Consider the following 72089-nt stretch of genomic DNA (forward strand, 5'->3'; position numbering starts at 1 on the left):
CTTTGAGAGCTGTCAGTGGCAGACATGAGTGAAATGGTGCATGTGTGTGTGTATGAAACAGAAGAGAAAGAAAGAACAAGAAAGAGAAAAAAATTTGGAGAGAGAGATAAGAAAGAAGGAAGAGAAAGAAAGAAAATAAGTGGGGGAGAGAGACACAAGAAGGAAGGAAGGAAGGAAGGAAGGAAGGAAGGAAGGAAGGAAGGAAGGAAGGAAGGAAGGAAGGAAGGAAGGAAGGAAGGAAGGAAGAACTTATGATCACAATTGAGCCCAAATTTTTGGTTGCTAAGCAAGAGAGTTGTTAAGTGAGTTTCATCACATTTTCCAACTTGGCCATGCCCACCTGGTCACACGACCACCAAACCACTCCCACACGACCACTGATTCACTCCCACAAAACAGGCCACATCTACAGAATAGGTTCTAAAAAAATTTGAAACCCACCACTGGATTGAGTCCTCACTGATCCATTAATAGAACGTTAGAATCAAGATCATGTTAAGAGTTAGTACACTTTGCAATGCATTAGTAAGATCACACTTGGAATCCTGCATCCAATTTTGGTCACCACACTATAAAAAAGATGTTGATACTTTAGAAAGAGTGCAGATAAGAGCAACCAGAATGATTAGTGTACTGGAGGTTAAAACATACGGTGAATGGTTGCAGGAACTGGCTATATCTAGTCTAAAGAAAAGAAGAACTAGGGGAGGCATGATAACAGTCTTCCAGTATTTGAGGGCCTCCTACATACAAAATAGAGTCAAACTAGTTTCCAAAGCACCTAAAGGCAAGATGAGAGACAATGGATGAAAACTAACCAAGGAGAGAAGCAACCTAGAACTAAAGAAAAATCCAAATGGTTAAAGCAATCAACCAATGGGAGAACTTTCACCCAGAAGGTGCAGGTGCTACAACAATGAGGTTTTCAAGAAGAGAGTGGACAACCATTTATTTGAAATTATATAGTGTTTCCTGCCTGAGCAGGAAGACCTGAAAGATCCCTTCCAACTCTGTTATTCTGTTGTTGTTGTTGTTGTTGTTGTTGTTGTTGTTGATAATATTATTATTATATTATATTATGAAGAGCCACCACTGGCATAGTTTGCCTGGCAATGAATGTGAGAGCTAAGAGAACAACCATCAACCTGATTCACACAATAAACCACACTGAAGCGTGGTTACAATTAGGTAAGAATTCATCCAGGAAACCATTTCCCAAATATGTTATCACTTTCTGATGGCAGCATAAAGTAACATAACTTGAGACACAAAATATAAAAATAAATGCAACTGTCACATGAGTTCTGGGTGTGCTTCTGTCCTCTTCTTACTTGTGGGACCTTGAAGGTGCTGAAGATGGAGGCCATCTGCCTTGAGGGTTGGGAGCTGAGTTCTCCGATGACAGAGAGCAGAAGGTCCTGATTGTCACATTTGTAATTTGGAAGCATCTGGCCTTGAGTAGACAGAAGAGAGAGGCTGTTCCAGGAAACCCTCCTAACAGTCTCCTTATTGTCATAAATATGGAAGCCAAGGGTGATGTTGGGCAGCAGAACCAAATCTTTGTTGATGTTTGTCACTGCAAGTCCCAAGGCCCAGAACAGCTGATAATTCTTGAATGTAATGCTATAAAGAGAAAATATTTGGGAATATTACAGGGAACCCTTTGTATGCTGGTGGAGTTTGCTTTTCCTGAGTGTGTGCTTGTCTGTTTGTTTGTGTGTGTGTGTTCTCCTGGACTTGGAAGTGGTGAATCCATTTGTTGTGAGCCTTTGGATAAGGAAATGTGATTAAGGAGATTGTGTGGATGGCACTGCCATGAAACTCTGGTCAGTGTGGAGAGGGATTCAAAAGTCTGCAGCTCTGAACAGCCATGGCTAATCCATGGGAGAAATATCTGAGGAAGTTATCCTTCTGAAAAGCTGTCTCAGCTTTAAGAACCACTGCTATTCACAGGACTCCACTAGAGGACAAGATAGAGTTGCAAAAGAGGATCACAAAAGACCATTAATTATTCCAAAACACAGTTTGCTCTTTTTTGTACACCAAACACTGTAAATGAATCAGCCTTTTGAGTTTTCCACCAGGGCTTTCTGTCCAGATTAATGTTATAAGTCAACTTCTACACTCACACCACATATATTCCTTTCCTGACTTTATCATCTTCCTGATGAAACTGCAACATGGTAGCCTATTTTATTAAATTGGTTCTTTGTCTTGCAAAGCACCAAAGCTGCTGAACTGCAACAGAATCTGCAAACATCACCAGAAGAAGAATTTCTGAAAGGAGTCCCTGAATCCCAAATAAAGCAGATGATCCTCTAACACCATCCCCTCCCAGGTGAAACGTACCTGCTTGAAGTTCGGGTCTTTGATGGCTCGCAGTCAAATTTCAACTCTACATAGTCATACATCTTTTTCAGGAGCAAATTCCCCCCAATAATGAGATCGCCAGGCCTGTAGTGGTCCTTCATACTTCGCAAAGGGTTCCTTGGTACACATACGGTCTGCATTTCATTGTGAGTTGTTGAAGGCAGGAGCCAAAAGAGAAGCAGGAGGAGAGGAAGCCCGTTCATTATTTTCACCTTCCTCCATTGACCAAAAATCAATGCTTGTTGAGAAGCCAAACTTCAGTTGCCTCCCATGCAATATCACCAGGGCTTTAGCACAGAAGAAGCAGACGGTGGCACTTGGGTGGCCTTGGGGCAAATTATTATCAAGTGTGCTTTCTCTTATCTGGCTTGTTGCAGGAGAAAACATTGAGGCAGTTAAGATTTGTTGATGGCAAGAAATTACTTCTTTGCCAAACAACCTAAGGTGGCATGTCCAGCTCCCTTTGGGAGGGCTCAGACCTTACGTCATTTAAGCAGGTTTTGTCTTGAAAGACTTTTGTGGGTAAAAATCTATGGAGAATACAAGAAGAATTACTGTTCTTCTGATAATTGCAAGGCTGACTGCCATCCCACCCATTTAGGAATAGCTTCTCTGCGTACACCAGAAGGGAAAAACCTGTTTGTGTCTTTTGTTGTTGATCCAAGGAGCAGGTGGACCTGGGGGTCAAAGTGCAGGTGGCACTTGGTCTACCTGAAACTGAGCACCTGCATCCAAGATGGAGTTCAGCCTGAGCCAGAGTTTGTTCAGATAGGGGGGGGGATAAGCATGGTGATCAGCTGTAGCCTTGTAAGAGTGGTCAATAATGCAAGTGTGTGAGTGTTGAAGAAATAGAATATAAATTCCTGCTTGGTTAAGGTTGATATAGAATCTCATTTCTCCTGTGCCACTTAAAAACAGAGAAGTGAAGGCTAATTTAAACTGTGTGAGAGTGTTGCTTAACAACTGATTAGAGCCCAGGAAATTTGTCTGTTGTCACTTCGTAGAGGAAGAAAACCATCAAGGACAATATTCTTCTAGTCTTGTTGCATAGAGTGAGATGGAGGACATGAAGAAATAGATTATTTCTGCTCAGTTAGGGTTGATATAGAATCTCATTTCCACTGAAAAACAGAGAGGTGAAGGCTAACTTAAACTGTGTGGGAGTGGTGCCTAACTGTGTGGGAGTGTTGCCTGAGATGGGGGACATGATGCAATACAGCTCTCCTTTTTCTCTACCTCTGATTCCAGTCAGTGAATATTGAACCTGAAACATGATTTGGGGGATTCCCAATAGCAGAGCTTGAAGAAGCTTCTTGGATGAGAAGTGAAACTTCTTCAAGGAAAAACCAGAACATTCAGTTGCCTCTTGAAAAAAAAAGCACCTTTGGTGACCACCGTGACATGGATGACTGAGAATCTCCATAGACATGTCAGGGTTTGAGTTTGAGTTTGAGTTTGAAGTTTATTTATATGCCGCCCTTTTCCCTAGGGGGGACTCAGGGCGGCTCACAACCCAAGGGGGAGGGGGAGACAAACACTTAACATTTAAGACCATACATAATTAAAAACACAACATTCATACCATTCGGGCGGGTTACAGTCTTAGCCCCAGGCCTGACGGGATAGCCAGATTCTGAGGGCTGTGCGGAAGGTCTGGAGGGTGGTGAGGGTACGAATCTCCACGGGGAGATCATTCCATAGGGTCGGAGCTGCCACCGAGAAGGCTCTCCTCCGCGTAGTTGCCAGTCAGCATTGATCGGCAGATGGAACTCAGAGGAGGCCTAATCGATGAGATCTAATAGGTCGCGTGGAGGTAATTGGCAGTAGGCGGTCTCTCCAGTACCCAGATCCACTACCATGTAGGGCTTTATGGGTGACAAGTAGCACCTTGAAGCGCACCCGGAGATCGACAGGTAGCCAGTGCAGCTCGCGGAGGATAGGTGTTATGTGGGTGAAGCGAGGTGCACCCACAATCGCTTGCGCGGCCGCATTCTGGACTAGCTGAAGTCGCCGAATACTCTTCAAGGGCAGCCCCATGTAGAGCACATTGCAGTACTCCAGCCTAGAGGTCACAAGGGCATGAGTGACTGTTGTGAGAGCCTCCCGGTTCAGGTAGGGGCGCAACTGGTGCACCAGGCGAACCTGGGCAAATGCCCCCTGGTCACAGCTGACAAATGGTGTTCAAAGTCAGCTGTGGGTCCAGGAGGACTCCCAAGTTGCGGACCCTGTCTGAGGGGTATAATGTTTGACCCCCCCAGCCTGAGAGGTGGAATACTTGCGAGGAGGTTTAAAGCAATAGTTAGATGGTAATTAAAGCAATAGTTAGATGGTAATTAAAGCAATAGTTTGATGGTAATTAAAGTCAGAAGCCGTGATGGAGGAGGGGGGGGACGCACCAGGATCATCCATGAAACAGCCAGTCGCATGGATCCATAGTGCAGAGTAGTAATTCCCAATCCTGCCCACAGCCGTCAGAGTACTACCCCCAAGCATGGTGTCCCTCCGCGGCCAATCTCAGTCCAACACAGTCCAAGCAAAGTCCAAGCACAAGGGGTTTCAAACCACCCTTGTGCTGCCCCCATTCGCATAGGGGGGGGAAGGCCGTTCCCGATAGCCACCAGACGATACTCGCGCTGTTCGTGCCACCCGTGTTGTCGAAGGGGAGGGGGAGGGGAGCTGCTCGTATATTTTTTCCTCACCGACTCCCAGGTCTCAAAGCAACTCGCAGCAGTTCTTCGGCTTAAAAGCTTACTCGAGCCGTCCTTATCATCTCTGTGGGGGGGCTTTCTTTGATGACCACCGTTCCCGGATCCTCTCCAGTTCTTCTCGCCCAGGCTTAGCTCCTTGGGTGCTAGATACCACTGCCGCCACTACCAAGCTCAGAGGAGAAAAAGCCACCCCACAGCTGATTCAAAAAACCACTCTACAGCTGATCTTCAGAGCCGTTGCACCGCCGTCGCACCGCAAACTAGCATAAGGAGGGAAGATTCGGCGTGTTCCAGGTGCCTGGGGAGCGTTTATGCAACCCCCTCCAGCCGAAAATACACCCCTGGGCCGCCTGCTCGATCACCTCCACGGAGGACTTCTCCCTTTGGGTATCCAGGGGCTCCGTCCCTCTCAATTCCGTTCCTCTCTTTTTCGCAAAACTCGAGCGTTACGCTCCAGCAGCCATCTTCCGCCTCACACAGGCTCCATTCCAATTAACACCCCCAACCAAAGGAAACGCTGAACAATTCCCCAGACTTCCATTTTATTAGAGATGCCACCTTGGCACATCTGGGAAAACCCGAATCTGAAAGCCCTCAGGTTTTCCCCACCCAAAGGAAAGTCAAAGCTCCATCCACTGCACCCCCATGTCCATGACATGGCCCAATCAATAACCTTACCACCCAGAGATGATCCCCTATCACATCTCTCCAGACGCAGGCCGAATGTCCTTGACTCCCAGGGAAAGGAATGTTGTTATGGCTATAAATCTCCACTAACTCTGTGCAAACTCCCTCCTGTTTCACCACAACATTGACTGTGGCAGCCCTGATGATGGAAGCTTCCAGGGCTGACAGGACATTCCCCAAGTCTAGATTCCTCTCTTTCCTTTTAATTTAATCTTTACATTTAGCCATTATGTACAATAACCAGATGGCTACAGACCAGGGGTGACATTCAAATTTTTCCCTGCTGGTTTTGTGGGTGTGGCTTAGTGGGAGGGTCATGTGGCTGAATGGGCATGGCCAACTCAATGTCACTCATGGCCATACCCACTCAGTCACAGGACCCCCCACCATCAAGCCACACCCACACAACCCAGTAAAAAAAAATCTGCATATGAGCACGAGAAGGGCTTCCAATTCATAGCGGAGCTGCTGCTCTCTTTATGCCCCCCCCCAGCCCCTACTCCTGGGGACTACCTTAAAGGGACAGGTTGCAGCAGCTCCACTGTGAATGGAGGAAGAAATGTTCGGATTTTCTCAGCTGCATTTAAGGTTGAATTTTGTGGCAGAGAGGAATCCCAACTTTTCTCCCTCCATTCACAGCAGAGCTGCTGCTCCCTTTTGGCACCCCCCATGCCCCCTCCCTCCCAGGGACTACCTTAAAGGGACAGGTTGCAGCAGATGGAGGGAGAAATGCTCAGATTGGGTGGGCGGGGTCAAACAGCCAGAATGGCTGAACAAGTGGCTAGAAGAGGTGAACAGCGACTGGATGACTGAGTGGGTGACTGGGCAGGTGACTGGGCAGGCATGGGCGAGGCCAACCAGGGGTGATTCTACGGGTTCAGGGGAACCAATTCAAATCATCTCTACTCATTTGCCAAATCTGGTCTGATCGGGTTGAATTTCACACCTACTACAGACCAGAGGCAACAAGTAAGACCATAACAAGAAATGAGTTAAGTGTTTCCGTATTGCGCTGCATGTATAAGAAGTGTGCTCCGATCATGAAGGATTGTTCAGAACTTGCAATACTAGCCTTGGCTCGTTTTTGAGCCTGGCTGCCAATAAACTTCTCGTAAGCCCTGTCATTTTCTGCAACAGAATGAAGCAGGGTGGACAATGTCATCTTCCCCTAGAATGGACCCATGTAATAGTCCTGTTTTACAAGCTGCCTTGGTTTCTACGTTGCATCCATGTCCAACTGAAGGTTTGAGTGATCACATTGAAAGCCCTCCATGGCCTTGGACCAGGAGAGCTAAGTTACTAGCCTGTGTTCAGCTCTTGCGAATGGTGTCATCCCTGTTTCTTGGCCAAAGAAACCAGTGTTGCCTGAAAACAATTTCCATGGTGATGTGGCCATTATGGCTAGACCACAAAGGTGCATAGATTTTAGGTCTTCTGATATTGGAGGGATTGTCAAAGAGAAGAAGGGATCAGCCTATTCTTCAGAGCTCTTGAAGGAATATCAAGAAGTAATGGCTGGAAACTTATGAATGAGAGACCCCACTTAGAATGGGGGATTAATTTGCTGTGTGAGAGAATAATTACTAATTTAAAATAGCATATTTTCTCCTTTTAATGTAAGATAGTAAGATAAATAAAAATAATATATATATATAGAAGGAATGGAATGGAACAGAAGAGAACAGAACAGAATACAATAACAGAGTTGGGAGAGACCTTGGAGGTCTTCTAGTCCAACCCCCTGCTTAGGCAGGAAATCCTATATCACTTCAGATAAATGGTTATCCAACATCTTCTTAAAGACTTCCAGTATTGGAACATTCACAACTTCTGGAAGAAAGTTGTTCTACTGATTAATTGTTGTAACCATCAGGAAATTATCCTTAGTTCTAAGTTGCTTCTCTCCTTGATTAGCTTCCACCCATTGCTTCTTGCCCTGCCCTCGGGTGCTTTGGAGAATAGCTTGACTCCTCTTTCTTTGGGGCAGCCCCTCAAATATTGGAAAACTGCTAAAATATCATACCGAGTCCATCTTTTCATCAAATTAGACATGCCAGTTCCTGCAAACCGTTCTTCATTCTTCATATATTTTAGCCTCTAGTCCCCTAATAATCTTTGTTAAAGGAAATCACTGTTGTTGACCCCCACCTGAAACTTCATCTTCTCTGAAGCTCCAGAGTTTTCTGCAATGCTCCACAAACAGCAAGAGGGAAGCAGAATGAATTATTTTGTCACACGGCCACATGGTGCAATTACAGAAGTGGCAAACAGATTCCACATGACCACAATTGAATGAGGCCATTTGTCGAGCCCAAATTTGACATATGTGTAACCATTTTATTTAGTTCTCTATTATACTCATTATTCCTTTTCTTTCTCTTTACTATATAAGGGTTTTTTAGGCTCGCCACTTGATTAAGGTTGGGTGGGGGGAAGGAGTGAATAGATAGGGAGGATTGTGTCTGGCTAGGTGACCTTCGTTTCCTGTGGGAACAGAGGCTGCTCCTGGTGAGAATGGAAGGTGGAGTTTGAAGACACCGGATCAATGTGGATGGAGTGTTATTGTCTCCTTATCTGTGACTTTTGAGGGATGTTTCTAACTTACATATTATGTGGTGTCATTCCGGCTTACGTCTGTCCCCAAATTACAACAGGTTTTGCCAATTTGATGTTTACCTAAATAAAAAAAACTTGTTTTCAAAGATGAACTTTGCACATTTCTTCTTGCAATGGGTTTCATCACTTGGAAACTGACACCATTGGTGGCTGCTACCATAATCATGCCAGAAGTGCTTGCTAAGCAAATCTGTCCCAACACTTATGGAACATCAGTTTTTATGCTTTATAGACCTGCGAATATTGTCAATGTGTAGTTTAGGACAATTGGCTACATCCCAACCCCCTCACCCCAGCTGACCCATTCCATTCAGCCCTCCATAGCTGCCATGGTTACATTTTCCTCTTTGCAAAATGGATAACCCAGGCCGTGGCAAGAGTGATCAGTTTGCCTTTTGACTCCCTGTGAGCTGCCCTACTTTGACTGAAGTGTGGTAGGGTGAGCATGTAGGCCAGACAGCTTCTGTTTCCCACCATGCAGCAACCAACCCAGAGCTTCAGTTTGATGATCAATTCTGTGGCCCTGGGTTGTCCAGTTTGCAAAGAGGGGCCCGCAAACTGTAATCTCTTGTCAATGCAGGGCAGGACTGTGCTCTCTGTATAACTTTCTGAGTGGAGAAAATTCTCAATCTCTCCCTGGAGTGACAGAGCTCTAATTTAGGAGGCATCATCTACGGGGTCTCCAGTTGGGACCAAAGGGTGACAATACCTTTGCTGGCCTTGCTGGTGGACAGAATGTCAGGCTTGTCCCAGCTTAGACATTTAGGAAAGAAAGACTCTGACTCTATTTGTAGAGTTGGGAATACATTTACTAAAAGTCAAGTGGTTACAGCATAAGCAAAGCCCAGATCTGAAGATTCCCGCATAAACCATGTAATTTTCCTGGGGTGAGGAAGTGGGGAGTGGTGGCTGGGGAGGAATCAGCAGGGGGAATGATAGGGAGGAGCTATTGGGGAGGGACTGATGGGGAGGGGTGGCCATGGTGGGTTAACTGGGATGGGGAGGCTGGGATGAAATGGCCGGGGGCGAAGCGACTGCTGCCAATTGTCCTATTCCTGTCAATGATGGGTTGCAAAGTTACTATTTAATCATTGTGCTAAAGAAGGGACTATCTGTAATGTATAGTAGCTATTATATCTGCTTCAGCCTTCTGGCTTCAAATGCAGGATGAAAAACCAATAATCTAGTCTCACAGCAGTATTGTTTCTTAAGATTATGCCAGGGATATAAATGTTCTCCAGAGAATAGTGGGAGGGATGCTTGATAACCAAAGGATGCAGTCATATTCATACATTTGAGAAAGGAAGAGACAATGATAAATGCATAAGGAATAGATGATGTAAGCATACCTATTCATAATTTGAATATCAGTTATTTTCCCATCGTTCTACTGCTCCTTTTAACAAAGAAGTATACTTTTAATTAAAAAAAACACAAATCAGTTGTGTTGTCATGGAAATGTGATAAGCTGATTGAACACCAGAGCAATGCTTACAGTTACAATTGCTTAATCATTCAGGCTCCCTCCCTTCCAAAACCACTGTGGATTCCAACACTGGGACAAAAAACCAATAATCAAGTCTCACAGCAGAATTATTTGTTAAGATTATGCCAGGGACAAATTTTCTCCAGAGAATAGTGGGAGGAACTCTTGAAGACCAAAGGATGCACTCATATTTGTACAGTTGAGAAAGGAGGAGAAAATGATTTATGCATAAGAAATAGAGGATGTAATCATACATATTCATAATTTTGAATATCAGTAATCTTCCCATCCTTCCATTGTTATTTTCCCACCCATCTCCTGCTCCTTTCAACAAGAAGTATTCTTTTAATAAAAAAAACCCCACACAAATCACTTGTGTTGCCATAGAAATGTTGATAAAACTGATTCAACATGAGAGCATTCAAGTTTGTTATTATATGGGGCAATTAGCACAATTTCCTTTGTTTCTTCTTCCCACATGAGACACCATTTGATGGAAAGGAAATGTTATCAAACAATAACTGAATACTGATAGAGAAAATCATGAGGTTTGCAAAACATGAAAAAATGTTTTGACGATCTATGCAAGCTGTATAAGCCTATAAGAAGTTTGACAAAAAGGTTTTTTTTCCCCACAATGAGGCATGAGCCTGTTTTTTTCTCTCTCTCTGCCTGCTTTGTTAAGGTGGGAAACTAAAATGGCATCCGACTCTTTTTGCTTTCTGCAGAACAAAAATCTGATTATCAGTAGCCTCGTGTTCAGAGTTTCATTGGCATTATCAGCTTCTGAACTGAATTCAAAAACCTTATAAGAAAAAACCCAACTCCTTGAAATAATAAATATTTCTTTAAAAACTAGCTCTCCATCCAAATAGGGCGTTGGAGCTCACCAAGATACATACACGACAAAATAAATAATAAAATTTGATAAACAAAATGCTGGGTGTTTGTTGTTAAAAACAGGTATATTGTAACCAGTTGCAGCACTTGATAAGGAATTCTTTTATGGACAAATTTCCTCTTAATGCTATCATTTCTTAGAACATTTATCACATTCCAATATAAATGAAGCCAATCTTTGCATTACTTAGAAATTCTTGTTTCTTACTATATTTTCTCTACAATTCAGATTGGGCCTCAATACAATAATGTAGCATTTGGGGAAAAAGATACAAGCCAAGAGAGCAGCTGCAGAGGCCAAAATGGAGAAGATCTCCAGCCACCATGGACTTCCCTTTGGTGCTCAGATAGGTGGGAGGAATGAGATCCAAACACTGCAGAAGACCAGCATGCTGAAAGTAATAAACTTGGCTTCGTTAAAGCTGTCGGGCAATTTCCTAGCTAGAAAGGCCACAGTGAAACTGACAAGGGCCAAAAGACCTAGGTAGGCAAGGACAATGTAGAACATTAAAGCTGAGCCTTGCTTACATTCTAAAATGGTCTCTACAAACAAGGAGTGGAAATCGAAGTTAGGAAATGGGGGAGAGGTTACCAGCCAGGTGGCACAAAGAAGGGCTTGGACCAGGGGACAAGCTAAGACAATGGAGTTGGTCAGTGGTTTTCCTAAGAGTTTCCTTGTCTTGTTCCCTGGCTTGGTGGCCATGAAGGCCAGAACCACCATGACAGTTTTCCCCAACACAGAGGAAACTGCAAGGGAAAAGAGAATGGCAAAAGCAGATTGTTGTAAGAGACAGGTGATCTTCCCTGGTTGACCAATGAAGAGGAAAGAGCAGAGGAAGCAGAGCAGGAGGGAAACCAGGAGGATGTAGGTGAGATCTCGGTTGTTGGCCTTCACGATGGGTGTGTCATGATGTTTATAGAAAATCACCAGGATTGCCAAAGTGATCACAGAGAAAAAGAGAGTGAGAAAAACTAAAATGTATCCCAGGGTTTCTTGATAGGCAAGGAAGTGGATCTTCTTGGCAATGCATTGGTCCTTGTCCTTGTTGGGATATCGGTCTTCTGGACAGGGTTCACATTGAGCTGCATCTGAAATAAAAATTATTTTTCCAAGTAATTCTTGAGCAACTGCCATTCACATTATCCCTCCCACAAGTGTGATAGGCGTGTTTCCTTTCTGCTGTTGGCCTCCTCACAAAGGGAATGCTGAAACAATCCATGTGTTATTTATGGGGTAGAAAAAGAGCAAATCATCCTTCGTTTATGATCATCCTGGGGATAGATTAGCCAGAGAAAATGATTGAGTGCTATACATTTACTGTGCACTTCAATAAGTAATATGTCTTTCAGCCTGAGATTCTTGCCTGTTTTTTTCACCATTTTAGAATGGTACCCACAGAAGAGATCTGTTATCCAGGAATGTTGCTGGATGTTGAACGCTGAATGTGGCTGTTTTGATCCTGAGTACATTATTCCTGCCTTAACCTCTCTGCTTTCTACTTCAAAAGTGTTCATTCAGACTTTTTTTTGCTCTCTCGTCCTCTATCAAAGAGATGTACATCACCTCTTTCCCTGGCAGGTCTATTTCCTCAGAGGTTGATAGAGTTGCCGGAAGAAGCACATTGTAAATTATAGAATAAAAGCTTATATTTCATACCCCACTTCCTCAGGAGAAGATTGGAAGTTGGTTTCCCAATTGGATGTGAAAATAGTAGCAGAAATGGAAGTTGGAATTGATAAATTGTACCCTCAAACTATCCTTGTTGAGAATTGGGAAAGGTGGCCTCTCTTCCCAAGGGTGGTTTAGATTTGTAAACCTCAAGGTTCCTTTAAAAAGGATGAGTCATGTCAATTTAAAAATTGATACAATAACAAAAATATACTAATTTAAAGAATGACTTCCTTGATTCTGGAAGATTTAAATTTCATCTCTGCTCTACCTGTCTGATTAGAAATGGTCCCTTCTGGACAAGTGTCACAGTGGTAGCAGCAAACCTGCTTGCCCTCTGGAACTCTTCTCCTCTCTCCTGCATGGCACCTCTTCCTTCCACACCTGGCAATGGGATTTGTCTGAAAGACAAGTATTTGAAATTACTTAAAGAATGAACCTGCTGTATTCATTATTTTCCCTATTCCTACTTCTATGTTCAGATTCTCTTTTAAAGCGATGCATTGCCATGGTCTATCAGAAATATAGAACACTATATTTCCTGAGAGATTCAGGCCACCTGCATTCCCGAGACATCAATAGATGCTGGAGATTGAAACTGGGGTTTCCTCCTGCAGAGGAAGGATTCTAAATGAACCACAGCATTTCTAAAAGAAAGAACCATGAAGATACAACTGAGTGATAATGGTGCATGGAAATCACTGTTACTTACTGTACTTGCATCCTGCATTTCAAGCAGAAGTCGTTCCTAAGCCTAAGCCTTTGTGGAATGACACAAACCAGTTCTCAAAGGTGTTACATGCAAAGCAGATTTTTCACCAAATGACTGCCATAATTTCTGACTCAATAGATTATTTTTCAGGTTAGGAAGATATTCTGCATGTCAATGTCTAAGGTGTTTCCATGACTACTATCAACTTGAGAAGGGGGAAATGCCATGCATACTTTTGGCCTGAGTAAAAAGTCTCATATTTCTGTAACTGGGATGTGAACACGGATGTCCAGAACCCTGCCTTAATTCCCTGTTCGAGTATGAGATTGATTACTTCAGGCAGAGGGGAGGGGACACAGGGCTAAAATTCAGACACCATTAAGTGGGATTTAGTTTCAGCTCCACAGAAGTCTGTGCCAAGATGTTAGTCCTAAGAAATGAATGGGTTTTCTTTGAACTTTGTCTGGAGGCTCGTAAATTAATTAGGTCAGCTCTTGGAACATTCACACTGCATCTCAGGTAGAGAATGAGTCTTTCCCTGAGGTTACATTTCCTTGCAGCTCACCTTTGTGGCCCAGGTGATTCCACCAGAGTTAATGGTGAAATCTTGGCCTGGGGGAGCCTCAGGATTTACTTGTCCAACTTTCATGGGGACAAAAGATCGATTGGGGAAGAGAACCCAGTTGAGAAGATCATAACGAGAAGATCCCATTCCATCTTCTGAGAAGGAAACTTCATCTCCAGCACTGTTGTTGAACTGCACAGTCCTCAAATAGGCAAGAATCTGAAAGAAATGAGACTTTCACAAATTGGAGTATTTGGGCTAGAGCTACAAATGAGACATCATAGCTTCTATCATCACATAATGTCCATCTTGAGAAAATGACTTAATATTTTGAGAAGCTAGTTCCATTTCTTGGTGGAGATCTGAGGAATGACGTGTAACACCAAATATTTAACTCTGAAACTAAATATTTCCCCTTTATTACTGGGCATGGTAATAAACTCGAATTTCACCAAAACTCAAGAATTTTAGTTCCACAATCTAAATTTAAATTTAGATTTTTCTCTTTTGATACCTGGCTACATGCACTTTCCAATAGTTACTTTGGCCCAAGGTCTTGTTAACTGATAAATGAATGCTTGAAATGAATAAATGATTTCTATCAGAATCATAGCAAATTCAACTGCTTTTCTCTAGCTCATTATTAAGGCAGCAGAATGCAGGAACCAGGTTTGATCCACTGGGCCATGTGGAAGGAAGCATCTGGCCTGGTTGGTCACTTCACTATTCAGAGAGGTCAACATTTTAGCCTTTTATGCAAGAAAATCTGATTAATTTCAGACCCAAGTTCTTGTTAACTGATAAATGAATGCTTGAAATGAATAAATGATTTCTATCAGAACAATGGAAAATTCAGGGAGGACTTTCAGTTGAAGTCTCAGTGAAAACAGCTGGAAAATGGCGGAGCTCTACCAGCTCCATGAAATGCAACTAGCAACTGCTTGCTGGGAAACCCTATGGGGTTAATGATCCCTGGAGGGGAGGCAAAGAAAGGAAAGGCCCTTCATCGATCACGAGGACACTGCAATTTCCTCACTGATCTGAAAAAAGCACTAGCACTAGCAAGGGCAACAGTCATTTTGGTCAGTCACAAGATGGGAGATCTGAGACACTAAAATCTTGCACTGGAGTGATGTGTGGACAGAGCATTGAGTGAGAAAATTTCCAACAGCTACTATATTTTTGGAGTATAAGACGTGCCCTTTTTCCTTTAAAAAGAGACTGAAATTCTGGGTGCGTCTTATACACCAAATACAGCATTTTTGCCTCCTGAAGCCCCACCCTTCACTAAAATGGCCATGCATAGCCTTATGGAGGCTTTCAGACAGCCCTTGCGGGCTGGGGAGGGCAGAAATGAGCCCAGCCCCCAGCAGCACTCTATAAGCCTCCATGAGGCTATGCATGCATAAAGGTTTGACAAAAAAGGCCCATTTTTGTGAAAAACAGGCCATTTTTTTGCTCATTTTTGACCCCCCCCATCCCCCACCCAGGAGCACTCTGCAAGCTCCCCTCAAGGCTATCCATGCCTTTTATTTGAAAAAAAATGGGCCCATTATTGCGAAAAAGGGCCGTTTTGGAGAGTTTGCAGAGTGCAAAAACTTTTTTTTTCCTTTCGGAAAGCTGTTTGGTTAGAGTAGTTGATGAGAATTACATTGATCAAGTGCTGTCCCAGTAGAAACAAAGTTTTAGAGTGCTACATGTTTTCAGTGATTTCCTTCTCCACCACATGGATAAATACATCTGGAAACATCTACCTACCTACTCTCTCTCTCCCTACCTACCAAATTGTATTTCTCTCTCCCCATTCACCTATCTACTGTATTTCTCTCTATTTTCTCTCTCTATCCCTCTATCTACCAATCTACCTACTCTCTCTCTCTACCTATCTACTGTATTCTCTCTCTCTATTTCTCTCTCTCGATCCCTGTACCTACCTACCGTATCTACACAATCTCTCCCTACCTATCTACCTGCTGTATTTCTCTCTCTCTTTCTCTCTCTCTTTCCCTTTACCTATACCTACCTACCTACTACCTACCTACCTACTCTGTCTCGGTCTCGGTCTCTGTCTCTCTCTCTGTCTCTCTCGCTGTCTTCTCTCTCTACCTACCTACTGAATTTCTCTCTCTTTCTCCAGCTCTCTATCCCTCTATCTACCTACCTACTTTTTTAAAAATTTGCCTCTTCAAAACCTGGGTGCATCATATACTCTGATGCGTCTTATACTCCGAAAAATATGGTACTTTAGAGAGTTAATAGGACTTAGACTTATATACCACTTTACAGTTCTTTACAGGCCTTTCTAAGCTGTTTTATAGAGCCAGCCTCTTTCCCTCAACAATTTGGGTCCCTGTTTTACCCACCTCGAAGGATGGAAGGCTGAGTCAACCTTGAGGCTGGTAAGATTTGAACTGCCAAATTGCATGCAGCCATCAGTCAGCAGAGGTAGCCTGCAGTACTGCACTCTAACCACTGTGCCACCATGGTTCATAAAACTTTGAACCTAAGTTAAAATTTCCACCGACAAAATGATCTCCAAATGTTAAAAAAAGTGGCAATTGGATTTATGGAGAAAGATTAAAAACTAAAAAGGAAGATTAAAGATTCAGAAGTAAAAGAAAAACCCTAAAGTATGATTTAAAAAGAAAAACTGGAAACAACATTGTGAAAAGTGACTATTGGGAGAAATTGTTTTTCTTTTTTCTTTTTTTAAATTTAATATTTTTATTTTTTTAAATGCAAATAATACAAATATAAACATATACATCTAAATGCAAAAAAAGAAAGAAAAGGGAAAAAACCTAATATTACAGTGCACCCCCACCACTCGGATAGCCTGTTTCCCCCCCTTCTATTTATTCGTGTGCCCTGAGGGGAATGTCTTAAAGCTGTCTAGTTACAAGACCCTTGCACCCCTAACCCTTTAGAAAAAAACCCAGGGGTCTTCAAACCTGACAGCTTTAAAATTTGTGGACTTCAACTCCCAGAATTCCTCCTCCAGTCATGTTGGCTCAGAAATTCTGGCATTGAAGCATGCAAGTCTTAAAGCTGTCAAGTTACAAGACCCTTGCACCCCTAACCCTTTAGGAAAAAAACCCCAGGGGTCTTCAAACCTGACAGCTTTAAAATTTGTGGACTTCAACTCCCAGAATTCCTCCTCCAGTCATGTTGGCTCAGAAATTCTGGCATTGAAGCATGCAAGTCTTAAAGCTGTCAAGTTACAAGACTCTTGCACCCCTAACCCTTTAGGAAAAAAACCCCAGGGGTCTTCAAACCTGACAGCTTTAAGCCTTGTGGACTTCAACTCCCAGAATTCCTCCTCCAGTCATGTTGCAGCAATGTCATCTGCGTGGATCTGCTCCATCTTCGGGTTTTTTACAGGGGGCAGAGCTGCCGCTGAAGATGCCAATGAGCCCCCGCCGCTAGAATAACTGCTGCCGCCTCCTCCTCCTCCTCCAACAGCACCAACATATTTGCTGCCCAGCGCTGCAGCCGAGGTGAAGCCTCCAAAGCTCCCGTAGGAGCCCCCACCCATAGCAGCAGCGGCGGTGCCTCCCCCTCTGCTCGGAGCACCTCAGCTGGGCTCTGGGTTACCTCTGCCGCCGCCTCCACCTCCGCCATGCTTTTGAGAAGCCATGAGGCCTTTTTTCCTGCTCCTGCCCCCTCCGCCGCCTTCCTACTAGCTCCCGCGGCCAAATGGCTCCTCAAAAGCACGGCGGAGGAGGAAGAGGGAAGGATAACACAGGGGCCAGCTCAGGTGCTCTGCGTGGAGGGGGAGGCACCACTGCCACCGGCGGCAAATCCGGCAGTGCTGTTGGAGGAGGAGGAGGCGGCAGCAGATATTCCCCTCAGCTTCCGGAGCCTGTGACAGAAATCACTGCGCGCAGTTAGAAATGGCTGAACGGTGTTTTATTGCCACATGCGTGGCCGCGCAGCTGTGCACCTTAGAGGGAACAGTGCCCATGACTTCTAAAGATAATCCGTTCATTAAGAAATTTCTCCTTAGTTCTAGGTTGCTTCTCTCCTTGGTTACTTTCCATCCATTATTAATCACACAGCAAGCTGAGTATCACAACACGTGATAAACCAAAGAAAAGGGCAGGGTCTCAGGTGAATTGGTATGGGAGCATTCAGACATTTAATCAGTAACAGAAGAGATTCATATGGGGATTTTCTGATCTAAGTGTCTGAACTGAGTCAAAAGCCACAGAAATTACCTGCCATGACTGGACAGTTGAGGTCCTCTTTCCAAGCCTCATCATGGTCGTGTGCCAGAGCATAAACAGCATTGTAGATATTGTAACTTTCTCCTGTCATTCTCTTTTCAATAGTGTAATTGGGCAGATTCTGCAGATTCTCCTTTCCTGTACATTGTTTTTCCCCCTTTGGAGGGATCTTTCCTGATTCATGGATCTCACAGCGAAAGACCAATTCCCACCATAGAGGGAGAAAGAGATCTCCTTGGGGATTCAAGGGGTCTAAAGACAGGAGGAAGTGGCTGAATTCTGAGACATCCCAGAGTGGTCCCTAAAATGCAAGACCCCATGAAAAAGCTTTATATATGACAATGTGAGTTCAAATTCTTTCACACCAAGTTTCCAATGAGAAGTGAAGATAAAACCTTTCCTAAATGATACTTTTTTGAATTGTTCATAAAAAAATACTGCCCCTATTAAACTGTCAGTAACAGTTGGGACTGCAAACAGAATAAACACTTCTGCTTTTTTAAACCAGGTATGGAAATTGAGAATTAACTTTTTCGTAATGATTTGAATACTATCCAATTTCTGCATTAGAGTGAAGGCCAGGCAGATCTCCTTCTCCTGGAGCATCGGCATCAGAGTTGAAATGAAACGTTCTCCCCTGTCATCTTCAGGGGCCAAAAGCCCAACCCAGTTCCACTGGAAATACAGGAGCAGCTGGACTAAACCCACATACTGAGGAGATTCCTTGGGATTAATCTGGAAGAAGGAAGGATAAACTCTTCTCTCTCCCTGAGAAAACTCAAAGCCAACACCGAGCTGGAGAAAGAGAGATTCTTTTTTTCAAAGACCAAGTAAAAGTTTTATGCTGACTTTAGTAGTGACCATTGTGTGGTTGATGGCCCTCGCAGTCAGGCTGACTCTCTTTGACTTGCAAACCTAATCTTCTTCCCTTCTTAGCCATTTTTTTGGTTGTGGTACTTCAGAAGACAAGAAGGAACCAGCAACCTGATACAGAGAATAAATGGCACTGAACTGATTGTTACCCTTTAATAAAGAATAAATTAAGTGTCACAAGCTCATTACATTCCCCCTCTCCAACGAAAAATATTTTAATTTCATCTTTAGCTTCTGTGTGTGGTTTTGATCTTTGTCTAGTCCATACTGTATCCAAGAGAATTCTCTTACCTGTGGGATCTTAAAAATGCTGAAGATGGAGGCCATCAGCCTTGAGAATTTGGCATTGAGACCCCCAATGATGGACAGGAGAGTGTCCTGCAGAGTGTCACATTTGTAACCTGGAACCATTTTGGCTTGTGAGGAGAGCATGGAGAGAGTTTTAAAGGAAATCCATCTCCCTCTGGAAATGGCGGTAGATGGTGATGTTGGAGAGCAGAAGAAAATCCTTATTGGCCTCGGAGACAGCAAACATCAATGCAAGGAACTGCTGGTAGAAACTGGTGATGACTCTGTAGTGAGAAAAACATTGGAGGACATTACAGGAAAGCTTGTGCATGCCTGTAGAATTTGCTTCACTGGGGGGGACTTTGGGGGGAAGAAACTTGCAACTTGGGTTTGGGTTTGGTTCTTTTCAAAGGATTTCCCTTGACTAAACTTGGGTAACTTTGTGAGAAATCATCCCTGCCATATTCACTTTGCTGCAGTGGCTGCAATCCTTTCCAACTGCCCCCCTTTCACCATAATTATTTAATGTCTTTCTTGGAGCAGCTTCTTCAGGCGGGGTAAACATTGCTGAGTATAGGACCACAGTGGGAGGGAGGGTCACCTCATTGATGTACTGAAGGCCATTGTACACGAGCAATGCTGACTCTAAAACTAAAGAGTTATTCTGGTAACTCCTGAACACTTGAAGAGTGTTGAACTTTTATTTGAATTTTCTACCAGAATTTGTTCTGTAAACTATTAAGATTATTATTATATTCAACTTGTTCACTAGGCCAGCACATCTTCGTTTCTGTTTTTTATCATCTTCCTGATGAAGAGATTCCATTCTATTTTAAGAGCTTGCTATTTTATTGAAAAAAGCACAAAATGTGTACTACACCAGGAGAGTTCAAAGCACTAGAAGAAGGATTTCTGAAAGGGGTCCCAGAATTTATAGCAAAGAGAATAATGATCTGCATGCTTCCCCTCCAGCTGAAACTTACGTATCATGTAGAGGATGATTCAATGTATTAACGTCTTGGACAGGAGAACTGAAAATAGTTCCGAAGGGAAAATTCCCACCAATAATGAGATCACCAGGCCTATAGTGGCGTTCCTCTAATGAGATATAATTCTTAAGCACACAAATGGTTTGCAGCCTCTTTACTGTAGTTGGAGCCAGGAGCCAGAAGAGCATCAGCATCAGAAGCAGCATGACTCCTGCCTGGTCATTCTTATCACCTTCCCTCCTAGAACAGAAATCAAGGTTTATGCAGAAACAGATTTGAATGTTCCTGAAATCTCACTAGAACTTTAGCAGAGCAGACAACCCATGTGCCAACCTGATGGCCCCAGGACAGATTTATATCAACCATGCTTCCTCTTACCTGTGTTTGGGCTGTGACCATGGAGGAAACAAAGGGATGTGAGTCTGTTCCAACTGAGGAGTGAGCTCTTTGCAAGACAGGTTAAGGTGATATGTTCCCCCTCTCCCAAAGCTGGTAAACCTCAGAGATTTTTTAAAGCAAGTTTTATCCTGGAAGATCTTTGTGTCTAGAAATCCACAGGGGATACATGGAGAATTACTGTTCTTCTGATAATTGCAGGGAAAAGCCATTGTCCCATCCCCTTAGCAACAGCTTCGCTTCATGCAGCAAAATGGAAAACATGTTTGGGTCTCTTCTTGTAATTCACAGAGCAGATGGAGTCACGGTGAAGTTGTGAATTTGACCCCCATGAAAGTGACCTCCTGCATACAAGTTGTAGTTTGGCCTTTGTCACAGTTGGTCAGCTAGCATGAATGATAATGGGGTTTGGTGGCACATGAGAATCAGTTATACTCTTGTAACTGTGAGCAATGCTTGGTTGGAAATAGTAGTTTATTTGTAACCGCAGGGCAGCAGATGAAATTAGACTCTGGAGTAACAGAGAATTTGTGCATCCTGTTATGTGATTCTCTTCTTCATCTGAAGGTGGATCCATTCAATGTTGGCTGGTGGGAAGAGATTGAGCTCAATCCACCAACTTTCAGGGTGCATCAATAAGGCCTTCTCAGTTGACATCATGCATCTTCCTTATGCTGATGATATTCAGTTGTATACCCATGGTCTAACCAAACAATACTGCCAAGGTTTTGCCCTGGTGCACGAAGGCTGTTGGATGGGAGGAACAGTCATCTTTACATTTTTGTCTGCTTTTACAGAGGGATAGAATCAAGACCACATGAAGTGTTAGTACCACTTTATAATACCTTCTTAAGAACACTCTTGGAATACTGCATCCAGTTTTGCTATGATATAAAAAAGATGTTGAAGCTCTAGAAAGAGTGCAGAGAAGAGCAAGAAAGATGGTTAGATGGCTGGAGGCCAAAAACTAAGATGAATAATTGCAGGAACCCATGTCATAAAGGTGCTTTTTCAAGAAGCAACTGGACTTTCTGGATTTTCTTTGAAGAATTTTTGCTTCGTATCCAAGAAGCTTCTTCATCTGTGACTGGATGGCATGGAATAGAAAGATATGAATCCAATGCAAGGAGATAAATCCTTCCATTCCCCACCATCCAGTCAAAGCTGAAGAATCTTATTGGATGAGAAAGGAAATGTCTTCAAAGAAAAACCAGAAAGTCCAGTTGCCTTTTGAAAAAGAATCTTTGGGACAAATATGACCTGGATGACTGAGAATTTCTATAGACAAAATACATATTAACAGAGTTGGAAGAGACTTTGCAGATCATCTAGTACAACCCTCGCTCAAGCAGGAGACCCTATACCATTTCATAAAGATGGTGGGAAGATATTGAGCTTAATCCTCCAAGTCCAGTCTCTTCTTGAAAGCCTCTAGTGATGAAGCTCCCACAACTTCTAAAGGCAACTTCTGTTCCATGGTTGATTGTTCTCACTGTCAGAAAATTTATCCTTATTTCCAGGTTGAATCTCTCCTTGATCACTTTCCATCCATTATTCCTTGTCTGGCTTTCAGATACCTTGGAAAATAGCTTGACCTCCTCCTCTCTGTGCCAGACCCTCAAATATTGGAACAGTGCCATCCTTTTTTTACTACACTAGCCATGCCCAGTTCCTTCAACCATTCATTGTATGTTTTTGCCTCCAATCTCCTAATCATCTTTTTTGCTCTTCTGTGTACTTTTTCAAGTCTCAACATCTCTTTCATAGTGTGGCGACCAAAACTGGATGCAGTATTCTAGGTGTGGCTCACTTCCCTCCATGTAGATGTAGTACCATTAAGCCCTATTCATTGAGTATGGTTTGTCAGCCATTGCAAATCCATTTGATGGTGATGCTATGTATCCCATTTCTTTCTAGTTTACCAAAAAGTCGGTTGTAGTCTACTTTGTCGAATGCCTTGCTGAAGTCTAAGTATATTATGTCGACAATATTTCACTGGTTTCTAGTTTAGTCTAATTTAATCTAATTTAGATATCAGGAATTGTATATGTCTAGTCTAACAGAGATGGACCAGGGGTGACATGATAACAGTCTTCCAATATTTGAGGGACTGTCACAGAGAAATGGGGGACAACCTATTCTGCAAAGCACCTTAAGGCAGGATAAGAAGTAAAAGTAGAATTTTATCAACAAGTGATTCAACTAGAATTAAGGAGAAATTTCTTGACAATGAGGGCAATTAATCAGGAGGGGGTTGCCTCCAGAAGTTGTGAGTGCTCCAACACTGGAATCTTTTAAGAAGGGACTGCTCTTTAGAAGGCCAGATCTTTAAGATGAAACGCAAATACTTTGGCCACTCAATGAGAAGGAAGGATTCACTGGAGAAGAGCCTAATGCTGAGAACAATTGAGGGCAAAAGAAGAAAGGGATGACAGAGAAGAAGGTGGCTGGATGGAGTCCCGAAGCAGTAGATGGGAGCTTAAATGGACTACAGAGGATGGTAGAGGCGAGGAAGGCCTGGAGGAATGTTGTCCATGGGGTCGCAATGGGTCAAACAGAAATTTCTCTTTATTATTGGGTATCATGGTTTCTTCAACTTCAGTTTTATTAAAATACAATATATACAGAAATGTTAGTGACACATTCCATCCCGGTTGGACATTGTTTTGGAAAAATAGGAAACTCTTATTCATAGTTGGGTAGGGAAAGCCCAGGAACTTTAGAACTGGCTTTTCACCAGTTCATGCCAAGATGATGTATTTAAATATGTTTGTTCAGGTGACGCAGCACCAGCCCTTCGGAGCGCCGCGCAGGGTCAGCGGAGCTCTAGCCGAGATTGAGCGATCATCGCGATGGGCTCCAAGCGAGCTGGTGATTTTGGCCAAAGGGGCGGAAGAAATGGAAACGGTCATCCCGACGGATCTCATGCGCAGAGCAGGAATTTCTGTGATGGTAGCGGGATTGTCTGGGAAGGAGCCTGTCCAGTGCAGCCGCGATGTCGTGATTTGTCCCAATACGAGTTTGGAAGAAGCCAAGAAGAAGGGGCCTTATGATGTGGTGGTCCTGCCAGGGGGCAACCTGGGAGCTCAGAACTTGTCAGATTCCCCCCTGGTGAAAGAGGTGCTGAAGGATCAGGAGAGCAGGAAGGGCCTCATTGCAGCCATATGCGCAGGTCCCACAGCTCTCCTGCCCACAGAATCAGCTTTGGAAGCAAAGTGACCACTCACCCCTTGGCCAAAGACAAGATGATGAGTGGAGATCACTACAAATACTCAGAGAATCGGGTGGAAAAAGATGGGCACATCATGACGAGCCGCGGAACGGGCACCAGTTTCGAATTTGGCCTGGCGATCGTGGAAACGCTGCTGGGGAAGGAAGTGGCCACCCAGACGAAGGCGCCTCTCGTCCTTAAGGACTAGGAGCATGACACACCCAGAAAGCCTCTCCGGTTTCATTTTTACGACCAGGAGTTTTGGGGTTTTTTCCCTCAATGGGCAAACCGTCAAAGGACCGGAGTACGGCTCTCCTTGTGGCAACTTCATTCATGCAATAAAAGATAGTATGCGTGAAAAAAAAAGTTTGTTCTTTGAGGAAAGGAAATGCCTATTTGTAAGGGGTATAAGAGAAATGAGCTTCTATATCACCTAACCATGTAAGAATAAAAATACTTCTTCTACAAACACCTGCATTATTGGTCACTTTTGCAAGGCTACAACTCATCACCATGCTTAGCCCTATCTGGAAAAAAAACCTTGCACAACCCAGACTCTATCTTGGATGCTGGTGCTGAGGGGTTTCAGGTAGGCCAAATCCCACCTGGACTCTGACCCTTAATTCCACCTGTTCTTTGATGAAGAACAAGAGACACAAACATGTTTTCCCCTTCTGGTGCAGGAAGGAAATTGCTAAGTGGATAGGATGTTACTCTTCCTTTCAATTATCAGAAGAACAATAATTCTTAATGTACCCCATAGATTTTTACCCACAGAAGTCTTCCAAGATAAAACTTGCTTAAATGAAATAATGTCTGAACTCTCCCAAGGGAAGCTGGACATGTCACCTTAGGCTGTTTTGCAAACAAGTCATTTCTTTAGATCCATGAAACTGAACTGGGCTCAGTTTTGTTTCAGTGACAACTCAGAATAGGTAAGAGAAAGCTAACTTGCTATTAATTTGCCTCAAGTCCACCCATGTGGCACAGTCTGCTTCTTCTCTGCTAAAACCTTGGTGGGATTTTGTGGGAACCACTTGCTCCCACTTGCTTCAGCATCTCAAAAAAAGTTGATTTGTGATCTAGGAAGGAAGGTGAGAATTATGAATGGGCTGCCTCTCCTGCTGCTTCTCCTTTGGCTCCTGCCTTCAGGAACTCATAAAATAACACAAACCGTATGTGTAGCCAAGACCCCTCTGCGAATTGTAAAGGACTACTACAAGTCTGGGGATCTCATTATTGGGGGGAATTTGCTCCTGGAAAAGTTTGCTCTCTTACAAATGATAGAGTTTGACCGTGAGCCATTAAAGACAAGAATTACAAGAAGGTAAGTTTCACTTGGAAGGTAATGGATTAGAAAAAATTCTGCTTTCTTTGGGATTCAGGAAACTCCTTTCATAAATTTATTCAAATGATGCTTTGAGGTTCAGAAGCCTGGTACTTTCCTGATAAAGAAGCATTATTCTAAAATAGTATAGAATGTACCAGTTTCATCAGGAAAATGATAAACAGAATAATTGAGGAAGGGTACACATGTCAGAAATTGCACTGGGTTAGTGAGAAAGGTCATTTATTATTTATTAGGTCAAAAAAGTCATGTTGGAAAACTAAAAAAAAAAGGCAAATCCAGTTACAATGGATAGCTATCTATCTTGTGGCCTTCAGTGGAGTATTGTGAACAGAGTGATTCCAGAGCTGAAAACCCTTCAAAGGGTTAATCAAATTACCAAATCTATTAAAGATATTTTCATGTGGAGGAGTCATGGCTGTTTAGGGTTGTAAAGGTGTAAACTTCTCATCCCCTCTTTACATGGACCATGGACCATCCACACGATCTTCTTAAACATATCAGGATCACAACAAATATATTCAACACCTCAAAGACCGGGAGAGCACACATACAAACGCAATAAAGGAAAGACAACCTCCCTTAGCACACAAAAGCTTCTCTCTAATATTTCCCAATGTTTTCTCATTATAGCGTTGAATTCAAGAATTATCAGCTATTTCTGGCGGTGATACATGCAGTCACAAAAATCAACAAGGATTTGGTTCTGCTTCCCAACATCACCCTCGGCTTCCATATTTATGACAATAAGGATAGTATTAGGAGAATTTCCTGGACAGCCTCTCTCTTCTGTCTACACGAGGTCAAATGGTTCCAGGTTACAAATGTGACAAGCAGGATGCATTGCTCTCTTGTTGGAGATGTCAACTCCCAATACTCAAGGCAGATGGCCTCCATCTTCAGCATCTTCAAGGTGCCACAGGTAAAGGGTTTGTGTAGGGTGCCAGTATAGAGCAAGCAGAAAACAAGACATAGAAGTCACAGATGAAGCCAAAGTTACTTGAGAAAAATCAGGACTACGAGATTTGAGGAATTACAAGATGCCACAGTTGAATTCATGTTGTATATTTTGTGTGTCAGGATAAATTTCTTTATACACACATTGCAAACAGATAATAAAGTATTTCTGAAATGCTTTCCTGGATGAATTCTTTCCTAATGCAATGTAAATGTAACCATGCTTCTGTCTGGTTTATTGTGTGAATCACGTTGATGATTTATTACCTTGGCTTCTCATATATCAGAGCCAGGCAAACTATGTCAGTTATACTCTTCACAAGGTTTATCCTTGTCTTAGGAAAGACCCAAGTCTGCTCTCGTGAGTTTTCCTTCCTTACGGATTGGGTTTGTTGACATTTTAAGAGAGCAAAGGACCACACCTGTATTGCAGGAAGAAAAGCATGAGATATGGGTGGAAGAGAGAAAGGTGGCTGAGGTGGAAAACTGAACAAACCAGATGTGATTCAAGCACAGTTTGATGGAGGAGCAAGGGGACTCTGTAGCTATCCCAGTTGAGGGTGTAGGAGAGCCTTACAGACCCACAAGTTTTCCAATGTCAGACCTGCCCCAGGTAGCTCCCTTAGGAAAGAAAGACCCTCAACTCCATTTAGTTGAAGTGATAGTTTCTCCTACTGAAGGTTATTGGCTGCCATAAAGTGAAGCTACCACAATGTTTCTGGCATGAAAAAAATACAAAATGTTTTCCCTCATCCCTGCATTCCCCATGACCAGTTTGTCTTCAGCCAATGTAGATTTCCCTAGGTGATTTGAGAGCGCCGAGTTGTTTGGGGAAATCCAAATTCTTCTTCATGGTGCATAGCCTTGAGGGCTGGCACAAACTGGTTCAAGCTGTCATTCCCCCTTCCTTATTTCTCATGAATTACTCACACAGGTTTATTGCCCATTTTTTTCCCCATGCCCACCACTCTACCCCACAGCCATTGATGGCAGGATGCCTGTGACGTGCCAGGCCAAAGATGGCAGACTTGACATCCAAAGATGCAGACCATCTACAACCATCTGGTCACAGGGAATTCAGCTCAGTTAAAGGGAAGTGATAGATAAAAAAGCAAAATTATATTTAATAGTGCTTAAACAAAGTACACTTGTAAAATAAACCAATCTTGTTTATACATAGCAGAGAAAAAGCATTCAGCTGCATGATCTTCACACACCTGTTGAAATCTGAATTTGTAATTGTACTGGAAGCCTCTCACTCCATTCAAAATGAATCAATCAAACTGGCAGGGCAAAAAGCTACTGATACTGACCCTTAACATCACTATAAAATATTGTCCTAAAAATTATGACAAGAATCTCCTTTTCTGCAGTTCGGTTTTCACTTCCTCAAGTTCACTCAAGGAGACAAAACTGCTTTTCCTTCTTTTTTCCGGATCAGCCCCAATGAATTTCCTCAGTATGTGGGTTTAGTCCGGCTGCTCCTGTATTTCCAGTGGAACTGGGTTGGGCTGGTGGCCCCTGAAAATGACAATGGAGAACTTTTCATCTCAACTCTGATGCCAATGCTGAAGGAGAAGGAGATCTGCCTGGCCTTCACTCACCTGTTGGAATCTTTATCTCCTTTTCTATCAGTAAAAAAATGTCATTCTTTAATCCCAACATGGGATAAAGCTGAGGTGATTATTGTATTTGGAGAATCCAAATGTATTAAAATGATATATCTCTCTCTTTATCATTGGGAAACCAAGAGTAATTTTGCAGTTAGAGTTGTTTGGATCCTGACTTCCCATTGGGAAATAAGCGCATCTCACACAATGTTGAAATATCTAAAGCCTTTCCATGGTACTTTCCATTTCAGGGATCAAAGCCATGATAACCCAGAATTCAGGCATTTCCTTCTGTCTTTAGACCCCTTGAACCCCCAAGGAGATGTCTTTCTCCCTCTATGGTGGGAAAGGATTTTCGGCTGCAAGATCCATAAACCAGGATTGATCTTAAAAAGGGGGAAAACACTGTACAGGAAAGGAGAATTTAAAGAATGTGCCATCTTACATGTTTGAAACGAGCATGACAGGTGAAAGTTATAATATCTACAATGCCATTCATGCTGTGGCACATGCACTACATACAATTCATGGATCAGGATCACAACCAGCCATAATGAGGCTTGGAAAAAGGATCACAAATATCCAGTCATGGCAGGTAATTTCTCTGAATTTTATTCAGTCCACAGATCCTTAGGAATTTCATTGGAATTTCCGCCCTTCTAATTACATCTGAAAATAAACTAAATTATTAAATAGCAAACAGTTAATGGTTTGATTAAAAATGGAAGCATAACTATCTCAGCATCTATAGAATTGCATTTGGAGAGGGGCATTAAAATATTAATATATCATAATTATTCTATTAAAAGTGAACTTGAAATCAGAAAAACACATGATAATAGATTTAAAGATTTGTAATTATTTCCTAAAATGTTTGTCAGCAGAGAGTGATAGAATCCATGATGTCTCAATTTTTGTTACTCCACTTTCCAAGGGTCTCTTTTTTCAGCTTCTTGCCTATTTGAAGAATATCAGGTTCAATAACAGTGATGGAAATGAAGTCTCTTTCTTAGAAAATGGACCAATGTCTGCTTGTTACGATCTTCTCAACTGGATTTTCCTCCCCAATCAATCTTTTGTCTACATGAAAGTTGGGCAAATGGATCCCAGGGTTTCCCAAGGCCAGGATTTCACCATCAACTCCAATGCAATCATCTGGGCCAAAAAGGTGAGCTGGAAAGAAATGTCCTGAATTCAGAAAAAAAGCTCATGTTCTCCTGGACATGCATAAAGCTTTCTTCCCAAGGTCACTCATGGTGGTTTACTTCTGGGGAAATAGCCTCATATGGACATGAGTTTCCTCCCAAATAGCCTGGCAGGGCTTGCTTCATCATGAGCAAAAATATGGTGAAGGTCATCTGAGGGAGAAGATAATTGCAGGAATGTAGATGATGATGGTGGCTGCAGTTGGATCTTTACACTATGACTTTGGCCAGAATGACTGGGGACTTTACTCTCTGAGGCTATGCTAGAGCAGGGGCTTCATGTTATGTGATGATGCTGGGAAAGCTGAGATTTTTCTATACTGTGGCTCAAGTGTTAGTGTCTCAATTAGTTTCATCAAATGGGGATTACCTTTAGCTATATTACACGTGACAAGTTCCAACTGCAAACATCAGTCAGTTAGCCATGGACATCATGAAATCCTCTTACCTTCGCTACCGGTTCAGAACGAGGATTTCTGGGTGGGTGGGCAAAGCCTCCTGCCACCACCACTACCAGTTTGCCTGAACCAGTGCAAACCAGCAGAATACCACCTCTGATGGACATACTTAACCTTCAGTAAGGCATTTGACAAAGTAGACTATAGTCTACTTCTTGGTAAACTAGAAAAATGTGGGATAGACAGCATCAATGGATTTCTAACTGGCTGACAAAACTTACTCAATGAGTAATTATTAATGGTACATCAATATGGAAGGAAGGAAGCAATGGGATACCACAATGTTCCATACTGGTTAAGCCCAGTATTCTTCAATATCTTCATAAATGACTTAGGTGAGGGAATAGAAGGGGGAGTCATCAAATTTGCAAATGACACTAAGCTGGCAGGAATAACCTACACCCTACACAAGCTCGGGATTCAAAAAGATCTTGAGAGACTTGAACAATGAGCCCTATCCAACAACATGAAATGTAATGTAGAGAAAAGCAAGGTTTTACACGTAGGAAGGAAAAAACAAAAGTACAAGTACAGATTATGTGAAACCTGGCTCAAAAACAGTAAATGTGAGAAAGACCTTAAACCTGAGCCAACAGTGGGAGGCAGCAGACAAAAAGAAGCTAATACAATCCTGGCTTATATAAACAGAAGTATAGAATCAAAATCACATGAAATATTAGTACTGCTTTATAAAATCTTAGTAAGATCACAGCTGGAATACTGTGTCAGGGTTCCAAGAAACACCCCTAACAAAGAGGACTCCAAGACTGGCAATTCCTCAAAGCTCCATTTTATTAGAGATGTCATATTGGCACATCTGGGAAAACCTGAATCTGAGAGTTCCAGGTTTTCCCCACCCAAAAGAAAGTCAATGGTCCACCCACTGCACCCACAAGTCCATCACATGGCCCAATCCTTCACTCTAACCAGAGGCAACCCCCATTCACTCCCATCCAGGTGCAGGGCAGCTGTCCTTGACTCCCAGGGAGAGGAATGTAGTTGTGGTTAATCTTCTACTTCTCCTTGTAATACCTTCTCCTGCTTCCCAGGTTCTAAATATGGAAGCCCTGAAGCTCCAAAGAAAAAGATGGCTCCCAGGCCTGATATACTACATCCAGTTTTGGTCACCACCAGTGGTGGGATTCAGCCAGTTCGTACCTATTCGGGAGAACTGGTTGTTAATTTTCTAAGCAGTTCAGAGAACCGGTTGTTGGAAGAAATCTCCTTTTCTTTTTTCCCACTTTACAGGGCTAATCCTGTAAGGAAGACAGGAAGGAAACATTCTGTGTTGTTTCTACCCTGATCTTTATTGCCCTGCTTACAGAAACTGCCTCTCCGGTTAACCCTTATTACATTGTAACAACTAAGGTGAAGCGCCCATCGACCTGAGTGACGTTGAGCTGGCCATGCCAACCCAGTCACATGATAATGTAGCCACGCCCACCCAGCTGGTCATTAGGGCAGAGGACCAGTTGTTAAATTATTTGAATCCCAGCACTGGTCACCACATTACAAAAAAGATGTTGAGATTTTGGAAAAAGTGCAGAGAAAAGCTGAGTCCTGGAGACTAAAACATGACAACAATGGTTGCAGGAATTGGATATGGCGAGTCTAGAAAAAAGAAGGACTAGGGATGACATGTTAGCTGTATTCCAGTATCAAGGTCCAGTATCACGGTTGACTCAGCCTTCCATCCTCCTGAGGTGGGTAAAATGAGGACCCAGATTGTTGGGAGCAATAGGCTAACTCTGTATACCACTTAGAGAGAGCTGTAAAGCACTATGAAGTGGTTATATACTTCTGAAGTTCTATTGCTAAGTGCTATTGCTATTTGAGGGACTGCCACAAAGAATGTGGTCAACATATTTTCCAAAGCACAAGAAGGCAAGACAAGAAACAATGGATGGAAATAATCAAAGAGGGAAGCAATAAAGGGGATACCCTGAGAAATAAAGGGTAAAATTAACTTAACTTCAGAAGATGTAGGTGCTTCATCACTGGAGATTTTTAAGGAAAGATAGGAGAGACCACCTATCTGAAATGGTATAGGGTTTCCTACTTGAGCAGGGTGTACTAGAAGACCTCCAAGGTCCCTTCCAGCTCTATTCTGGTTCTTGATATAGCTGGCATGATATAGTCTCAATTCCCCAGGAGCTCTTCCTAGTTGATGTGGATGGTAAGCACTTTGGAAGATGGAGATCTCAATGTGTAAGTTAAACTGATGCATGACCATTGAATAGACTATCTCAAACTTTTCTCTTTTCTCTCTTAGAAGGTGCCCTTTGCCAGGTGTGGCAGGAAGAGGTGCCAGCAGGTGAGAAGAGACACTGTTCAGAGGGTGAGCAGGTTTGCTGCTACAATGTGACACTTGTCCAGAAGGCACCATTTCTAATCAGACAGGTAGAGCAACCTTCAATGGAGATCTTCCAGGATCAAGGAAGCCATCAATATATTAAAATATTAAGATACTTTTTATGATTTGTGGTAGGATTGACATTCTTTACAATACAGAAACAGTTGTTGTGACACCCGTCTCCCCACCAGTCTAATTTCCCATCTCTGAGAAACTAGGATTGTCAGATTGCTCTTCCTCACCAAATTTACCACAAGATGCATTCAGACCAAAAATTGCACATTTCTCTGTCCCTCTCCATTCCTCTTATCTCATCCCAATGGGAAAACCAATTATGATCATTTTCCTAATGAATGATACAGCCTGGTTTGGTGTTCAAATTTTGTATTACTTTTAGCAATGAGCAGTAGACTTATATACCGCTGTCATAGCCTTCAGGCCTTCTAAGCGGTTTACAGAGAGTCAGCATATGCCCCCACAATCTGGGTCCTCATTTTAACCCACTCGAAGGATGGAAGCTGAGTCAACCCGGAGCCGGTGAGATTTGAACCCGCTGGACCTGCTGATCTAGCAGTAGCCTGCAGGGCTGCATTTAACCACTGCGCCACCTTGCTCTTCTATCAAGTACTTCTATCAAGATTATCAGTCTCCCTTGAAACTTATAGGCATGTCAGAGAATCAATCTATCATGGATTGAAGCTAGGCTCTCTCTACAAACAAACCTCGGATTGAATGATGGGAGATGCTGGCTTCAAACAAAGAAATTCACTCCCCCACATCCCATTACACATGAATGTTTCTGTGTGTGAGTTGGTGTGCATTTGTGTGTCAACTTATGATTTTATAAAACTCCAATGATGATGAAACTAAGCGTAAAAAGCAGGATTTTGATTGAGAGAGTGGTCAATCTTCTTAGATTTTCAATACAAAGTGGAAAAAAAAATCAAGTGCCAACCCTTCTCTCCCTCTCCGGAAACAATATGCAAAATTTGGTGCAGGTGCCTGGTGATTACAGAGGCAGAGATCTCAATCTCTCAGCAACTGATTCTCCAGGCTCATTTTGAAACCAAACATTTGATTTTTACACTGCACAAAAAGTTTCCCAGAGGGTCCTTCAATCTCTTTCTTATTGAATGGGACCGATGTGGAAAGGAGTCACATCTGAGATATGAGCCAGGAGGTATAATTCTTACTATTATTGCTACTGAAATATTTTAGACAAAGATTCTTCATTTCAGATGCAGCTCGCTGTGACCCCTGCCCAGAAGACCAATATCCCAACAAGGACAAGGACCACTGCATTGCTAAGAAGATCCACTTCCTTTCCTATGAAGGATACCCTGGGCTACACTTTAGCATCTCTTACTCGCTCTCTTCCTCTTTATCACATTGTCAGTCCTAGCAATTTTCCATAAGCATCGTGACACACCGATTGTCAAGGCAAACAACCGAGATCTCACATACATCCTCCTGGTCTCTCTCCTGCTCTGCTTCCTTTGCTCCTTCCTCTTCATTGGACGCACCTGGGAACATCACCTGTCTCTTACGACAAACTTCCTTTGCCATTCTCTTTTCCCTTCAGTTTCCTCTGTGTTGGCAAAAACTGTCATGGTGGTTCTGGCCTTCATGGCTACCAAGCCAGGGAACAAGACAAGGAAACTCTTAGGAAAACCATTGACCAACTCCATTGTCATAGCCTGTCCCTTGATCCAAGCAGTCCTTTGTGCCATCTGTTGGCAACTTCTCCCCCATTTGTCAACATGGACTTCCACTCCTTGGTTGGAGAGACCCGATTGGAATGTAATGAAGGTTCAGATTCAATGTTTTTATGCTGTCCTTGCCTATCTAGCTTTTTTGGCCCTCATCAGTTTTACAGTTGCATTTCTAGCTAGGAAATTGCCTGACAGCTTTAATGAAGCCAAGTTCATTACTTTTAGCATGCTAATATTTTGCAGTGTTTGGATCACCTTCCTCCCTACCTACTTGAGTACCAAAGGGAAGTCCATGGTGGCCGTGGAGATCTTCTCCATTTTGGCCTCTGGAGCTGCTGTCCTTGACTTGTATTTTTTTCCCAAAATGCTACATTATCCTACTGAGGCCCGATCTGAATTGTAGAGAAAATATGATAAGAAACAAAAATCTTTAATTCATGCAGCCATGGGGAACATTCATATTTATCTTGGTGACATGTTTACTACCTGGTGACATTTTGAATTCATGATAACAGAGGAGGAATATTCTCAATAAATAATGTTTATCAAATGGGAAAACTGTTACAGTAAGCCTCTTTGTTGAGTCAGCAGATAATGGATGGAAGGATGGATGTTCCTATTGTGTTACTTACTAAATTGGAAATGGATCTTTTCCATAGAATAGTGGAAGACATACTTCTGCAGATAAGGTGACAATGAGATGCATTCATATTTTATACATTTCAAAAATTAGAGAAAATGATATAAGGAAGGAGAGGAGGACTGACTATAATAATAAACTGGTATTTGGTTTTTTCTGGGATTCAACCTGATACTGTTCCTTCACTTCCAAGAGTTTTCAGGCACTATCAGACACAACTTTGAGCCCATTAAATATGACTGCTTGTACACATGATATCATTAGCATAGAGATGATATCTGAAGACCTTAAAGGTCTTCTAGTCCAAACCCCTGCCCATCCAAGAGGTATTATACAATTCCAGACAAATCTCCCGTTCCATCCCTCTTTGAAAGCCTCCAGTGATTGGACAACCCCAACTTCTGGAGGAAAGCCATTTCAATGATTAGAATCATAAGTCTGGAAGGCACTTTGGAGATCATCTACTCCAACTCCCTGCCCAAGATAAGAATCCATATACAATCCTGGATAAATTGTTGGCCAGCCTTTTTTTTATATAGTTAACAGCCATTGAGAATCCACACGTCCAGGAGGCAAGCTGTTCCATTCATTAATCATTCTTATTGATCTATTATATTATTTTAATTATTTGATTCTTTTTAAATTATTTTATTGTTTTAAATGAGGTTTTATATTCTGTAAGCCACCTTGAGTCACTATGTGTGATAGGTGGCACTATAAATTCAATAAATAAATAAACAATAAATACTGTCAGGAAGTTCTTAGTCATTCAGGTTGAACTCTCCCTCTGATAGACCCTACACATTATTTCTTCTCATTTCCTCAGCTACTATGGAGATTAAATTGATGCTTTCTTCCCTGTGACAGTCTTTAAGAACCGGAGGACTGCTATCATATCATCAGTAATCCCTCTCTTCATTATACTAGGCATACCCAATTCCTTCAATTGTTCATCATATGGTTCAGACCCTTTATTTGAAAAAAAATCCATCTTGTGAATGGGGATCATGTAGGCATTATGAAAATAGAAAGATAAAAGGAATATGTACGAATTGTGCAACTTTAAAATGCCTGTCCTCAATATTCTATGACAACATCACTGATTTGTTTGTCTCTGTTAAAATAATCATTCTTTCTTGAAGAAAGTGACATAGCATGGGTCCAGATTATCTGAGGGACCATTTCACCTCACTGGGATTGGCCTGTCTCTCCTGTGCTGGCAAAAGAGGTAAACTGTGGGTCCTGTTAGCTCAATTATTCCAGCTGGCATAGTCCAGGAGAAGGGCCTTCTCTGCTGTGGCTCCCACCCTCTGGAACATCTTGCCTCCCATGTGAGGTTGGCCCCAACCCTCTTATCCTTTCATAAGGGCCTAAAGACCTGTGGCCTCAATGGGATAACAGCACTGTGGAGGTGGTTGATTGCGTAACATCAGATCTCACTTCCCTCATTCTCCACCCCTCCATCCCCATATGTCCTTGATTTTTTAAATCTTTGGGTTTATATTTATTCAAATTTTAATGTATATGTTTTTTTTATGTCTGTAAGCTGCCCAAAGTTAGCTTAGTTGAGGTGGCACAGTGATTACACTGCAGTATTTCAGACTAATTTTGCAGACTGTCAGCTGACTGTTAGTAATTTGATCCTGACCGGCTCAAGGTTGCCTTAGCTTTCCATCCTTTTGGGCTTGATAAAATGAGGACTCAGATTGCTGGGGAAACATGCTGACTCTGTAAACTGCTTAGAAATGGTTGTAAAGCACTGTAAAGTGATATATAAGTCTAAGTGTTAATGCTATTGCAAATATATAGGATTGTTGTACTAAGATAATAGTCTGTGGCATTAAGCCTCTAAATCTCTATTTGTTTTAATTTATGCACTCGACTGAGAAGTGATATTTGGCACATAAGAGATGGACAATTTCCGTGGCCCATTTCCTAGAAGACTTTCAATCAGATGAGACCCCCTTGGGGTTCATCAAAGTGGAAAAGGCCTATCTGTTCTGGGTGACACAGGAAGAGGATCTGTTGTAATTGTAGTGGACATCCAATAATTCAATTTCTTTAGGGTTATGGTACAGATGAGTTTTAAAACTCTGTAAGGAAAACAAATACCCAAAGGAAGGGGAGCACATAAAGAGAATAAAAATATGGAATGTTGCATGAACAGTGTGTTTTAATGTCTCTCTGTGTTTCTGTATAATTCCAAACTCTGGCCCCTTATATAATTTGTATGTACATTATATGAAACAATTAAAGGGAAGTAGTTTTTGGGTATACCCTGTATATGAAAAAATAAAATAATTTTGATTTTCTCTTGCTGAAATGGGCAATATTTTTTGCTAACATCAAATTAAGTTTCCAATAGTTCTACTCCTTTCCTACAAATTGATTTTTGTATCCCATCTTCCTTCCTTCCTTCCTTCCTTCCTTCCTTCCTTCCTTCATACATTCATACATTCATTCATTTCAGCCTCTTATTCAGAACATTCATAGGGAACATGCTTATCAATGTGGATAAGGAACCCAATTAGAGAAAATGAAGACTCTTTGGATTAAAAGAAATTAAACAAGGAACTATCCTGTTGGGAACTAATATCCACCTATTTAATACAAAAGATTACTTTTATTGTTATTACTGGGGCCATACTGGGTACAGCAAGAAAGAATGAAGAATAAAAGAATGGGTGATTGTTACTGATTAAGAAATATTTGTGATTAGTCACATCATGTTATCTTCAATTATTTAACGGACAACATTTTCTTGCAAGAGAGGCAGGAAGATTTCTTAAGATGTCAGGCTCACTTAAATTCTCCAGGAGAGTTATCCAAAAACTAGTTAGAGCCAGAAATATTTGTCTACTGCATTTTTCTTGTGAAGTGGGTTTTCTTCATTGTTGACTGTTGTGGGAAAGATATCATCACTCATCATAAACCTCTTGACCTGGCAAAGAACTTGTAGTTTTATAGAAATGAATCTATTTTACAATTATATATGCAGCAAATTAGGCAGCCAGGTAAACAGAAGCATCATGAGGTAAATCAGGCATACAGAAGAAAAAGCGTGGGAAAAGGGAAACTCCCCCTCCCCTTCCGCATCAACCAATCATAGCACAGATTGCCTCACGTAGGAGCTGGCACTCTGGTGTCAATCAACCATCACTGTGTTCTGGCTCACTGCAGAACCCCTCACTGCTCCAGCTACTAAATTTAAACATCTTAACAGATGTATATGAGAAAATAAAATAAACATATTATTGACCTCTTGATTTTCTCCAGATGAAATGGGGAACATCTAAATGATTTTATGGCTAACATTGAATTCAGTTTCCCAAGTGGTTCTAGCTTTTTCTTCCCCTCCAATTTGATCTTCTTATCCCGCCTTCAGTCTTTCATTCTTCCACTTCAGCTTCTGTGACATCTGTAATTCTTTTCTACTGGAGCAGCTTTATATGAATATATTAAGATGGATGTTTGTGAAGATTTAATTCCCTTTAAGAAGGAATTTCTGTCCAGCACTGTTGTAAAGTTTGGGGAGAGAGTGTTGCAGGATTGTTTTTATCTTTCTTACATTAAGCCTGGTACCTGGATCCTTTAAAACTCCTTTGCATCTGACCCACCTACAGCCAACAACCAGAATCAGAAACTCTGGGAAAAATCATTTGGCCACAAAAATTGGTGATGTGAGATCATGTCACTTTCCCAACTTTCAATGAGATTTTCAGAACAGACAAATGTGCTTTGTTCTAGGTCCAATCCTCATGGTGGATGAAAAATGGCCAATCCTTCTTCATTATTAACGACCTCAGGATAGGTTTCCAAGAGACGTGGATCTCTTCATCTCCAGTTGGCCTGGTCAGTTTGCTGTGGGAAAAAGGCCCTGTCTATTCACTGGACACTTGCATGACTACTGTGACTTTCAATGTCAGAGTGACAGTTTTCCGCCACTTTATACTGGAACTAGAGAAAGACTGACATGTCTCTCAGCCAGAAATCTCACTCTTTTGTATGTGTACATTATCTTTTCATGTGTGCTGAGAATGTCAACAATGTAGCAGAGGAAAAAAAAAACATGCACTGAACATCATGAGAGAAAATGGTCACCTTTCCTGATGCAAATTAATTTACAAAGAAATTGGTTACAAAGAGAAGGACATAGAATCATGCACCAAGTGCTCTGAATAGGGAAAGTTTCCTGATTTACAGGGGGAAAGGAAAGAAAGAACCAAATGGCACTGAGAGCTTTTTGATGAGATAACAAAATTTTGTTACATTTTCCTCAACAGGGAAACCCCTGAGCCAAAATCAGCATCTTCAGGAAGCTGAGCACTGGGGAAAAACTGCACTCCAAAATTATGTCTTACTCTGTATCCTGCCTTTATTTTTTTGATAAAGATATCCTGCTATATCAGATGAGCTGATAGCGTAATAGGAGGTAGCTTTGATAAGAGTCCTGGGATACCACATAAAACTCTGAGATTGACATTTTTGGCATGTGGGGAAGCTGCAGATGAGTTTTACAACATTATCAGGAAAATAAATTCTCATAGAAAGGGGAATGTAGCAAGAGAATAGAAACATGGAATGCTAGATATAGTCTCTGTGTGTGTTTGTGTGTAGCACAAAAGTCAGTCACCATAGGTAATTTATTATATAAACTACATTACATAATTTATAAGGGGTATTTGGCTTTTGCTATATATCAGGGAATTTCACAGCCGGTGTCTCAATGGAGACAGAAATGCTGACACAACTTTTAACTTTATAGAAATGAATATATTTTAGGTTAAAGTTCCCTTCACTCATATGTGCTAATCGTTCCTGACTCTAGGGGGCGGTATTGGAGGAAAGAAACAAGGGTCAATGAAAAAAGCCAATAAAGCCCAAAAGTAGAAGTTAAGGAGGATTACCATGTATAGATGCACTCAAGGGAGTTTAAACTTATTAGAGGTAATCACCCAACATATCAGATAGAAGAGTAAAATAAGAGAGTTAAAAATGGTGAAACTCAAATGAAATTAAAAGGGGAATTAACAGAAGGCGAATTGTACCAATTTGAAACTGTGATAAGAAGGAACATGAAGTTCCAATGTATTGTGCAAATGTAGTTTATGTCTACATTTGTTTTGTGTATTTTGTATGTTTGAAAATTATATACATGTGTATGTATATATATTCATACACATTTATATATAAAAAATGAACATATTTTACAACTATATATACAGAAAAACTAGATATTTAGGCAAATGTGAGCACCTGAGGCAAATCAGGGCCCACATAAGAAAAAGGCGGGAAAAAGGGAACCTCCCCCTCCACACCCAGAACAACCAATCACAGTGCAGATTGCCTCATGCAGGAACCAGCCCTCTGGTGCCAATCAACCATCAGTGTGTGTTCTCGCTCACAGCAAAACCCCATTGCTCCAGCTACTAAGTTTAACAGATTAACTGAGTTGGAAGGGACCTTATAGGTCATCCAGTCTGACCCCCTGCTCAAGCAGGAGACACTACATCATTTCTGACAAATCATGTGACTGAGGGGCCATGGCCATGCCCACTCAGTCATAGGACCCCCCACCAGACCAGGCCCACAGAACTGTTAGGAAAAATGTGAATGTCACCTCTGGTTGTATACTTTTCCTCAAATCCAACTTTCCTGCCTAAATTAAAACTTTTCTTACATTGTAGGTATGTGAGTCTTTTTATTCCAATTCTCCTTTTGAGTTGAGTTTAAGTTAAGTTTGGCTAAAATATATTGTCTGACTGTAGGTCCATTAGTTTGGTCGCAGCATTATTTCTTTTCTAAAGGAAGTTTCCTGAGATGACATCTTATTTTATAGGGATACCCGGTTTTTCACCAAAATCAAACAACTAGGATCAAAGTATGGTTTTAAACCTGGCTACACAAACCTTCCTCTTTCTTTAGCATCTTGCAACTATTCATATTCCATATTTTTTGGCCTTTGACGTGTAAACTTAGAAATAGCCTTTTGCCATTGTTTCAATGAAATATCGGTCACCAGTATTGGTAGTTTCTGGAATAAAACAACATCTTTGGTAAAACCTTCATCGTAATTACAAAAATTCTACTCAAAATGATCATCACAATTTATTTCCCCTTAGTAAGTCTTTTTGCATTTCATTCCAAACAGACACAAAATAATTTTGGAACAGGTTAGAGTTTGCGTTTGCAAATGTCACCTCAAGGTATTTGACGTTTTACTTCACCTTAAAATGTGATGCCTTCATCAAAATATGAAGAGCAACAAATATCATGAGGGGACTGGAGGCTAAAACATAAATAAGGTTTGCAGGAACTGGGTATGTCTAGTTTAATGAAAAGAAGGACTAGGGGAGACATGATAGCAGTCTTCCAATATCTCAGGGGTTGCCCCAAAGAAGAGGGAGTCAAGCTATCCTCCAAGGCACCTGGGAGTAGAACAGAAGCAGTGGGTGGAAACTAATCAAGGAAAGAAGCAACTTAGAATTAAGGAGAAATTCCTGGCAGAACAATTAATCAGTAGAAAAACTTGCCTCCAGAAGTTGTGAATGCTCCAACATTGGACGTTTTTAAGAAGATGCTGAATAACCATTTGTCTGAAGTGGTGTAGGGTTTCCTGTCCAGGCAGGAGGTTGGACTCGAACAGTGTTTTTCAACCTTTTTTGTGCAAAGGCACACTTTTTTTCATGAAAAAAATCACGAGGCACACCACCATTAGAAAATGTTAAAAAAAATTAACTCTGTGCCTATATTGACTATATATAAAGTAATTCTCTCACGGCACACCTTACACTATGTCACGGCACACTAGTGTGCCACGGCACAGTGGTTGAAAAACACTGGACTAGAAGACCTCAAAGGTCCCTTCCAATTCTGGTATTCTATTCTATCCTATTTTTATTCTATTCTATTTTTATTCAAATTCTATGCTATGCTATGCTATAAAATGTCATAATCTTTAGTCCTGTTTTAAACCAGAATTTTTCTCTCTGTTTATTTAAAACTGGATATATCCCAATATTGGAAGGAGATCCCTTGTTTGGGTTTTTGCTAGGATTAAATATGAGAGTTTCTTCATAGCCAACAACCTCAGACAAAACCTTCACAACATTGCTTGGACTTCAAAACATAGCAGAACAAGTTTTCTGACTCCAAATAGTTTAAATCGGTTTAAACTAATTTAAATTAGTCCAAGTAGTTTAAATTCTTTCCAAAGTCTCAACATCTTTTTGGGGTTGCCCCATTTCTGAAAATGTTCAGAAAAGAGCAACAAAGATGATCAGGTGAGTGGAGTTATACCTGGTCAACTGAGAGAAGAACCAGGGATGCCATCATAGTAATCCTCCAATACTTGAAAGGCTGTGACAAGGAAGAGGGGGACAGATTATTTACCAAAGTAGCAAAAGTCAGGACCAGAAACAATGGATGGAAACTAACCAAGGAGAGAAGCAAGCTAGAACTAAGGACAAATCACTTAACCAGTGGAACAAATTGTTAAAGGCTTTTAAGAACAGCAATCAACAATCAACCAACAAAAGAGAAGTTGTTTTCAGAGGTTGTGGGAGGTTCATGACTGGAGGTTTTCAAGAAGAGACTGGACTTCTATCTTTCAGAAATAGTGTAAGGTCTCCTGCTTGGGCAGGGGATTGGAGTCGATGACCTACAAGGTCACTTCCAACTCTTAATATGCTAAGAGTCTGGAGCGCAATCCATCAGAAATAGTATAGGTCTCCTACAAGAGTACAAGGTTGGACTAGATGACCTCCAAGTTTCCTTCGTTTCTATTGCTCTTACTCTATTAAATTAGCATGACATCTTGAGAGATCTTCCAATCTACTATTTATTTTTAGTTTTAGTTCTACTATTTCAATGGGAGAATTTATTTTCTAATTTTCCCTCCTAACAAGTATAAGTAAACCAGTTATTTGGAATATATTTTGGAATGATTATTCAACTTTTCTGGAATACCACTGATTGTTCTGTGTCACTATGTCCCTTTAGCACTCAATACTATCCAAAAAGCTGTGGCTCAGACCAAAACTCCATCTTGTTTCCAGGGAACCATTTCATGTGGATCAAATACCCAGCTTCACCTTGACTCTCAACTCTATCTGCACTAGGGATTAACAACAAAAGACACAGACATGTTTTTTCCATTCTGGTGTGTAAATAAAATCTATTGCTATGTGAATAGAAGTCCTTTCCTTTGCAATTATCATAAGAGTAATTCTTAATGTATCCCTCTGGATTTCCATCCTCAAATTATTCCAGGATAAAACCTACTTTGAAAACATGTTCCAAAATCTTCCACTAGGGGCAGGATCTGTCAAATTAGCTTGCCTTGTCTTGAAGAGAATCATTCCTGGGTTTGTTGAGACTCAGCTGTCCTCACTTGTTTCTTTGCTCATGCCTGCAATTGAGCTTCTGCATGAATCTTGGTTTCTGATTTAGGAGGGACAAGGATGACTGGGCTGCCTCTCCTGCTGCTGCTCTTCTGCCTCTTGCCTCCTACTACTGCTGAGAGGAAGCAAACTCTATGTGTGTTGAGGAATTTGTACAAGCCTAAAGGAGAAGAGCACTATTACAGGCCTGGTGATCTCATTATTGGTGGGAATTTACCTTTGGGAACTCTTATGTCTTCCAGGGTCCCAAATTTTCACAAGAACCCATTCAGGGTTGGTTTTTATACTTTGTAAGTGTCTCCTGGTAGGGAAAGATGCATGAATTATTTGTTGTGTTCTGGATTCAGGGCCTCCATTCAGAAATCCTTGTTCCACTGTTCTAATGTCCTAGTCTAGTTCTTGCAGAGAAGAGCTGAAAAGATGATTAGGGGACTGGAACCTACAAAGAACAATTACAGGAATTGGATATGTCTAGTTTAATGAAAGGACTAGAAGAGACATGATAGCAGTCTTCCAGTATCTCAGAGGCTGCCACAAGGAAGATGGAGTCAAGCTGTTCTCCAAAGCTCCTGAGGGCAGGAGAAACAGCAATGGGTGGAAGCTAATCAAGGAGAGAAGCAATCTAGAACTGAGGAGAAATTCCCTGACAGTTAGAACAATTAATCAGTGGAACAACCTGCCTTCAGAAATGTTAAATGTTCCAACACTAGAAGTTTGAAAGAAGGGATTAGACAACCATTTCTCTGAAGTGGTGTAGGGTATCCTGCCTAAGCAGGGATTGGATTAGAAGACCTCCTAGATCCCTTCCAACTCTGTAATTCTAGTCTAATGAAAAGTAGGAGGAGGAAGGGGGACATGGTGGTACTGTTCCAATATTTGAAGAGCTTCTACAAAGACTAGGGAGATCAAACTATTTTCCAAAGCATCAAAATAAGAAACAATGTTGGAAACTAAGGAGGAGAGAAGCAACTTAAACTAAGGAGAAATTTTCACTAATAATGACACAATGAAGAATTAATATAAGGTCTGGTGATATAATGTATAAGGTTAAGAACTTATTATAATTATATTTCGCTGCTGATAAGCAATTCTAATAAGGGAACAAATGAAAACTGGTATATATAGGCAGCGATGCCTTGTTGAAAAATGAAGGAATAAGATCTCTGTTTGAAGGTATGAAATGCAAGGTTAACAATGAATATAAGTATACTTTCTGGGGAAAAAATAATGCTAAGGTAACTGAATATATATTGTAGAATGAAAATGAGGCCTTTAGTTATATTAGACCAAGACGGTAAATATTATTGAAGATGCAGATGTTAAAACACTTGTAACCAAACGACATGCTGCATGTGATGATGGTTTTTTTTTTCTTTTTTGTATTTTTTCCCTTTTTTTCCCTTTTTCTTTTTTCCTTTTTTTTTAACCCTAGGTTATTGTGGCGTCTATTAAATATATAACAGAGAGATATGGGGTGTGTGTATGGGGGGAAATGTAGTAGGATGGATTGCCACAGGCAGGAGAGTAAGAAACGATATGAAACCAAAATCTATTAAATGAACAACTAATGTATAAGAATGATAAAGGTTGAAGCACCTGTAATCAAAATGACAAACTGTATGGGATGATGGGTTTTGTTTTCTTTTTGTGTGTGTGGGAGGGTTTTTTTTTCCTTTTTTTTCTTTTTTTCCCTTTTCCCTCTGCCTTTCTTTTTCTATTGTTATGTGATTATGTTGTCTATGTAACAAAAAATAAAAAATAAAAAAAATAAAAAAAAAATAAGGAGAAATTTTCTAATGGTGAGAACAATTCACCAATAGAACAGCTTGCCTTTCTCCTTTGTCACTAAGCCATACAATTTAATTGAAGAGTATCTTTTTTAAACACCCAATGAAATCTGGGATTTGTTATTCCTAACAGCATCAAAATATGGCTAGCAAATTGAAACCACACTCATACACATTTTCCCCTGTAATGTTCCCAATGTCTTCTTTACTATAGACCCATATTCACGAAGTACCAGCAGTTCCTGACCTTGGTGTTTGCAGTCACACAGATCAACAAAGATTTGGTTCTCCTCCCCAACATCACACTTGGCTTCCACATTTGTAACAATGATCAGTTTGAGAGGATGATTTCTTTTAATCGGCCTCTCCTTTCTCTCCACTTGGGGTCAAATGGTTCCAGGTTATAAATGTGACAGGCAGGACACTCTGCTCTCTGTCATTGGAGGTGACAACCCCAAATCCTCAATGCAGATGGCACCCATCTTCAGCATCTACAAGATCCCACAGGTAAGGGGGATCCACAGGATGCAGTATGGAGTATACAAAGACAAAAAAGCACATTAAAAATCAAGGATGAAAACAATGTTGTTAAAGGGATATCCTACAGATGAATTCATTTTTATATTTCAGGATATATAACCCTAACAGACAGATAATGAAATATTTCTGAAATGCTGTAGTTGCTGAGAAGAATTAATTTCTAACTTCATAAAAAGTTCAGCCACCATTTCACTGCAATTACAATATTACCTCTCAGGTTAACAATTTCTTGGCTTCTGATGTGTCACAGCCAGAAAAAAAAAATGTCACTAGCAGCTCTTTTAGGAAGAGAAGAAGCTTAGCTTACTTTAATCAAAGTAAATCTGCCTGACTGGTAGGTTAAAAAAAAAGCATGCAATGTTATCTCCTAAAGTCAGCATAAAATCTTACTTTGTCTTTGAAAGAGGAATCTCTCTTTCTCCAGCTCGGTGTTGGCTTTGAGCTTCCTCAGGAATACAGACCAGTTTATCCTTCCTTCTTCCGGATTAATCCCAGTGACTTTTCAGAGTATGTGGGTTTAGTCCAGCTGCTCCTATACTTCCAGTGGAACTGGGGTTGGGCTTGTAGCCCTGAAGATGACAATGGGGCACATTTCATGTCGACTCTGATGCCAATGCTGAAGGAGAAGGAGATCTGTCTGGCCTTCACTGAAAGCTTGGAATCTGATCGATTTATTGTTTTAATAAAGGAATTAATTTTGAAAATTTTGTTTAAAGCTGAAGTAATTATTCTATTTGGAGACTCCACTTCTATTGCAAATTTTTTATCAGTTCTAAATCTTTCTGTAAAATATGGGAAGATATCACTTCAAATTATTTGGATCCTAACTTCTCACTGGAAATTTACTCTGGTTGGGGATCCTTCTGAAGGTTTAAAGAATTTGCATGGTGCTTTGCAGTTTAAGGACCAGACTGGCGATGTCTCAGAATTCAGCCACTTCCTCCTCTCTTTATACCAGTTGATCAAAAAAGAGGCCAGCTTTCTCCTGGATTTGTGGGAAACATTCTTTAATTGCCATATCCCCAAACCAGGCAAGGTCCCTCCAAAAGGGGAACAAACAATGTACAGGAAAGGAGAATTTTCAGGATATTCCAGATTTTCTTTTCGAAAAGAGCATGGACAGGTGAAAGTTACAATATCTACAATGCCATTTATGCTGTGGCACATGCATTGCATGCAAATTATGGAGCAGGAGTCTGACCACCCATGCTAAAGTTTGGAAAGAGGATTTCAATGTCCAGCCATGGCAGGTAATCTCTGCGATATTTTATCCAGTCCACTGATCAATAGAGAGGAAGCTTCTCATATGCATTTCTGGATACCACATCAAAGGGTATCAAATCATTGCATCTCAGAACAGGATAAAACAGCAATGACTTAAAAAAAAACAATAATATGAATTAAATATAATACTTTGTTGAAAGGGGGGGTAGGGGCAAAAAATGTAACCCAAACCATTTGAGCATAATATCCATACAGAGAAGATCTTCATATATGGTTCTGAGAGATCTCCAACAATTCCCTGAGATTGATCGGGTGAACAGGGTGGAGGTGGCATCTTGGAACAAAACGATAATATTGGGAGATTTGTGCAACATGCAAGATGCTTCAGAAGGACAGTTGAAGTCCTAATGGGTATATCTGAAGAACCTCCTCAGTTTCCCTCAGTAGATAGCCTGATCCAATCTCTACAAATATATTCAGCTTCAAAAGGGCAGTTGAAGTACCAATGGGTATATCGTCAAAACCACCTCAGTGTCCCTCAGTATTAGCCTGAATCCAACCTGTAAAAGATACTCAGCTCAGTTCATTTTAACCTCCTATTATGTTTCTATTAGTTACTATATTTAGTTTGCTATTTCTTGTGGTGTTCAGCCTTCTTCACCAAACAGAATAGCAGAACTGGAAGGACCTTGGAGGTCTTCTAGTTCAATCCCCTACTCTAGCAGGAAGCCCTTATAGCATTTCAGATAAATGCTGTCCAATTTCCTTTTTGCAAAACTTCCAGTATTGGAGCATTTACAACTTCTGGAGTCAAGTTTTTCCACTAATTAATTATTATTCTGATATATAGTCAAGGTTGCTTTGGAGGGTAGCAATATTGTCGGTAATGTTAATAGTTTTAAGTCATTGGCAAAGAGGATGCAGCAGCTTATAATATGATTGCAAAGGTCGTTTATGAAAAGCTCAAAGAGTGTGGGTCCTAATACGCTGCCTTGGGGGACACCACTGTTAATTGGTGCAAGGTTTGATATAGCACTTCCAATTTTGACTACTTGTTGCCTGTTTGACAGGAACACAGCTATTCATTTTTGCAGAGATCCAGAAATGCCGTAAGAGCTTAGTTTTAGCAGTAGATTGCCATGTATCACTGAATCAAAGGCTTTGCAGAAGTCTATGTAAATTGCATCTATTGCTTTACCCTGGTCGAGTTGTGCGGTCCCAAATGTTTCTGTAGTGTAGTAGTTGCAGATTATAGGACAAATTTTTTTCTGAAACCAAATTGCTTGTTAGAGATTAGGTTGTTTATCTCTAAGTGGAGGGTGATGGATTGGTTTATGATTGATTCCATGACTTTACAGGTGATGCAAGAAACTGAGATTGGTCAGTAGTTTTCAACTAAGGTGGGGTCTCCTTTTTTGACCATTGGAACGACCGGTGCTAACGACCATAGGTAAGGAGCTGGTTCTGAAAGATACCTCGTAGGTGGTACTTAGAGGTTCAGCTATGGCAGGGAAAGCTTTTTCAGGAAATAGGCACATAATCCATCAGGGCCAAATAGATAGAGATGGCTTTAGGTTGCATAGTGCCCTTTCAACAATATCTTCTGTAAATATGATGTCATTTTTTATCATTTTTGTTGGGATTACACTAATACATTAGAGTATTCATCCTTTTCAGCAGAAACTGTCAGTTTATGGATCTGAGCTGTCCTGCCCCAAAAGGCCATTTTTCTGCCCCTCAATAATTTAGAATAGAATAACAGAGTTGGAAGGGACCTAGGAGGTCTTCCAACCCCTGCTTAGGCAGGAAAACCCTACACCACTTCAGACAAATGGCTGTTCAATCTCGTCTTAAAAACCTCCAGTGTTTGAGCATTCACAACTTCAGGAGGCAAATTGTTCCACTGGATAATTGTTCTAGCTGTCAGGAAATTCCTCCTTAGCTCTAGGCTGCTTCTCTCCCTGGTTAGTTTCCATCCATGGCTTCTTGCCCTGCCTTCCAAATGTCATGTGAGGAAAACCATACAATAAAATTTGAAACGTGGTTTTAAAATTTTTGTAAGTACAGATAGTCCTCGAGTTTACAACAATTCATTTAGTGACCATTCAAAGTTACAACAGCATTTTTCACACTTACAACCATTCAGCATCCAAATGGACATGTCATCTAAGTCAGATGCTTGGCAACTGACTCATATTTTGATCACGTGATTCCATCTTGTGACTATCTGACAAACTAAATCAATGGGGAATCCAGATTGACTTAACAACCATGTTACTAAGTTACCAACTGCAGTGTTTCACTTAACAACTGTGGGAAGAAAGGACAAAACTCACTTAACCAATATCTCACTTAGCAACAAAATGTTTGGGTTCTCTTGTGGTCATAAATTGAGGGCTACCTGTAATTCTGCCATTTGGTTAAAACTGCAATTGTGGAAGCCAAATACAAATGCCCAGTAATAAAGAGAACCCTTTGCATTGTTATGTCAAAGAATCCAAATATTGGTGTTACTCCTCATTGCTCATATCTCAACCAAGGACCAACTCTATTTTTTCAGATTTACTCTTGTTTCCTAAGATGATGGTAACCACAAAATGATAGATGCCATGATGTCTCATTTCTGCCTTTCAGCTAATTGCCCCAATTTCTGAAGATCTTTTTTTTGTTTCAGATACTGCCAATTTGAGGAATGTCCACTTCAACAACAGTGCTGGAGATGAAGTCTCCTTCTCACAAAATGGACTGAGAACTGCTCGTTATGTTATCGTCAACTGGGTTGTCCACCCCAATAAAATTTTAGTACCTGTGAAAGTTGGGCACAAGGATCCCAGGGCTGCCCCAGGCCAGGATTTCACCATTAACTCTGATGCGATCATCTGGGCATCAAAGGTGAGCAGGAAGGAACGTTGTAAATTCAGGAAAATAATCACTCTCTCCTGAGGATGCTGAACATCCTCCTAAGATGAAAAGAGGTCTAAAGATGCAGAAAAGCACTTTGGTATTTGGTGAATTATTTGCATTTGAGGTTAACAAATTTGAGGTCAATTTGTGAAACGTCCAACAATGGGTGGGACTAGGAAGAACTTCTATGTAAAACCAGGATGCTATTAGATCAGGCTGTGATTTCCATGGACTGTTCCTGTTCAGTTGGATTGTCATCCTTCTTTCTTTTTAAAAAAAACATAGTTCAATGTAGCCACTTTGAAGTTCAAGATCCAAACTTTAGCATCCCTTGGTGTATTACTAGTGCCACTGATTCCCCAGGAGTGTTTCCTTTTCCTTCTTTTTCTATTAGAACTTGGTGAACACTTTTTTCTGCAGACATTCTCAACAGGAAAATGGGAAAGTGGAAATGAATAAATAATTTTTGTTTGTTGCACAAGGCACTTCAAATATTTCTCTTTTTCTTTCAGAAGTTGCCCTTTGCCAGGTGTGGCAGGAAGAGGTGCCAGGCAGGAGAGAGGAAAAGAGTTCCAGAGGGTGAGCCAGTTTGCTGCTACCAATGTGCCCCTTGCCCTGAAGGAACCATCTCAAATCAGACAGGTAGAGCACTTTTCAAATGCAGATTTTCCAGGATCTAAGAGGTCATTGAGCAGATAAAGGTGTTAATTTTATCATTTTTGTTGGGAATACACTACACCAGATTATTCATACTTTTCAGCAGAAACTGCCTGTTTATGGATCCTGCCCTGACAAGCCATTTTTCTACTCCTCAATAATTTGATGCAGGATAATTTTAGGGCAGAGTGTATGGGTCCCTAATAGCCTTACCTACTGTCACATTCCATCAGGAAAACCTTCTGCCAATTCTCTGAAAGAGTGGCTTATGAGAGTCAAGGTTTAGCACACATTCTTTAAGGGTCCTTCTTCTGTTAGCATTTTCCATCTCCCTAACCCTAACCCTGTCAAGCATGAGGAAATTAGAAAATTGAGGGATTTAAAATAAATATAAATGATTATTTTAATCTTAAACTCCATTCAAGAATCTGAACTACTAGCAGTCAAAGTGAATTGGCGGTGGATAAGAGTCAATGGAATTCAAGGTGGGCTGGACTTAGATCTCCTGTGGGTGTGAAGGGAATCAAGACTGATGATGCACTTCATCCCTACCTCAGCCCAGCACTCTCTTACTATCTTACTATCACACATGGTGGACATGCAAGGCGCTCAAAAAATACTGGACCAAAATTTAAAAGTTGGCTTGAGGAAATAACAGGGAACTGCATTGATTGGAAACCAGAACTATTTTTATTAGGTCTAACCACAACAAAGTACCTTAGAGAAATATACCTAATCCTACATATTACAACAATACAATACAACACAACAAAACACAACGCAACACAATACAATAGCAGAGTTGGAAGGGACCTTGGAACTCTTCCAGTCCAACCCCCTGCCTAGGCAGGAAACCCTACACTATTTCAGACAAACGGCTATCCAACATCTTCTTAAAGACTTCCAGTGTTAGGGCATTCACAACTTCTGCAAGCAAACAGCGGCCAGAATATCATATGCACAGAAATGGAAAAATAATATAGTACCGAAGGAATAAAGGTGATAAGGAAGATCTTAGAATGTGCAGAGATGGACGATTTAACATAGGAAATCCAAGGAAAGGAGGAGACAGAATATTATTTACTTTGGGAAAAATGGTACAAATGGCTAGAGTCCCAGGGGTCTGCAAAGTTGGCTCTTTTAAGACTGGTGGACTTTAATTCCCAGAATTCCTCAGCCAGCATGGTTGAGGAATTCTGGGTGAGATCGTACGCCAGCACGGGATTAAATATCATCAATACGCGGACGATAATCAATTGTCCGCCCCGTGCCAACTCAGTGAAGCAGTTAAATAGCCTTGAAGAACTCAGTGAAGCAGTTCATAGCCTTGAAGAACTGGCTCGCCCGTCAGGCCTGGGGATAGGATAGTTGCCCCTCCCGAATGATGAATGTATGTTGTTTGCTATTTTATTACATGTTGTCCTACTGTCTGTATTCCCCCCCTTCCCAGTTTTTGTGTGAGCCGCCCTGAGTCCCCTCAGGGAAAAGGGCGGCCTACAAATTCTAATAAAATTCTAAATTCTAAAATTAAAGTGATGTGCCAGTGCCTGGAGGCTGTCAGGGTCTGGATGGGAGCGAACAAGCTTGCACTCAATCCAGACAAGATTGAATGGCTATTGATGTTGCCTCCCAAGAATAGTCCAGATATTCCACCTCTTAGCCTGGTGGGTGAAATTATACACCCTCAGAGAGGGCCCGCAATTTGGGTGTCCTCCTGGACCCACAGCTGACGTTAGAACACCATCTGTCGGCTGTGACCAGGGGGGCTTTTGCCCAGGTTCTCCTGGTGCACCTGTTGCACCCTATCTGGACCGGGAGGCACTTCGAATGGTCACTCATGCATTTGTCACCTCACGACTGGATCACTGTAACACGATCTTCATGGGGCTGCCCCTGAAGAGTGTTTGAAGACTACAGTTGGTCCAGAATGCAGCCGCCCGAGCAATATGGGTGTATCTAGATACACCCATGTTACACCTATCCTCCGTGAGCTGCACTGGCTCCCCATTGGTCTCCAGACGCGCTTCAAGGTGCTAGTCGTTACTTTTAAAGCCCTACATGGTTTAGGACCTGGCTACCTGAGAGGCCGCCTCCTGCCACTTACCTCCCAACGACCAACAAGATCGCACAGTTTGGGCCTCCTCCGGGTGCCGTCAACCGGACAATGCCGGCTGGCGGCCCTCCAGGGGAGGGCCTTCTCTGTTGCTGCGCCGGCCCTGTGGAACGATCTACCCATAGAGATCCGGACCCTTACCACTCTCCCGGCTTTTCATAAAGCCGTTAAGACCTGGCTGTGCCAGCAGGCCTGGGGCTGTTGATTGATATCCAGCCCCGCTTAGATGGAATGGATGATGTGGAATTTTATATTTGTGTTTTATTTTAAATTTTAAATGTTTCTTTTGTCTTGCTGGGAGCTGCCCAGAGTCCCAAGGGAGTGGGCAGCATACAAATTTTATTAAACTCAAACTCAAACCAGTCTTAATCTTAAAAGAGCCAACTTTGCAGACCCCTGGGCTAGACAATAGAAACAAGAAATAAGAAACTGTTAAATGTAAAATTAAGGTATAACAAAATAATAAAGATATAGAAAGTAGGGGGTAAGAAGATAAGATATATCAATGTAAGTAAAGTATATACAATACAATGTAGGTAATATGATAGTCTGACATAAATGGCTAAATTTGAATAATTAAGTAATCATACACAAAAGAAGTAAGAAACAAGGTACAAATGTAAAGTTTGGAATGTGTAGGAGAGGAAACAATAACTGTAAAGATTCGCTGATATGTATCTGCTTTAACATGTATCGTTTAGTTCCTGTGTTGTTTTTAGTTACATGTTTGTCTTTGTTGATGTGTTTACGTTTTTAAAATTATTTTTTTTAAAAAAAAAAGACATGATGCATTTCATCCCTAACTCAGTCTAGCCCTCTCGTCAGAGCCAGAGGAAAGCCAATAAACAATGTGCACACATAAAATACAGGATTCCTGGCTGATAGAACCATCTATCTTATTGGGGTTCCAGTTTAAAGTGGAAAAAAGGGAAGTACATAATCTCTCTCACACAGAAAGACACTGCAGTCACAAGTTAGCAGTGATTGCAGATGGCCTTTTCTTTCTCACAAAAACTGACCAGGCCAGTTGGAACTGAACAGATTCTATTCTCTGGTTGACCTTTCCCTAGAATCATCCTGAATGAAGGATGATTTCCCTTTTTGATGCACCATCAACTGCACTGTATCACTACCAACATCATTTGTGGGTTGGCCAGACCAAAAGGGGACCTTGTCATGTCAATCCTTGCAGAGGCATAATGATCATGGCAGTTGATGCTAAAATCCTTACACAAAAAATCTTAATTTCAGATGCAGCCCACTGTGACCCTTGCCCAGAAGATCAGTATCCCAACAAGGACAAGGACCATTGCCAAAAAGATCCACTTCCTCAGCTATCAAGAGACCCTTGGATACACTTTGACTTCTCTAGCTCTTTTCCTTTCTCTGATCATATCTGCAGTACTGCTGATTTTCCGTAAATATCATGACACACCAATAGTCAAGGCCAACAACCGAAATCTCACCTACATCCTCCTTGTCTCCCTTCTGCTCTGCTTCCTATGCTCCTTTTTCTTCATAGGTCATCCTGGGAAGCTCACTTGTCTCTTCTGACAAACTGCCTTTGTCATTCTCTTTTCTCTTGCAGTTTCCTCTGTGTTAGCAAAAACAGTCATGGTGGTCTTGGCCTTCATGGCCACCAAACCAGGAAATAAAACAAGGAAAATGCTAGGAAAAACACTGACCAACTCCATTGTCATAAACTGTCCCCTAATCCAAGCAATCATTTGTGCTATCTGGCTGATAACCTCTCCCCCATTTCCCAAATTTGACTTCCACTCCTTGGTAGGAGAGGCCATCTTGGAATGTAATGAAGGCTCAGATTTGATGTTTTACACTGCCCTTGCCTACCTGGGTTTTTTGGCCCTTGTCAGTTTCACGGTGGCTTTTCTGGCTAGGAAATTGCCTGACAGCTTTAACGAAGCCAAGTTCATTACTTTCAGCATGCTGGTCTTTTGCAGTGTTTGGATCTCATTCCTCCCCACATACCTGAGCACCAAAGGGAAGTCCATGGTAGCTGTGGAGATCTTCTCCATCTTGGCCTCTGGGGCTGGTCTCTTGGCTTGCATCTTTTTCCCCAAATGCTTCATTATCCTACTGAGGCCCCATCTGAATTGCCGAGAGAATATAATGAGACACAAGAAACTCTGATTTACATCTTTGATTTGTGTGGGGACAAAGAACTTTATTTTGACTTTGGAATATTGTTATGTTTAATATTATTTCTGATAACAATATATATGTTAATCAAAAACGAATACCCAACCTTTCATTTTACTTAAATACCAATTGTCACCAGAGAGGTCCAGTGATCAGCTTAGGAAAAAATAATATTAAAGTAGTGGATATTAGTTTCCAGCATGACTGTTTCTCCCTTTATTTATTTTAGTCAAAAGAGTTATTCAAAATTTGTCTGGTTGGCTTCATTGTCAGTGTTTTTAAACTTGATTGTTTGCATAGATCCCTCAGGCTTTGCTGAGTTCCCTACTAACTTTTTCATTTAATTGTGTATTACAGTATTAAATGAGCCACATTGTTTTATTCTAACCAACTACAGAAACATAATTTATTAATAAATAAGATCATGTGAAATAGATGTCAATGGATATTTTCTTATCATTGGTATTGGTAATATTTTTATCCATTTCAAATATTATGAATAAGGAAGGATGGAGAGAGGCAGCAATAGAAGCAAGTGAGGAAGAATGGATAAGAATAAATGGAATGACTGATTTACTTATTGACTGGTTTATTTATATTGCAGGAGCTGAAGTTAGAAATTTAATTTTTCCAATAGACCTCAAAAGTAGACAGTTAGATCTGTACAGATGTTTGGCTAATTTGAACTCTACACCAGGGGTGTCAATCTCGTGGCATCATCACGTGACATATCGTGACTTTCCCCCTTCACTAAACCAGGGGTGGGCATGGCCAGCACATGACCACACATAGAGCCGTGGTGGTACAGTGGTTAGAGTGCAGTACTGCAGGCTACTTCTGCTGATCACCAGCAGTTTGGCAGGTCAAATCTAACCTGGCTCAGGATTGATTCTGTGTTTCATCCTTCCAAGGTCGGCAGAATGAGGACCCAGATTGTTGGGGGCAAGAGGCTGACTCGGTAAATTGCTTAGAGAGGGCTGTAAAAGCTCTATGAAGCTTTTCTTTGGAGCTTCAGGGCTGCCACATTTAGTGCTCTGAGAAAACGGTAGTGGGATTGCCCGAAGTGGCATGTGGAGCCATGTTGCCTAGAACATGCAGCTTTGCCCGTTCCTCTTTTGGGTTTCTGTTGTGCATACATGCATGGTGATCAGCTGACTTTTGTCTGTGCAGCAGTGCAGCTGATTAGTACGCATGCATGCGTGCCAGAAACCATAAGAACAGCTGGCCAGTGTGTGCCAGAAATTGGAAGTTCATTTCCTGGTGTGCGCATGCCCTCTGGACCACTCCTCTTCTGGGTTGTGACCCTGATGAGTGTGTATGTGCACATGTTCCCTTTTTGGTGCCTAAAACGTTCACTGTGTTAGCCTTTCAGGTCTTGGAAAAGAGGCATCATCACCCCACCTCCATCTTCACTCATTGATATTGAATATTCCCAATTCTAGGAGTCTGCCCCAAATTTTTTAAAAAATCATTGGCAACTAGAAGACGGCCTTATATCCTGGAACCATAGCTGAAGAAGCTTCTTGGATGAGAAGTGAAATGTCTTCAAACAAAAGTCCAGTTGCCCCTTGAAAAAGCACCTTTGACAGTCAAGTAGATACTTTATTGCTGATCATCCATATTAGAAGAAACTGGCCAAACCGTCTGCCTTCCTTTGGGAAAAAGCAGATGTAGAACTAAGGGTCTGAATGAAGGTCTTTCTCCTTCAAACTGACTCCACATTGTAACATCTATTTATTCCCCTAGAGGTGCCCCTCCTCCTTCAGCCAATAAGCCACCACATCAAGCTTGCCTATTTCAAACTCTCCTGTGGTAGAGATGGTATTTATTGTGTGGAAACTGTGCCTTTTCATACTTTCCAGCACATGCCTCAGGAAGCTGTTGAGCCATGGGGAATTTAAGTATATTTCATGCACTTCCAGTTGTCCAAAACTGCATTTATCACAAGTCCAAGCAAGTGGACTGAAGTCAGTACCTCACTGAGGGCTCCCCTGTTGATAGTAGCTATGAACACCATGTTGGAGTAAGAGAAAAATAGAAAAAGAGAATGAGAAGGAACCTTCAAGGTCCAGGCCCTTCCTCAGGCAGGAACCTGTGTCAACCCTGATGTGAATAGCAATAGCACTTAGACTTATATCCCACTTCATAGTTCTTTCACAACCCTCTCTAAGTGGTTTACAGAGTCCACCTCTTGCCCCCAACAATCTGAGCCCTCATTTGACCCATCTCGGAAGGATGGAAGGCTGAGTCAACATTGAGCCAGTGAGATTTGAACTGCCAAACTTTAGCTAGCAGTCAGCTGAAGTAGCCTGCATAACTGCACTCTAACCACTGCACCGCCTCGGCTCTAGTGAGCATTGCAGAATCCATCTTGGAGGCTTCAGAGTTGCCACACAATGGAGGGAGGGGGAAAATAGTTAGATGGGGTTTTGTAGCTTTCCTGCGGGAACCAAGGACGTTCTCACAGGTGGCTGGCCAGAAGAGGAGCCAAGTAACCAAGTGACCAGCCAGCACCTGGATTGGACAATGTGACCGGTGACTTGGGGGACAGAGGAAACCTGTATTTTTAAATAGGTGAAAGCCCTGGGAACTTTTAGAGTCAGCTTTCGCCAGTCGTGACAATATGATGTATCCAATAAAACTGTTCCGTGAGGAATTTGCCTGACTCGGACTTCCACTTTTTATGGGTGCATTACGGTACAATTTCAGACAAGTGGTTGTACAATTTCTTCTTTAAAACTCTCAGTGTTGGGAACTGCAAAATATCAGAGATATTTATGGGCTTACTATTTCCATAATTGGTGCACCATAATTCTTATGCCTTCCAGGCAGTCTCTTTCACAACCAACTACTTTGTGTTACATTTTTGCTGATAAAGAAATGAAGGAAGACTAGTCTAGATCTAATTCAAGATGTTTAGTTCTCATCACCTAGCCATACCCTTGCTGGGATTTGAACTTGGGCTGCTAACATATTAGGAAGTTGTATTAACCTCTAAGCCACAAGTTCTCCTCCCTTTATCAGCTGAGCCAGGGGAGAGATTATTTGGGTAGACCAGGTGCTTTGACAGAAGAAAAAAACCCTTTTAATCTCTCCCCTGGTTCAGCTGATAAAGGGAGGAGAACTTGTGCTGATGAGAGCCAAGAAAAGCAATCTTGCAAAACTAATGGATTCGTTGACCTGCATTATTTAAAAAGGGCCACAGCTATGGGGAATTTGACCTCTGAAAAAAAAAGATGGTTGGGAAAATTAGTTTTTAGTTTAATAGGAGTAGATAATATACAAATTGAGAAATAAAAAAATGTGTTCTTGCATCTCCCAGAGGCCCATTGCAGTTTTTCTCAGAACATTCCTACAGCAGCCTCTGAATCCCCAGATACCAATGTTTGTTCTAATTAAGTCCACTGTTCTCTGTAAATAAGAAAAGGGCAGGGAATAACCCAAGATCCATTATAATATTACCTTTGAATATGTTTGCAAGTATCATTTCCCCTTCCTTTCTTACACCATTTTTTCCTTTCTGAAAGGTAGAAATGTCAGTGCATTTCTTTGTCCTCTAAGGAGACATAATCATCATAAAACATAATGTTTAACTAGAAGCTCTGGGATATGACATGTCACAAGGGATTGTTAAAATAAGGTGTACATAGTGATATTACCTTCTAATCCTGACCACAAATTCCCACCAAATGGATGAGGCCACACAGCAGAATTGGGTAGAAAGTTGGGAATTTAAAATCTACCATTAAAAAGAGGAATAGAAGCAGAAAATTCTACAGTGTTGGAAGGCTATGGCAACAAATATATAAGACAGAAATGCTAATAGGGAACCAACCTTTCAAAACACAAAAATAGTACAATATCTAATAGAAAAGGAATAAAATTGGAAAATGTCCTTCTTGAAATAATGAACATATCTTTAATAGCAAGCTTTCTTTCTATGTAAGGCCCTGGGTGTTGACTCGTATAGCATTCCTGGCCTGCTCTCGAGTTGTCATAGGCAGGGGAGGGGGGGAGAACTGACAGAGCAGCTTGGCAGCCACGACCAAAATCACATTCCACGCATACCTTTCTCAAGGCTTGTATCCCAGGTTACCAGAGACAGCCAAAGAGGCGTGTTTTCTACAGCCCGCAAAAGTGGTCTGTTGGAGAATGTGATTTATGACACACCCTTGGAGGAAGGGGAAATAGGGTCATAGATGGGCCGTAAATTACATGGGGTAGATCTGACTTCATTGGGAACCTGGTGACAAGTTGTTCCTAATAAATAACTGGATTTCTTTTGTAACTTGGCTCAAGGCTCATGAGTTAATTAGGGCATCTGTTGGAACCCTGACACTAGGCCTCAAAATGAACACCTGGAAGAAGTGGGATGAAAAGGGTTGCATTATTGCTGCTGATAGCAGGTTTATGTATTTATGTACTTCTTTGCTTATTTATTTATTCTTTCCAGTGTGACTCCTTTCTGCTGAATGCATCTGAAGTAAGATGCATTCATCCCCACAAGGGAATCAAATTCAGTATATAGCTGGAAGGGACCTTGGGGGTCTTGTAATCCACCCCCCTGCTCAAGCAGTAACCTTATACCACACGTGACTCTGCAGTTTCTTCTTACAAACCAGCCAAGGCCAGTCAAGGAATAATCGATGGGAACTGAACAAGTAGAGATTCAACCTGGAAATAAGGAGGGATTTCCTGACAGGGAAAACAATCAACCCATGGAAGAGAAGTTGCCTTCAGAAGTTGTGGGAGCTTCATCCCTGGAAGCTTTCAAGAAGAGACTGGACTTCCAACTGTCAGAAATGGTGTAGGGTCTCCTACTTGGGCAGGAGGGTTGGACTAGATGACCTGCAAGGTCCCTTCCAACTCTGTTAATCTGCTAAATGGTGTAGGGTCTCCTGCTTGGATGGGGGTGGGTGGAGTGGACTAGATGACCTACGAGGTCCACCTTCCAACTCTGTTATTCTGTATCATTGCTCCTCACTTTAATTATCACCGTCCCGGTCTTTGACTCCTCCTCTGCTACTCTTCCAACGACTGCCTTGGATGTAAACATCAGACTGAATTAACAGGGAAGGGATCTCAGAAAAGGATAAATGCCTCCAGTCTGGGGAGTATTGAGGATAGGCAGGCTATGTTTTTGCTGCCGACCATGTGTTTCTATTCCTTTCCAAGGGAAACTCGGTTTGTCTTTGTCTGAATTGGGGAAGCCCCTGGCGTTTCCATCTTGCAAGAGCACTTTGAATTCTACTAACCCCCTGTGGTTTAGAAAGAGAGAAGTGGCTGATTCATCTTAAAGCAAAATGGACCTTCTGCTTCACCATCTGATGCTGCTGCTTGTTCTGACCCAGAAACTCAGGGCGGCTCAGACCCAAATGCCCCCCGACTTTAAGACGGCAGGACAGAGAATATCCAGAGAGTTATTGCAGGTCAGGTGACCACATTATTAGTGCATTTGTCACTGCATCAATAACTTCGTCTCAGCTGTTACAGTTCAATGGTGCTCGTTATATTTCTCCTCCGCCTCGGTAAGTCATTCAGTGGGGTGGATTTGTATCCCGTCCCTTATATTTCCAGCAGTAGCCTTTAGAATCAAGATTACATGAAGTATTAGTGCCACTTTATAAAACCATAGTAATGCCACACCTGGAATATTGCAACCAATGTTGGTCACCATACTGCAAAAAGGGTTTTGAGACTTTGGGAAAAGTTCAAAGAAGAGCAACCCCGATGATTAAGGGCCTGGAGATTAAAACATATGAAGAACTGCTACAGGATTTGGGTTTGGTTAGTCTAGAGAAAAGAAGGGGGAGCATGATATCAGGATTCCAGTATTTGAGGGGATGCCACAAAGAAGAGGGGGTCAAATTATTATCCGAAGCACCAAAGAAGGCAAATCAAGAAACAATGGATGGAAACTCATCAAAGAAAGAAGCAACCTGGAATTAAGAAGAAACCTCCCAACAGTGAAAGACAATTAACCAGTGGAACACCTTGCCACCAGAGGTTGTGAGTGCTTCATGACTGATGGTTTTTAAGAAGGGACTGGATAGTTATTTGTCTGAAATAGTATAGGGTCTCCTGCTTGATCTGGGAGGTGGATGAGAAGACCTCCAAGGTCTCTTCCAGCATCTATTCTATTCTATCCTATCCTATCCTATCCTATCCCATTCCATTCCCAATTCTATATTCTATTCTATTGTTCCATTCTATATTCTATTCTATTCTACTCTTCTATATTCATTCTACTGGTATTCTATTCTATTCTATTCTATTCTATTCTATCCTATCCTATCCTATCCTATCCTATCATATCCTATCCTATCCTATCCTATTCCATTCCATTCTTCTTCCACTTATTCCTACAGGACATCTTGGGTCATTGTGATTTCTAAGGCTCCTTCTTTTGTCTTGTCATGTGGGAGAGACTCAAATTGAAGGACGGGGAGAAGAAATCCCGAAAGAACCTGAGAAAGAAAGAGGCAAAAGTCCAGGGGATCTTCCCCTCTCCTTCCAGTCCTGATTTCATCCCTTGAATACTGACTTTTTATTCATATAGTTACAGAAAGGAGAGTAGTTGGTTCGGCCTAGTATAATTTAAATGCCCTCTCCTTATGGAAATAAAGGACAAAGTGTTTTTTAGAATTGCTTTGCTTACCCATCTATTAACACATGTTTTTGCTTTTATGATGGTTCTGCTTTAATGAGTGAATGGTTTCGAATCTTGCTAATAGGACAAATGAAAATCAGCACTACTGATGATATATAACACTGGTGGGGGACTATCTCCATCCCAACCATTGATTCCTTCATTATTGGCATCCTTCAGTCTAAAAAGACTATAGTATCATGCTCTGGAAAGAGGTCAAAGCTGGAGTGTCCTCTCCAGAGCACGAGGCCTGGATAGATTAATATGGAGGATCCACTGTTACCCAAGTAGAAGATCCCCCACTCTCCATGTCACTGAAATAGTCCAATGGAACAGCAAAGCTGATACGATTGGTTCCAGCTGTGTCACACGAGTCACCAGAACATTGGTTGTGCACAGTCACGAACTGCTTCCGGGACTCCGGTTCTGGATTTTGCCTGGAGGTTGACTCCTGAATCCTTTTCCAGTAGCGGCTATAGCCACCAGGCAGTGGAGGTTTGTAAACAAAGTTTCCCTTCTCCTAGAAGATGGCTCTGCCGCTTGATTTGAGGACAAGCGGCTCTGCCACATGATCTCCCGCCCTGAGTCTTCCGAGAGTGGGCGGCATACAAGTTAATTAAATAAATTAAATAATTAAATAAATCTGCCGTTGGGGTGTAGAGCCCTCTTCCCCCTTCAAAACCATTGACTGTCTTCTCTTGTAACCCTGGAAAGGGGCCCTTATGAGGTGCTATTAGCCAGGCCAAGGTTTTTGAAGGAGATGTTGTTACTCCTCCATCACTCACCCTTTGTCCTTGCTTGTGACAGGCAGAGCCTGGCTTCCCAAACGTTGGTCCCAGGATGGTGGGTTTCCAACCCATTGTAGAAAGTTAGCATCTACCCCTCTCCTAGAATAGTATGGGCAAAAGACTTTGGCTATGCTATAGAACTAAATAAATGGCAAAAACTTGGGATAGAAACTATAAACTGACAATGACTACTGCTTATAAGGAAAACCTTTATAAAATGTTCTATAGGTGGCATCTGCCACTGGCAAGACTAGCAAAAAAGTTTAAAAACATGTCCGCTATATATTGGAAATGCACCAAATGGTTCACCCACTCATTTAACCAGGCAAGACAACATGCCTCAAAATACAATTTCAGGTCTGGTAAAACTAACCCCCCTTTTTCTTTAGCATCTTGCAGTAATTTTTATCTAATTTTGGGTTTTCTTCCTTGCCATATGTACTTAGAAATATCTGAAATAACAAACACATTTTTAATAACATATAGGGCATTGGACCTTACTAAGGATACTTGGAAAAGATGTAAAACAACAAAACTGACAGCAGGAATATTGTAAGCATTTGCAGAACTTCATAAGGAATTCTTTTATGGGCAAAGTCTTCTTTCTTGTTATCATTTATTAGAAATTTTTATCACATTATAACATGACACAAAGACAAATATAAATGAGGACACTACTTGCATTTGTTATATTTTTTTGTTTCTTACTATACTTTCTCTGCAATTCAGATCAGGTCTCAGCAGAATAATGTAGCATTTGGGGGAAAAGATGCAAGCCAAGAGAGCAGCTCCAGAGGCCAAAATGGAGAAGACCTCCACAGCAACCATGGACTTCCCTTTGGTGCTCAAGTAGGTGGGGAGGAAGGAGATCCAAACACTGCAAAAGACCAGCATGCTAAAAGTAATGAACTTGGCTTCATTAAAGCTATCAGGCAATTTCCTAGCGAGAAAGGCCACTATGAAACAGATAAGGGCCAAAAAACCTAGATAGGCAAGGACAACGTAAAACATGAAAACAAAACCCTGCTTACATTCCAAGATAACCTCTCCAAAAACAGAATGAAAGTCCAAATTAGGAAATGGGGGAGAGGTTCCCAGCCAGGTGGCACAAAGAAGGGCTTGAACCAGAGGACAGGCTATGACAATGGAGTTAGTCAATGGTTTTCCTAAGAGTTTCCTTGTCTTGTTCCCTGGCTTGGTGGCCATGAAAGCCAGAACCACCATGACAGTTTTTGCCAACACAGAGGAAACTGCAAGGGAAAAGAGAATGGCAAAGGCAGATTGTTGTAAGAGACAGGTGATCTTCCCTGGCTGACCAATAAAGAGGAAGGAGCAGAGGAAGCACAGCAGGAGGGAGAACAGGAGGATGTAGGTGAGATCTCGGTTGTTGGCCTTGACAATCGGTGTGTCATGATGTTTATAGAAAATCACCAGGACTGCACATGTGATCACTGAGAAAAAAAGAGCAAGAAAAACTAAGATGTATCCCAGGGTCTCTTGATAGGAGAGGAAGTGGGGCATCTTGGCAATGCATTGGTCCTTGTCCTTGTTGGGAAATTGCTCTTCTGGGCAGGATTCACAGTGAGCTGCATCTAAAATCAAAAGTCTTTATCTAAGGCTCTTTGAGCAACTACTATGCACATTATTCCTCCCGCATAAATGATTTGAGGGTTTCCTTTCTGCTGTTAACCTACCAACAAAGGGAGTAATAAAATAATCCCATGTGCTATTTATGGGCCATCATATAATTTGCATCACAAATCATCCATCATTTATGTTGATCCTAGGGATAGATTAGCCGGAGACAAAGATTGAGTTCCAGCTATCCATTTAATGTGCATTTCCATGACTAATGTAGCTTTCAGTCTGAGATTGCTTCCAGATTTTTTCTCCCATTTTGTAATAGAACCCAGAGAAGACAGACAGATCTGTTATCCAGGAATGCTAAAGTTTTATTTCTGTGTACATTATCCCTGCCTTGATCTCTCTGCTTTGTAAGTCAAATGCGTTCATTCCTCCCTCTTGCTCTATCAAAGAGACATAAATAGGTGGATCTCCTCTTTCTCTGGCAGGTCTATTTCCTCAGAGTTTGATAGATATGCCAGAAGAAACACACTTTAAATAATCAAATATAAGTTTGGACTACATGCCCCACTTCCTCAGAAGAAGATTGGAAATTGGTTTCCCAATTAGATATGAAAATAGAAGCAGAAATGGAAGTTGGGGATTGATAATTTGTGCCCTTAAACTACCCTTGCTAAAGATCGAGAAAGGTGGCATCTGTGGCCAGGGCAGTTTAGATCAATAGAAAGGTTCTATTGAAAAGTATGAGTGAATGTCAATCCTATCAAAAATGACACAATAACAAAAATACATTGATTTAATGAATGTCTTCCTTGATACCTGAAGATTTAGATATGAAGTATGATCTACCTGTATGATTAGAAAAGGTCCCTTCTGGACAAGCATCACACTGGTAGCAGCAAACCTGCTCTCCCTCTGGAACTCTTCTCCTCTCTCCTGCATGGCACCTCTTCCTTCCACACCTGGCAATGGGGATTGTCTAAAATATAAGAATTAGAAATTATTTAAGGAATGAAACTGCTGCATTCATTCTTTTCTCCATTCCTATTTCTATGTTCATAATCTCTTCTAAAGAGATACATTGCCACTGTCTATCAGAAATATGGAACAGCTCCTGAGGGATTCAGGCCAATGGCATTCGTGACCCATCCATAGATGTTGGAGATTAGAACTGGGGTTTCATCCTGCAGAGGAAGGCTTCTGAATGAACTACAGTATTTCTAAAAGAAAGAACCATGAGGATACAACTGAGTATTAAAGGTCCATGGAAAACACAGTTGCTGACTGTAATTGCATCCTGCATTTCAGACGATGTTCCCAAGCCTGACCCTTTGTAGAATGACACAAATGACACCTTGAATGTGTTACACAAAAAGCAGATTTTTCACCACTGACTGTCATAATTTCTGACTCAATTGATTATTTTTCAACTTAGAAAGATGTTCTGCATCTCGGGAAGAGAATGAATCTTACTCTGAATTTATAACTTTTCCTTATAGCTCACCTTTGGGGCCCAGACGATTTCATCAGAATTAATGGTGAAATCCTGGCCTGGGGGAGCCTCAGGATTTACTTGCCCAACCTTTATGGGGACTAAAGATTGATTGGGGAAGTGAACCCAGTTGAGAAGATCAAAACGAGAAGATCCCAGTCCATTTTCTGAGAAGGAGACCTCATCTCCAGCACTGTTGTTGAATTGCACATTGCTCAAAAAGCGAAGAATCTGAAAGAAAGGAGATCTTTAGAAATAGGAGTATTAGGGTTAGATCTAAAAATGAGACATCATGACTTCTATTATCACATAATGGTCATCTTTAGAAGACGGATTTATATTTTGAGAAGCTAGTTCCATCTCTTGGTGGCAATCTGAGAAATCATGTGTAAAACCAAATATTTAACTCTGAAACCATACATTTCCCCTTTATCACAGGGCATTGTTTCCAACTTGAATATCACCAAAACTCAAGAATTTTAGTTAAACAATCTAAATTTAATTTTAGGATTTTCCTCTTGTGATACATGGCTACATGTACTTCCCAATAGTTCCTTTGGCCCAAGTTCTTGTTAACTGATAAATGAATGTTTGAAATGAAGAAATCATTTCTATCAGAATCATGGAAAATTCCACTGACTTTGTCTGGCTCATTGTCAAAGGCAGCAGAATGCAGGAACAAGGTTTGATCTACTGGGCCCTGTGGAAGGAAGCATCTGACCTGGTTGGCCACTTCACTATTCAGAGAGGTCCAACACTTTAGCCTTTGATGCAGGAAATTCTGACAAATTTCAGACTAGGAACCCATTTGGACCACTTTGAATCTTACTCTGTGCTGTGGTTGTCATAGAAACAGAATCAATATATTGTAGCACAACAAATGGAAAACTAAAAAGATAGGACAGGGTCTCAGATGAATTGGTATGGGAGTACAAACACATTTAATCAGCAACTGAAGAAATTCATATAAGGAGCTTCCAATTTAAGTGGACTGAGTCAAAAGCCACAGAAATTACCTGCCATGACTGGACATTTGAGATCACCTTTCCAAGCCTCATCATGGTTTGTTGGGCTCTGGATTCATACATTGCATGTAAAGCGTGTGCCAGAGCATAAACGGCATTGTAGATATTGTAACTTTCGCCTGTCATTCTTTTTTCAAACGTGTAATAGGGCAGATTCTGCACATTCTCCTTTCCTGTACATTGTTTCTCCCATTTTTGAGGAATCTTCCCTGATTTATGGATCTTGCAGCTAAAGACAAATTCCCACCATTCAGGGAGAAAGACATCTCCTTGGGGGTTCCAGGGGTCTAAAGACAGAAGGAAGTGGCTGAATTCTGAAACATCCCCGGAATGGTCCCTAAAATGCAAGACCCCATGATAAAACTTTACAAATTGCAATGTTTCTTCATTTTCTTCAACGCCAAGTTTCCAATGGGAAGTGAAGATCCAAACTTTCCTCAACGATATTTGTTTGTATTTTTCAAAAGAATGTATGGCCTCTGTTACACTGAGAGTAACAGTTGAGTCTGCAAACAGAATAAACACTTCTGTTTTATACCAGGCATTATACCACAATTTGCGAATAAACTTAATCTTTGTCCTTTCAAAATGATGTAATTCCAGCATTAGAGTGAAGGCTAAGCAGATCTCCTTCTCCTTCAGCATTGGCATTAGGGATGAGATGAAACGTTCTCCCTGGTCATCTTCAGGGGCCATCAGCCCGACCCAATTCCACTGGAAATACAGGAGCAGCTGGACTAAACCCACATACTGAGGAGATTCCTTGGGATTAATCCAGAAGAAGGAAGGATAAACTCTTCTCTCTCCTTGAGAGAACTCAAAGCCAACACCAAGCTGGAGAAAAAGAGTTTATTTTGTCAAAGGCAAAGTTAAAGTTTTTTTTCAAAGATTTTTTTTATTTTTTTATTCTCTTACATACCATTTTAAGTATACATTCACATAATGGTTATTCTTCTTTACATTTATCATTCCTATAATTTATTATTTCATTTAATAAGTTATAATGTACAGTTTGGGTTCCTTTGTTTACCATCCCTTCCTCCTGTTGTAGCACCACCTTATTTTCCCTTTCTTTATTCCCTCCCTTCCTCCTCTACTTCCTTCCTTCCTTCCTCCTCTCCTTCCCCTTCCTTCTTCCCTTCTTTCTCCTACTCCTGCTCCTCCTCTTCCCCTTTCTACCCCCTCTCCCTCTCTTTCTCTCCCTTCCCTCCTCCTCTCATTACCTCTTTCTTCTTTCTCCAGTCTTCCTTTCATTCTCTCCTCCTCTCTTCCTTTCTTTTTCTATTATTGTTGGTGTCTCTTTCAAAACTCAGTTTACGTTTCCTTGGGATGGTATTTCCACCAACCCAAATATAATTTAGTATCATTTCTTATTCTCTTACCTTCGCTAGTCTACCCTAGTTATGTTTCCCACCTTTATATCTCACTCTTGAATATATACTTATATATTTAATATTTTATTTTCTGTTTTCCCCTTCTCCCCCCCCCCTTTCCATTTAATAGCGCATCGTCTGGGTTCTATATCTTCTCCCTATTTTCTTTTCTAGCTTGATTTCTCTAGCCAATCACAAATCTTCCCCACGTCTTGAAGTACCCCGATTCCTCTTTATCCTTTATTTTCATTGTCAACCTATTCATCTCTGCACAATCTAATATCTTTTTTATTATCTCTTGGTCTCTTGGTAGCTTATTTAATTTCCAACTTTGGGCAAATACAATTCTTGCTGCTGTGGTTACATGTCTAATAAAATTAGTATCCTCTTTCTTGAATTTCTCTGGGAGAGCATCTAGTAAAAATATCTCTGATCTAAATTCTATTTCTTGTAACATTTTCTTAATCCAATATTTCCTTGCTTCTGCACATGTCCACCACATATGATAGTTTGAACCTATTGCTTGTTGACACTTCCAACATTTCGCTGATTTGTCTTTAAACATCTTTGCTAGTTTTCCCAGTGATATGTGCCATCTGTAAAACATTTTGTATAAGTTTTCTTTGTAAGCTGTTGACATAGTTAATTTATAATTTCTTTACCATAGTTGTTGCCACTTTTCTAGTTCAATCATATGGCCAAAATTCTTTGTCCAAGTTAACATTGTATCTTTAACCACTTCTTCTAACATAGTTATATAGTTCCTTAATTATTCTTTCTTCAGTTCCCATAAGTATCTTATCCAATTCCGAACTTCCTAAGTTAAAACCATATTCTCTTTTATCTTTTTCATATCTTGATTGTATTTGCAGTTGTGAACACAAACTTATATCAACTAAAAGTTTTATGTTGACTTTAGTAGTGATCATTGTGTGATTTATGGTCCTTGCACTCAGGCTGACACTCTTTGACTGGTAAACTTAATCTTCTTCCCTTACTTAGCCATTTTTATTGATTGTCAGAAGACAAGAGAAGAAACCAACAACCTGATACAAATAATAAATGGCACTAAAATGATGGCTACCATTTAATAAAGAATGAACTAAAAGTCACAAGCTCATTATATCCCCCATAACAAAACTAATTTTACTTTCATCATTGGCTTCTGTGTTTGCTTTTGATCTTTGTCTGTTTCATACTGTATCCAAGAGAGCTCTCTTACTTGTGGGACCTTAAAGATGCTGAAGATGGAGGCCATCAGTCTTGAGGATTTGGCACTGAGACCACCAAAGACGGATAGCAGAGTGTCCTGCAGGACACATTTGTAACCTGGAACCACTTGGGCTCGTGAGGAGAGCATGGAGAAGCTGTTCAAGGAAATAAACATCTCCCTCTGGAAATGGCCATAGATGTGGAAGCCAAGTGTGATGTTGGGGAGCAGAAGAAAATCCTTATTGACCTGGGAGACAGCAAACATCAATGCAAGGAACTGTTGGTAGTAACTGGTGATGTATCTGTAGTGAGAAAAATATTGGAGAACATGACAGGAAAGCTTGTGCATGACTGTAGAATTTGCTTCACTTTTTGGGGGAACTTTTGGGGGCAGGAGCTCCCAAATTTCATAGGGTTGGGTTTTTTTCTTTTTCTTTTTGAAATATATTTTTATTATTTTTACATTTAAAACAATGTAGCATTGCGAAGTCGAAGTGACCATATATTCACATGATATACAGCTAGTCTCAACCATTAACTATTAGCCTACTTAATACATTGTCTATCCTTCTGTCCAATCACAATATATACAGTTTGTTCCAGTCTTGTCACCTTGTCTTATACCAATCATAAAATCTGTTCCAGACTTCAAAATATTCTGATTCCTCTTTAGTTTTAAGTTCAAGAGTGAACCTATCTGCTTCCGCACAGGCCAACACTTTTCTGATTGTATCTAGCTCTGATGGTGTATTTCCTTTTTTCCAATATTGTGCATAAGTTATGCACGCTGCAGTTAGTACATTTATAATTAGATAAAGTGTATCTTTCTTAAGCCCCTCCGGTATTATACCTAGGAGAAAAATTTCTGGTTTAAACAAGATTTGGTCTCCCACCATTTGTTCTAACATGATTGAATCATTTTCCAATCTTTTTTTGCCTCATTGCACGTCCACCACATATGATAAAAAGTGCCTGTTGTTTTTTTACACTTCCAACAATTTGGGGCCAGATTTTTAAACATTTTGGAGAGCCGTGCTGTGGGGGAGATGCCATCTGTAGAACATCTTATAAAGATTTTCTTTATACGCCGTAGCCATTGTTAATTTCTGATTAAATATCCAAAGTTTTTCCCACTTAGCCAATTCCACATTATAACCGAAATTTTTCACCCAGGCGACCATAGTTTCTTTGATATGCTCCTCCTCTAGCTTGTATTCCAACAAAAATCTATACAACACTTTGATCAGCCTGTTTTCTGTTTGTGTCAAAAGTTTATCTAATATTGTGTAATCTTTGGTAATACCTTCCTTCTTCCTATCTTGCACAAACCTTGATTGTATATGTAAGTAGGATCACCACTCTACTTGTACCCCTTGCGATGCCAATTCTAATCTAGTTTTGATCTAGGGTTGTTTTTTCTTCCAAAGGATTTCCCTTGGCTAAACTTGGATGTCTTTGTGAGAAAGGAGAGAAGCCTTTCCACAGATATCATGGGCTGTTTTATACTCTCTATCATCCCTGCCATATTCACTTTGCTGCAATGGCCGTAATCCTTTCCAACTGCCTCCCTTTCACTGTAATTATTTAAGGTCTCTGTTGGAGCAGATTCTTCAGGTGGGGTAAAAATGCTGAGCACAGGACTACAGTGTGTGTGTGGGGGTCACCTCATAGATTTACTGAAGGCCATTATTCATCAGCAATGCTGATTCCAACACTGAGAGGGATTTTTGTAACTCGGGAACACTTGAAGAGTTTTGAACTTTTATTTGAATTTTCTAGCATAAGATACTGGTTAGATTAATATTATAATTTGACTTCTTCACTAGGCTAGCATAGCTTCCCTCTTCATTTTTGTTATTTATCATCTTCCTGATGAAGAGATTGACTATTCCATTTTCCATTCTATTTTAAGAGTTTGCTAATTTATCAAGAAGAGCAGAAAATGTCCACTACACCAGGAAAGTTCAATACACCAGAAAAAGGAGTTCTGAAAGGGGTCCCAGAATTTAAAGCAAAGTAAACATTTATCTGCATGTTTCCCCTCCAGCTGAAATTTACACAATTCTGAAACGAAGAGCCACTGTATTAAAGTCACAGAGAGGAGACTGTCCAATGGTTCCCAAGGGCAAATTCCCACCAATAATGAGATCACCGGGCCTATAGTAGCTTTCATCTACTCCCATATAATCCGTGAGTACACATATGTTTTGCAGCCTCTTCTCTGTAGTTGAAGCCTGGAGCCAGAAGAGCAGAAGCATCAGAAGCAGCATGACTCCTGCCTGGTCATTCTTATCACCTTCCCTCCTAGAACAGAAATCAAGGTTTATGCAGAAACTGATTTTAAGATTGTTCTTGAAATCTCACTGGAACTTTAGCAGAGCAGACACCAACTGTGCCACCTGGATGGCAACAGGAGAAATTTATATCAACCATGCTTCCTCTTACCTGTGTTTGGGCTGTGACCATAGAGGAAACAAAGGAACATGAGTCTCTTCCAACCCAGGTGTGAACTCTTTGTGAGACAGCCAAAGGTGACACGTTCTTCTCTCTGGTGAACTCAGAGACATTTCTTTGAAGCAAGGTTTATCCTGGAAGATGTTTGTGTGTAGAAATCCCATGGGGATACATGAAGAATGACTGTACTTGTGATAATTGCAGGGAAAAGCCATGGTCCTCTATCCTTAGCAACAGCCTCTCTTCATGCAACAGAATGGAAAACATGTTTGTGTCTCTTCTTGTAATGCACAGAGCAGATGGAGTCATGGGGAAGCTGTGTAGTTGACCTACATGAAAGTGACCCCTGCATACAAGATGGATTTGGGCTTTTGCCCCAGTTTGGTCAGATAATATGAGTGCAACTTGGGTATAGTGGCACAAGGCAGAAATGTAATTTGAGGAAGAATCTCAAGATATTAACTGCAATTTTTTGGCAAGAGTTGCAAATTTCCATTGCTGTAGCCTAAGGGTAGGAATTGTCATCCAGGTGTCTCTTTTGGCCTTTTGGGGTGCTGCTCCCCAAATTTCTAGGTCTGAAATTCTTTTCTTGAAAATTCATTCACAGGTCCAGTTGGGATCATTACTGCTACACAAGCCTTCCTACTGCACAGCAACCTCCAGGTCTGAGCCTCTGGAGGGCATTTCACAGTTGACTGAGGGGTTCCCCAGACTTCTGGTCTTGAGAGAGATCCATTTGCCATCCCCAGGGCAAGACTTAGAGGCATTTCAACATGGCCCCCATCAATCTTGGCTCAACTCAAAACAGACCACTTCCAACGTGATCTGAGGAGGAGCTATCCTTGTCCCCTTTGTCCTGCCCAGATCATGATGACTTTGAGATTCTTTTATGCTGCCCTCTCTGCAGGGAGGCTGGATCTATTTGACCAGTCCACTCTTAGTGACTGATGGGGTTCCAAAGGGAAATGGGGATTATACCTGAGGCTCTGCTGCATGGTCCTTCTGAGGACTTGGCCACTACCTGGAATAGGAAAGCTACTGAGGCCTTGGATGGGATCACTGCATGCAACCTCTCTTGGTCCATGGTTCCCAACATGCCCCATGATTCAATTGAGGGAGCTGAACAGGGTCAAGAGACATCCAGACCTCTGCTGAAGGAACACAAAGGAAGAATCTGACTGAACATGAGCTAGAGCAGGGGAGTCCGAATCGATTTCATTGAGGGCCATATCAGGATTGTTGTTGTCCTCAGGGGAACAAGGAGGGTGTGAGTGTGTTACTGTGTGGTTGTGGCTATCTGGGCAGGTATGGCCAGAGTGGGCATGGCCAGAGTGGGCATAGCATGTTCGATGTCCCTCATGTCAGGGGTTGGGACCAGGGTGGGCGCCAGGCCCTGATCCACTGGAAGAGTCTCACCGACCCTCTCAGCCTACTATGGCAGTTCCTGGGGCCCTGGGCAGAAGGCACCTGACACTTGAGTTCCCAGGGGGCCAGGACTCTACTGCCCAGCCCCAGGACTACCTGGAGCAAAGCAAGTGGCTATGAGTGTCCTCAGCTGACTTGAGATTGGAGGAAGCATCTGAACTTGATTCTGCCATATGGAGTCATGACACTTCCTGCCCAGGGAAAGGGGGACAGGCCACATGAATCATGATGGGAGGGGACAGATCTCATCTCTGGTGGCGGGATATTCCATGATAGAAAAGATTCTCCTTCTAGACCCTGCCAGCTGAAGCTCTGACCACA

The 72089-nt window shown here is 41.4% G+C and overlaps 2 protein-coding genes across 2 annotated transcripts in view; one reads left to right on the forward strand and one right to left on the reverse strand.

Annotated features, from left to right (window-relative positions):
* Positions 1 to 23236: 23236 nt before the first annotated feature.
* On the forward strand, positions 23237 to 23957 carry LOC116507080 (protein/nucleic acid deglycase DJ-1-like). The gene is given in 2 exon segments (XM_032215015.1): positions 23237 to 23669; positions 23672 to 23957. Coding segments are annotated over 2 exon segments (666 nt in total). The 3' UTR covers positions 23905 to 23957.
* Positions 23958 to 55508: 31551 nt separating this feature from the next.
* The window catches only part of LOC116507086 (vomeronasal type-2 receptor 26-like), an 18767-nt gene continuing 2186 nt past the window's right edge, over positions 55509 to 72089 (reverse strand). The window contains exons 4-12 of the mRNA XM_032215029.1: positions 71490 to 71590; positions 69948 to 70193; positions 67900 to 68191; positions 65296 to 66018; positions 64292 to 64510; positions 63637 to 63766; positions 61917 to 62789; positions 59837 to 59888; positions 55509 to 55644 (exon numbers count right to left, since the gene is read on the reverse strand). Coding sequence (XP_032070920.1) covers positions 55509 to 55644; positions 59837 to 59888; positions 61917 to 62789; positions 63637 to 63766; positions 64292 to 64510; positions 65296 to 66018; positions 67900 to 68191; positions 69948 to 70193; positions 71490 to 71590 — 2772 coding nt within the window. The remainder of the gene's footprint in view (positions 55645 to 59836; positions 59889 to 61916; positions 62790 to 63636; positions 63767 to 64291; positions 64511 to 65295; positions 66019 to 67899; positions 68192 to 69947; positions 70194 to 71489; positions 71591 to 72089) is intronic.

This window comes from Thamnophis elegans, chromosome 1, assembly GCF_009769535.1.
Source record: "Thamnophis elegans isolate rThaEle1 chromosome 1, rThaEle1.pri, whole genome shotgun sequence".
NCBI classification, from domain to species: Eukaryota; Metazoa; Chordata; class Lepidosauria; order Squamata; family Colubridae; genus Thamnophis; species Thamnophis elegans.